We start from the raw sequence: 71,802 nt of genomic DNA on the forward strand, positions 1-71,802 counted from the left end.
ATGGCGATCAAATTTTAATGCCGACGAAATTCTAGAGGCCCGTGTACTATGCAATATAAGTGCTCGTTAAAGAACCCCAGGTGGTCGAAATTTCCGAGCTCTTCACTACGGTGTTCCTCATAGCCTCAGTCGCTTTGGGACGTTAAACCCCCAGAAACCAGAAACCTTCTGTTCGCAGATGACGCCCTCACCGTGGAGAGAGACAGGTGGGCAAAGACCCCGAGCTGGAAGCGGCCGTGGCTCACCAGCCCGAGCAGGACCAGGTACACCTCTGGCAGCGTGCCCAGCGGCAGGCAGCGAGCCAGGTCTACCGCCGACTGGATGGTGTCCATCGAATGGCCCTCCAGCAAGTTCCCCTTGTGTCTGCTCAGACTGCTGCTAGAGGTCTCAATGATATAACTTCGCCTGGTTCACACACTTGTCACGAATGTAGGGAGTAATAGGAATTCCTCAACATAAAACCATGCGGAGTTCTTCACCGAAGCAGTGTTAGGTATCCGGCGGACACCGAACAGCGCAACCCTTCCTACCATTAGGACTCCAGTATGGTATTTAAGTGAGGCTGGTAACGCTACATGAATATCCTCTATGAGGTGCACGGGGTCAAACAAGCCTTGAAACTGGGGCATCATTGAGAGCCAACCACTGAAGAATCCTAAACGTGGCTGTCATCAACGCCGAGGATGTCAAGCGGGGCGCTTCACATACCTTTTTCGTGAAGAGGCGCCCGCGGCTCCTCAACTGTAGAAAAGCTCTTGCAATTGCTGGATGTTAAATCTTCACTGCCAGAACCTCTTTTCTGGCAGCTTTTGCCGCGCCGATTTTTTGTGGCCGCCTTCCCGTAGAGCCTTTTCCGCTGCCTTTTTTACAGGGCTGCCAATGCCGAAGCGGGACCGGTTACACGCGATCTTCTTCTTTTCCTCAGTAAACATGGCACGTACCCACGTGGGGGGAGTGTCTAAAGTGTAGTGGCATAAACAAAGAAATTTCCATAGGCGATTACGACAAAATGTTTAGCACCAAACGTGAATTTGGGGAAAAAATATATCAATAAAAACGGCAGAAGAATATATAAAGTTAAATAAAAGACATAACTTTGGTGAAAAAAGAAGTCGAAATATATCAAAAGAATTAGCAAATCAACCTACCAGTCCCAATTATGTAACCATGGAGAATCCCACAAATTGAACCCAATGGAAATTCTTTGGCACTCGCACCAAACGATAATACCACTGGCAGAGATAATGGGAGCCCTAACCTGGAGAGAGGGACCTCCAGGTATATCTTTCTCTGGAGTGAGAACTTTGGAGAGTAGAGGAGAAAATGGTCTACAGGTTCTACATCCCCGCATGCGTCACATAGGTTTGTCAGGGTCAACACATGCCTGCATAGATATAAATTCGAACTGGGAATCCCGCACCGCAACCGCGTTATTGTTACCTTACAAAGCCTGGTTTTACACGGACGGACATTCCTATTATATGCTCAGTGCTGATAATCAGTGGTGTTTAGTAAGGGATCACGTAACATGGCTGATATGTGCACATATAAGATAATTCCAGGTTTCAGCGGTTCTAGCATGCTGGAACCGCCGAAACCTGGAAACCTGAATGTGCCACTGACCCGTCAAGAGCCGGCCTTGCTAAGTTATCAGCCACTTCATTTGAATGAATACCTGCATGGCCAGGGACCCAGACAAAACAGACCTCCTTCAAAGTGCATGGGACAAAAAATCACAGGAAACGGCTCAAAAAATTTTTCTGTGAAGTTTCAAGGGATACTAAAACTGACAAAGAATCAGCGAGGATAATAACGCGAGACACATGACATGGAATTTTCTGCAGGGCCATTCCAAGAGCCAAAAATTCTACAAAGAATATAGAAATATAATCTGGGATGCGGACAGAATAGCTCCATGCCAAATCCTGTGAATAGATGCCAATTGCAGCTGTTTGGCAGTTGACGGAGGCGTCGGTAGAAAGCACGGTATGATGGGGGTATTCCTCTCTGGGATCAGAGAGAAGACCGTTTAAAATTTTTGCGGGCATGTGCTTCGCGTGAGATGGGAAGATGTGATCAAAATGGAATTCCACTGCTGCCGGCGTGTCATCAACACACTGCAAAGAACTGAGATCAACATCAGTCGGTGTTAAAAGGTTCTGTGCTAACATAATTTTTGCCATTTGATACCATGGCCAAAGATGAGAGAAGAATAAGGCCAGCTGAGACACAAAAATAGGAGTGCTGACATTAGTCACCCGGTCCATCGACCTGAGGAAGGTTCGCACCGTGAGTATTTGAGAGCGGGAATTTAGACCATGGATACGGGCTTCCAGATAAAGCAGGGCGTTTGAAACTGATTTTGCGAGACTAAGGCAGAGACGTAGAGCGCGTGTTTCCAGTAAGGTTAAGGTTTAAATCTTGTAGTTTGCGCCACCAGAGAACAGAATGCAACAAAATTCAATTACAGGTCTTACATCGGCTTTGTATAGTAACAATAATCGGTCGCAGCGCATTCCAAACTATTTATTCGCGATTCTTGTCAGTCGGCAATAGCGCGTTCTCCTTGAAACACATTGCTCTTTATATGTAGGCTCCAATCTAATGCTGGGTGATAAGCAACACCTAGATATTTTACGGATTCCACTTGTGGAATCTGGTTAGAGCGATGGACTAATGAAATCAGCATAGGCGTGTCTGGAGGAAATACCAAGACGCCATTTATCTACATTCAAATAATTACTTGAAGTATTTTGTAGTGCTTATTGTTTCATGCGTTTCCCTTGTTTAAAAATATCAATCTGATCTCCACGTTGTCACCTATGCGTATCCTTCGGTTTTGGGCTAACGAATGGTTACAAAGTTTAAATATGGTGCCCTTTACACCATGTGCACTTTGAGAATAACGCTATTGCCTCAAATGACTTCTTAGCCATTTTACAGATGCGACAACAAACAAAACGATCTGATGTTAAACAACGGCACGCATAAATAACTCAGAAGTCGATATAATAATCACATCGAGGTTTCATTCACCGAAAAGTTTATTTTGCCTCGATTGCTTTAAAACTATTGTATAAAACAATCGTTGAAAAGAAAATGGAATATGCTTCTACGGTGTCCGTCTGAGAAATTAAAATCGAGGCAATCATTAACTCTTTACAACGCATTCAAATCACTCAGTTTCTTTTATATTGAGTTACCTTTTTATTATAGGTGTTTGTGATTGTTTTTTTACTGATAATTGAGCGATTGAGAGTGCCGTCGGCTCCGCATACGCAGCTGTGGCGAGGCGCAGCGAGTCACGTGATTACATAGTTGCAAGGCGAGCAAGCGCCGTAGGCTCAACACGCGCAGCTGTGGCGAGTCACGTGGCATGACGTCAGAGCCAAGCCTCCGCTCCTCCTGGTTTGAACGCCTAAATTTATAGCCGCCTGACCTTCGGCCTTGTATGGGAGAAGTAGAGCTTTCGCTCTAAAAACAGGTAACCGAAACGGAGAGGAGATTGAGTAGATGGCGCCACCAAACAAGGACAGCTGAAGACCAAAGGGTTTCATGCGGCGCGAGAAAAGAAACGCTTGGAGTGTGGCCAAAGGTTAGGGCTCTCCTTTTTGTCGCTTGCTTCCATATAGCTAAAGCTGCCAACTTCCCCGAACAAAAAATAAAACGTATGTTATCAATGCTAGAAAAAGCAGCAAAAGAAATGCAACAAACGATCCAAATCAATTATTAAATTTTACTCAGAACCACTGTTTTGTATATATTCTAAGCGGTTTCTTTTTATACGAAGAGATCATTCACCGTTCACACGACGATCATGGAACCTGATCCGCGAAAGCTGTTCGATTTGCGCTGCATTACAATTTTGTTTTAGCGCCACAGCGTTAAGGAGCTCGTGTTGCAGAAAAGCTGGTGTCGTCGGCGTCTTTGGCCGTGAGCGAAAAATGGCTTATCTCGGTGGACATCTGAACCCCGGCGTAAGAAGGGATTTTTCTTCCCTTACGGCCTTACGGTGCGGTACGGGTGTCCAGCGAGAATTGCGAGAGAGGCGTATTTCCTTTCCTGAAAAATAATTTTCATTACAATTTCCTTCTTTAAGGCCCGGTTCGGGTGTTAACCGAGATATGTGAGACAGGCGTCCTTTCCCTAAAAAATTATTTTCATTTTCCTTTTAACGCGAGAGCATTAAGGAGCTCGCGTTGCAGAAAAGCCTCTGTCGTCGGCATCTTTGGCCATGGGCAAAAAATGGCGTATCTCGATGGACACCTGAACCGCGCAGTAAGGGAAGGGATTTTCTTTCAATTACGGCGCGGTATGGGTGTTCAGCGTGAATTGTGAGACAGGCGTCATTTCCTTTCCTTAAAACCAATTTTCATTTCAATTTTATTCCCTTACGGATCCCCAGGTGGTCGAAATTATTCCGGAGCCCTCCACTACGGCACCTCTTCCTTTCTTCTTTCACTCCCTCCTTTATCCCTTCCCTTACGGCGCGGTTCAGGTGTACAACGATATACGAGACAGATACTGCGCCATTTCCTTCCCCCCCCCCAAAAAAAAACCAAAACCAATTCTCTTACGGCCCGGTTCGGGTGTCCACAGAGTTATGTAAGACAGGCGTCCTTTCCTTTCCTTAAAAAAATTATTTTGAGTTTGTTTGCCTTACGGCGCGGTTCGGCTGTCCACCAAGATGTTCTCTTTTCTTAAATTGTCCGGGCAGGGTCGCACCGAAGTACGATGGCGTTCCGCGGATTCTTTGGCAATGCTGCAACACGCTGTTGCTTTGTGCTCCTAAAGGCGTAGCTTAAGCGTCCCCCAAATTTTCTTTACTCTACTGAGCAATTTTTGCAATTAGCCGAGCGTTCATTCCCGCGACAGAATTTTCCTGGGGGGCGGGGGTGCGCGAGTTGTAGGTGGGTGGCGCTTTAGCAGGGGGCAGATGGATTAGGGTGGTGGGTCGACGCTGGTGTTGTATGAACGGGCTCCTATTTACGGGGTAGTGTGGGAAGGTAGCTGAAAGATGGTGCTTGTGAAGTGCAACTGGCCATGTCACTGCGTTTTTGATTCAATTTTGCCGCTATTGTTTAATTCTGTAGCCGCGTGGTGACGTTGTAAGAAAGGTGTAGGTGCGTGTAGCCTCTGGATGGCGGCGTTCGGGTTTGAAGCTTTGTCGCGCTTCAGGAAGGCGGTGGCTTCACTGAAAGGAACATTTAGGGCTTCGCAGAGGTAAAGCCAGCGTTTTCGCTAAGTGCCATTCTCGGCATGGTCGCATAAAAAAAAACTGGCTGGGGTTAAACGTGGCTTGAACCTAGTTATGCCAGCGAAAGGTCTCTTAAGCATGGTCTCCACTGTCTGAAATCAAATATCAAGGACAGGTACCCAATGGTCATAATTATATGATCATGTCGTCGTAATATCATACCTTGGGCCATACCACCACGCAGCTAAGTTCGAAGCGATGCGTTCTGAGGCATTGAAAGTCATTGTCGAGGTGGTGTCCAGTGTCTCAAATCAATCGTCAAGGTCAAAGGTGAAGGCCAGTTTCACAGTGGTCATAGTCATATGATCACGTGGTCGTACTACCATAGCTTGGACCACATCATTGCGCAGTTAAGTTCGGTTTGAACTTGTGAGGCATTGAAAGTCATCGTCTCATCCACATCTAAATCTGAAGCTGTACACATACACACACACACACACACACACACACGCACACACACACACACACACACACACACACACACACACACACACACACACACACACACACATATATATATATATATATATATATATATATATATATATATATATATATATATATATATATATATATATATATATATATATACCCCGGCGGGGGGGGGGGGGGGCGTCTGCAGCTTGCGGACGTTGGTGCGTGGTGACACCACTGGTTCCCGAGCACCCGCAGGGGGATGCTGAACAGTGCATCACTCCGAACCCGAGCACCCACGCCTAGCCGCGCGTGGCATCGCCGTGTCTGGCGAAAAGGGGATCCTGGTGGCTAAGTCGATGCCAAGAGTTTGGACTTTCAAGGCCCCTCGGAGGAGGCAACACACCACTTTGTCCCCAGCTTCCTGTAGCAAAGCCTCCTCTAACTATATGCCAGTCAAACGGGCGGCGATAGCACTGCCTAACCCTCTCCTACCACCCTCTAAAGGCGGCCGCTAGCGGCGCTGAGGTATGACACTATGTCCCCTCGTGGTGCTGCGGTGTGCCGCACTCGTGGCGCTGCGATGTGCTTATTGTTTGCGCTTTCTTGTTCCAAGCTTTTCGAGGCTTCTCAAACGCTACATACTGCTATTATGCGGTATTGCTGCGTGCCATTGTGCACGCAGAGTCTGCGTAAAAAGGAGCCAGGTGTCTCATTTCACGACATACTTGCCGACCTCAACGCACGTGCACGGCGGCTCGAAGTGATTCCCATGAAAAACTGGGAGCCAAATTCTACTTCCAATTATTCGATAATATGCAGCCTGCATTTCAACGCATCGGACTTGAAAGATAACTGCAAGAACCGGCAGCTGAAACCAGGCGTTGTGCCGAGCACTTTCTCTGGCTACCCTTCGTACATGAGAAAGGCTCCCGTAACCACAAGAAGTGATACCAGCATTCGGAAACGTAAGCGAGAGCCTTCAACAGACGGTTCGTCAAGGCTATGCTCGGTCGACGGGAGCACCAGCGGACATCATGCGTTGCCTCTCTAAGCAGCGAAAGTGGACGTACAACGGAAGGCAAGTTGGATATGAGTGTGCCTTGACCAACGGAGGGGAAAGTGCAGCGCGGTGTTCGTCAATCAATGTAGCGACTCCGGACGCTGTGCACGCTCAAGGCAGCCGCAAAGACACAGGTGAGGCAGATGATACTTTATCAAGTCTTATAGAACTGCCGCAGACCCAAGTTTATGCAACGCGCTCCTACGGTGTGCAAACGTCCACGACTGCATGCTCTTCAAGCGTTTTTGTCGAACGGAAACGATGGCAAGAAAAAAGGAATGAAGTGCTTCAAAGGACTGTAGATTGCTACAAGAAAGAGCTTCAAAAACTCAGAGCAAAGCTACGTGAACGCATTTTTGGAAGTTGCATCTGATGCGGAAGCGAGAAATATGAAGGCGACGTTTCTTCTGGACCAGATAAAAACTGCAAGAAGAAACGGCCAGCGTGGTCAGGGCAAACAGTGAAACATTGCATTATTCTAAGAAAGTTGTCTGCTAAGGCTTATGAACGTCTGAGGCCTGAGGAGCTGCTGAAGCTTTTATGTCGAAATACCCTGCAGAAATATATTGGCACAATCGCTGGAGAAATCGGATTTAGTTAATTGGAGCGCTGTGGGCTACAAGCAGAACTTGAATCGCTACATAGTCCGGAGACTAAAACATGTGGACTTGTGGAAGAAATGAGAATCCAACAAAAGCTGGAATATCATAGGCAAATACACGCTTTTGTTGGGGAAGTTGATTTCAGTGCTCACCATCACCACCTAGTTCCTGAACCAGAATACTGCACTCTGGCTAATCCCCGCAGGGGGACGACTGCAGCTTGCAGGCGTTGGTGAGTGTCGACACCACGGGTTTCCGAGCATCCGCAGGGACATCCCCGCAAAGGGATGATGGTGAACAGTGCATCACTACGGACCCGAGCACCTGCGCCTAGCCGTGCGTGGCATCGCCGTGTCCGGGGAAAAAGGGATCCTGGTTGTTGAGCCGATCCTGAGCGTTTGGACCTTTAAGGCCCCTCGGCGGAGGCAACACACAACTTTGGCCCCAGCTTCCTGTAGACGGCACCTCCAGCCTGACTCGACCGGGGGAAATCGGCAGTCGAATTTCGGTGTCCTTCCCTCTATCTTTCACTTTTCTACACCTTTCTAACAACTATCCTCTCTCCTACTCACTTCTTCGGTTTTCCTTCTTTCCTGGCGGCGAGGTTAACCTTGTGTGGCCAACCACTCTGAGTTGCCTCATATTTGGTTATAGTTAAGGTGTTCAGCTGGCGTGGGCAGGTCTTGCAAGTTCCTGTCTCGTCCCCTGTTTGGGCTCCATGGAGGATGGCTGGCACTTTGACCGAAAAAACTTAATTTTTTATGGCTCCTACACATTCAAAACCTGATCGCTCTCTGAAAAGAGGGCGGAACGAGGCAGAAGATTTTTTTCTCATAAAAGAAACCTCATTCTTTAAGTTCCATGTCATACAGTCAATGTGAAGAAAAGCAAGCTCGTATAATATCTCCATTTCTTGTGTCTAAATGTTTAACCGGTACCTTGGGTCCCGGCTACAAGGTCCCAAAAATAGCCAGCCGTGACTTACTGCATGAACTGAGTGACAGCATTAGTGTTCCAAGCTCTCAAACATTGTGTCTATAGGGGACATCTCTATCTCCGTGACCCCCCCCCCCCCCCGATCTCACAACACAGTCCGAGTCGTAATCTCTGAAACTGATTTTATCCATCTAACAGAATTCGAAATGCTTCAAGGATTATCTGACCAAAATGTAATTGACATTCACAAAATCAAAATACGCAAGGAGAACAGAGAAATAGATACTAAACACATGGTCCTTAGATTTAACACCAGCACCTTGCCCGAAACAATCGAAGTTGGATATCTGAAGTTCAGGCATTATATACCCAATCCCCGCCGATGCTTCAATTGTCAGAAGTTCGGCCACGGCTCACAGAGTTGCCGCGGTCGCAAAACTTGCGCAAAATGTGCCTCGAAGGATCGCCATTCTGATGAATGTGACGCAGCCCCGCACTGCGCTAACTGTGAAGGGGACCACGCGGCATACTCCAGGGCGTGCCCGTCCTGGAAAAAGGAAAAGGAAATGATCAGCATAAAGACCAAAGAAAATATTTCATTTAAAGAAGCGAAGAGGCGATTTGCCCCCACGAATACATTCGCCTTCACAGCGAAACCCAATTTCGCTGATGTGGTGCGCATGGGCGTAGCACCACACAGCACTCCGGTACCTGCAGAGGCCACTTCCACAGAGCCGATGGCAGGGCCATCCACGCCCCAGGCAGGGATAGCGAAGGCTGCTCTGCCACCCTCAAAGCTGGGAGTGCCGGTCCATGGGTCGGCATCCCGCAGGACTTCCCCCCCCCCCCCCCCCCCCGTCGGGGGAGGCCTGACACTAACACAACCGCGGCCCCTCCGCGGTCCTCCAGCACCCCTGTTGAGGTGATGGATACAACTCTCACTCCGCCTGCTTTACAGCGGCGGAACAGCTCTCTGGAGCGAAAAAAAGACAGACCCCTCATAACGGGTCCAGAGCATAAGTAAACGCCATAACGTTCCCATCCCAAAACACAAACATGGCTTCTTTAGTTCAGCGGAACTGTAGAGGCTTGTTGAGAAATTACAGTGGCATAACAGATATTTTAGGGTCAATGCTGCCCGTAGCCTTATGTCTTCAGGAGACCAATCTTGGTCCTCAACATGTGAATATCTTAAAACACTATAAAAGTTATCGACACAGTCGCGAGCAGCCAAATAAACTCTCGGGTGGCGTCGCAGTTGTCATTCAAAGTGGCGTCCCTGCTCAAGATATCAAACTTAACACAAAATTTGAGGCAGCTGCAGTTAGCCTTGCTACCTACAAAACAATAACAGTATGTTCTGTATATCTTCCCCCGCACATCACATAAACAATCAAAGATATCGAAGGCCTGATTGATCAACGGCCGGAGCTATATCTCGTAGTTGGCGATTTTAACGCTCACTCCCCATTTTGGGGAAGCGAACGTTGTGACTCAAGGGGACAAATAATCGAAGATTTTATCCTCTCAAATAATATGTCTTTTAAATATGAGAAAATACACTTATTGTGTCCCAAGCTCGGCAAAAATGAGCTTCCTCGATTTAGCTTTCACATCACCATCGCCTTTAACGATTTTAAATGGGATGTTTTAAATGACCCTCTGGGAAGTGATCACCAACCTACAATCATCAGCCTCTCATCGTCTACTCTAGTCATCCCCACAAGACCACGGCGCTGGAAACTCCACCTCGCCGACTGGTCACTATTTACAGCAAGTACCACACTAGAAAAAGGATTTTGTGAAGACCTCAGCATAGACGAAATTCATGAAAAGTTTACTACACGCATAATATCGGCCGCTACACTAGCCATATCACAAACAACAGGACTCGTACACAAAAAATTAAAGTATGGTGGACACAAGAATGCACATTTGCAAAAAAACAACAAAATAAAGCTTGGGGCTCTCTGCGTCGGTATCCCACTGCGGAGAACTTGATTACCTTTAAGAGGGCCAAGGCCAGAGCGCGATTCGTTCGAAGAAATAGCGAGAAATCCTCGTGGCAGAAAAATGTGTCCTAAATAAACAGCTCAATAACCTCAATAAAAATGTGGGAAAAGGTTCGTAGATTCAGTAGAGACCACACCCTTTTCACACTTCCTCTATTGACTACACCCGGGACACAAACATCATTAGAAGAACAGGCCAACATACTGGGTAAGCATTTTGCTGAAGTTTCCAGTTCGTCCAATTACACAAACACGTTTCAGAAGTACAAAGCAATAGTAGAAAAACAAAAACATCCATTTGCAGCAGCTATGCACGGGGACTAAAATCAACCCATCACACTCCAGGAATTGAATAGGGCATTATCTTCTGGTAAAAAGACAGCACCAGGCCCAGATAATGTGAATTACACTATGCTTGCCCATCTCTCTGAGGCTGCCGTGCAGGCATTGTTGAAATTGTTTAACAAAATATGGACAACTGGGAATATACCTGAGGAGTGGAAGAAAGCAATAATAGTACCTTTTCTGCAACTCGGAAAACAACCAAGTAGTAACAATTACAGACCGATAGCCCTCACCAGCTGCATTGCTAAACCTTTCGAAAGCATAAAAAACATTAGACTGACCTTCACACTTGAATCTCGTCGACTCTTAGATGTACATTAATGTGGATTTAAGAAATCATACCACTGATCACCTTGTCCGCCTAGAAAACACCATCCGGGATTCGTTCATCCACAAACAGCACTGTAACGGGTCTTCTCTGCTTTGGAGAAGGCCTATGATACCACGTGGAAGTTCGGCATCCTCCATGACCTAGCAGAGCTAGGGATCCGCGGCAGGATGCTGAACTGCTTTAACGACTTCCTGACCGCAGATTCAGAGTCCGTCTAGGAGCAACTCTCATTCACCCAAGATAATGGCGTACCCCATGAATGTATTTTAAGTACGACACTCTTCATAGTACAAATGAATTATTTAGCCATAGTAATACCCAAGTCCGTAATGTATTCACTTTATGTAGATGACCTACAGATAGCATACACTTCTTCCAGCATACTGTCCTGCAGGGGACAAATACAATTCACACTAAATATACTGGCTGCTTGGGCAGAGAAAAATGGATTCAAGTTCTCTCCTCAAAAAACAATACCGGTTCTGTTTTCATTACGACGAGGCCTACAGGTCGATCCCAACCTGTGCTTGAATCAAACCACGCTGCCAATCAAACAAGAACATAAACTTTTGGCGTCACTTTTGACAAGAAACTTACATTTCTATCACACATTAGCAACCTTAAAAAGAAAGCATCCCAAGCCCTCTTGAGCGCGGGGCTCGTAAGACCAACAGATGTGGGGAGGATTGATATGGAAAGATATATCCAAGAACCTGATGAAATCTTGAGCTGGTGTTTCAGGAGTTAATGACAATGGCTCAAAATACTCCACGAATACTGCGTTAACACTGAAAAACAGCTGCTCAAATTTGAGGTTGTCGCAATGTAAAAATACAAAGTAGTCGTCTGCAAATCTGAAAATACGCCACAGGCGAGAACCTTCTAGACGATCTCGCAACCTTTTGTCACGCAAGGCCAAGAACATATCGCGGAGTACGGGGGCTATACATGACCAAATACATATATCATCTTTCTGAATGTACACATCCCCCGAGCTCATAAACCCATCCTTCCATACTCATCAGCCCATTCCAAACCCGTAGAGCGAGCAATTGTTCACTGTTTTTAATAATGTTTTAAAAAAGTGTTGTGAACACGGCATGGAAAGAAGCTTTGAAATACAAGTCAATCGCCTAACAATAGCTGGCTACCCACCAGAAGTTCTGATTTCAGTGGCAGTTAAACTGAAAAAAAGCTTACGAGCTCTGAACACAAGCGACTGCATTAGGCAAAAAGAGAAAAGAAAGGTTGTTGTCGTGCCGTACCTCCATCAGGTTTCGCACAACTTCAGAAGGATTGGAAACCGTGCAGGTGTTCATGCCGCGTTCTCAGCGCCAAAGAAACTGTCTAGCATGTGCAAGATGGTGAATAGCCGAAATTTTGAACCACGTGGGTGTCCAGTTAGGCACGGTGAAAATTTTGTTGCCTGTCAAAAAGGGATCCTCTATACTCTGCCCATGTCCTGTGGGAAGAGGTATGTTGGACAGATGGTCTGCCGTCTCAACCAAATATTAAAAGAGCATCATGACAATGTCGCACATGTGGCCGCCTCAGGCCACGTAGCCAAACATTGTAGGGACTGCAAATGAGAAGAAATGGAAGAAAGTGATAATGAAGCCAGTGAACCACTATACAGAGAATGCAGCGTGATAAGAAAAAAATCGTAACGCTCGGACAAGAGAAATAGTGGAGGCACATATATTGCAAGATTGCAAGATATTTGCATAAGCGCGCCTTCAATAGCATCGTCACAAAAAGAAATGAAGTACCTTGATTGCGAGATATGACACGTGCCACTTTTCCGCCGGCACTAGTCGCTTCCGTGCATGTTTTTTGTGTCTTCTTTCCTTTCTGGTAGCCAGCAAGTATAAAAGCTTGCTGGCCGTCGAATAAAAATCAGTTGTTAGCCAGCGCTCTGTTGTGTGACGTGTGTGTTCCTTCTGTCCCGTCTTTAGCGCTGTAGAAATAGAGGTTAGAAACCACCTCGTCCAGCATACTGTATTGGGTAACACTTAATGATTTAGAAACCCTTTTAGAACAGCTACCAGAGCCATACCTCCTAGTAGGTGATTTTAATGCCCACTCCGGTTTTTGGGGAAGTGCACACACTGATGCAAGAGGTCGTATTTTAGAAGATTTTATTTTAAGTAATAATGTTTTCCTCCTAAACACCTGCAAAGATACATACTGCTCTTCGAGCACGGGAAAAATGATGTCCATAGATTTGTCTTTTATTTCACCTCCGGTTTTTAGCAATTTTAAACGAGATGTCACCGACAACACATACGGCAGCGATCACCTGCCTGTATTAATCTGCCTAACATCCCCACCGAATGTCATCCCAAGAAAAACCACGACGTTAGAAGTTACATTTAGCCGACTGGGAATTTTTGAGAGGAAGGGTCACCCTAGATAAGATAGTTTCATATAATCTCAGCATAAACGAACGAAACGAATCTATCACAAACTATATTTTAACCGCTGCACGCTCAGCAATACCGCAGTCCTCTGGTGTATTAAACCAGAATCACAAAATTTGGTACATACAAGAAGACCAAGATGCAAAAAGGAGGGGAAACAAAGCCTGGGGAATTTTCCGTAGATATCCGACGCAGGAGAATTTCATCAACTTCTAAAACTCCAGATCAAAAGCCCTATGTATTCACCGTAATGCCGAAAATCTTCATGGCACAGTTACGTGTCTTCAATAAACAGCTCAACCGGATCAAAACGAATGTGCAGATGGAAAATAGATAAATAGCAGCTACTTCCCACTCACAATTCCCTTTCAGTCAGCCCCTAGTATGCAAACAAATTTACAAGAACAGGCAGACATTTTGGAATAATATTTTTCTGCAGTCTCCAGTTCATCTCACTACACAGATTCACTCATAAAACATGAAATCCCGACTGAAACGCAGATACTGCCAAGTGGCAGTACAGATTATTCCTATAATAATTACTGTTCAAGAAATTAATAAACTACTGTCCGCCGGCAAGCAAACTGCACCCAGCCCTGACGAAATACATTACCAAATGCTAGCCCATCTCTCTGAACCGGCTGTACCCAACAAAGGTTGGGTATCGCGGAATATTCCCGACACATAAAAGAAGGCCATCATAGTCCCATTTTTAAAACCCGCAATACCCCCTACCCTTCCTAGCAGCTATAGGCCCATAGCTCTGACAAGCTGTCCAGGGAAATGCTTTGAAAGTGTATTGAATATCAGACTAACATTCGTGTTAGAAGACCGGGAGCTTCTGGATGTCCACCAATGCGGTTTTAAGAAGGCGTGCTCCACTGCAGACTACATAGTTCGTCTTGAATATACTGTCCGAGAAGCTTTCATACACATGCAACGCTGTCTTGCTGTGTTTTTTGATTTAGAAAAAGCATGTGATATAACCCGCATGTTCGGGATTCTTCAGGACCTAGCGGAGCTCGGCATCCGTGGTAGAATGCTGAACTCCCTTAAAGACTTTTTTTCTAACCGTTCATTTGATGTCCGCCTTGGCTCAAACCTTTGGAGGGATTTTATTCAAAAAAAAAATGGAGTACCTCAAGGGTGTATTTTAAGCACAACACTGTTTTTCGTAAAAATGAATTCTGTTGGGAAAATAATAACAAGGTATGTTATGTATTCACTTTATGCAGACGACCTCCAGATAGCTCACACATCCTCCAACATATCAATATGCGAAAGACAAACACGATTAACAATAAACAAACTGACATCAATGGCAGACAGAAATGGCGTCCGGTTTTCTGCACACAAAAGAGTTGGCATTATTTTCTTGCTCAAAAGAGTATTACAAACAGAACCGGCCCTACATCTGAACGAAACCAAGTTGCCCGTAAAAAATGAACACAAATTTTTAGGTATAACATTTGACAAAAAACTCACCTTCCTGAATCATATTAACGCGTTAAAAAAAACACTTCCCGATCACTGAACATACTCAAAGCCCTTTCACATAAACACTGCAATTCTGACAGGGCAAGCCGCCTAAAAATTTTGTGCTTTGTGATACGATCTTGCTTAGACTGCGGTAGTATAGTATATGGTTCAGCAAGGCTATCGTACTTGAAACGACTCGACCCAGTACAAAATTTAGGTTCGGGTCTTTCAACCGGTGCTTACAGGACGTCACCTATAAACAGTGTTTACGTTGAAACCAACGAACCGCCACTTAAAGACATAAGAAGCATGCTCACATGCTCATACATATTAAAAATCCGTTCCGGAACACTTATATTACCCATAGCCACAGATTGTCCATCCAGAATTTTTTTAACAGCAAACCGCAGGCTGTTAGGAAAGTCGCCCTGCGTTTTTAAGAGATGTGCCGAAACCTCGGAGTACCAGATGCATTATCTGGCATTGCTCGAAGACGAGATACACTGCCTTCATGGAACAATTTTCCTACAATCTGTGACTTCACTCTTACGCAGTTACGTAAAAAACAAACTCCATAACAGCATATAATACAAGAATTCCTTGTCCTGGAAGAAAAGTACAGTAGTTTTTACAGAATTTTCTACTGATGAATCAAAAATGTAATTACGTAGGAAGCCCAGTGGTGCGAGGGAATTCGGAGGAAATAGTGCGACTACCACACTGCTCATACATATTCACCGCGAAGTGCTACGCAGTATGTATGGCCATAGAAAAAATACTAAGCGAGAACCTCGAAAACCCTATTATTTTCACAGACTCTTTAAGTGTACTTAAATCTCTCCATTCTAAAAATGCAAGCATCCCTCTTCTTGGTTACATCATACACAACATAGTAACTGCCATAGCTCCAGGACAAAATATGAAGTTATGCTGGGTCCCGAGTCATGCGGGAATAAAAGGCAATAGCGAGAGCTGATTTTTTCGCTGCTCAAGCTCATGGGAAGGAAATAAAAAGAGTAAATATACCCTCTCATGACTGCATAAAGTTAGTACAACATAACTTAAGGAAAGAATGGCAGACAGCTTAGGACAATGAAATAAACAATAGACTGCACCTGGTAAAGCCAATCCTCGGTGAATGGAAGTCATTTTTACACCAACAGTGTTTCATTGAAGTTATTTAATGTCGTCTCCGTATAGGTCACACCCACATCACACATAATTTTCTATTGACGAAAGAAGACAAACCGGTCTGTGAAAATGTGGAGATGGCCTAACAATTAATCCCATTTGATACTCATGCACAAATCTTGATAAAGTGCGGAAAAATATTTTAATCAGTTTTGTAATGAAGGTATCCCTTTAAACCCAGTATTGCTTTTGAGTGAAGATGCAATTGTTTCACAACTTGTGTTGTTAGCTCTTTAAGGGAAGCAGGTTTTCTCAGCAAACTAAATTTTTACTGTCACTTCAATTTTTGATACACCTCAGCCACATTGCATAGATAGAGGAAGGCTGAGGTTGTTTTACTGGTTGTGAGGCTCGACTTCCTTGCCTCGTCAAGGATGCGTGCTGAGACTACCCGACCTTCTATAAGACTCTCATATTAAGAATTTATAAAATTACTTTCTGCCTTTATCATTGAGTAATGCAAACCAAAATGTACGCGCCGCCTACACCACCGATAACTTCGCTTCCCTTGAGTTTGGCGAATAATAGCCTGACACAACGCAACATATATACATATATATGAAAAACACGACATTTCGAGGTCTTTTCTTGAAGGTTTGACTACGGGCGAGGCGCAGCTTGGGTTTTTAAGCCCTCATGTTGAATACCTCAGGGGTCAATGGCCGAAAATCATGGATGTAGGACGAAGGAAGTGTCCCCAGGGAGGAATTAACTTTTCTTCATGTCTGTTGCATGTGCCACGACTCCAGCAGAAGCCTCCTGCGCTGGTTAGCTTCGGTCACCAGTAGAATATTGCCGTCAAAGTCAATTTGGTGGTCACATTCCTCGCAGTGTTCGGCCACCGTGCTGCGCTGACGGTTCATTTGTCGGACATCTACTCTGTGTTGCCTTTCTTTCTTTCGGCCAAGTTCTTCGTTTCCCCCACGTACGACGCCGGGCACACTCAGCATGGAATCATGCATACAACCTTGTTATATATATATATATATATATATATATATATATATATATATATATATATATATATATATATATATATATATATATATATATATACGGTACACATATGACCTATATATTCATAATTATTGATAGTTTAGGCTGAAGCAGGCGCGATAGCCAATTGGCTGTAACTGGCGTGCGCGGTTTCCTTCCTTTGCACACAGCTTCAGTTACCGCGAAACCTGTTTTCGACCTTCACCAGAAGACCACCACTCTTCACCGCTACCCATACCGGCTTTTGTGCAAGTGAACCACCTCGCGCTAGCGCACGAAAATGAAAGGGGATTTTCCTCTCTGCACTCCGTTCTCACAAGCGCTCGCCCGTCAACTTCTGTATCTTCGCTCTCCCACTCCCATTTCCTCTCCTTTGAAAATGGAGAGAGAACTTTCCTCTCCGCTTTGGCACATGCAGACCTTGGAAGCTGGAAGCCAGCAGATGGCAGCTTCAGCAGGACACGACACATAGCACCACTTCCGGTAGTTGTCAACCTAGTGCTACCGGCAGGGGCAAAGGGAGGCTTCAACCGCAAACAGGACTACATTTGCACTACCGAGGCTTCTGGTGCTAGCGTGCAGGCGCAGTGAAGTAATAAATGACATGCCATATAACCACGTTCAGTTCAGCTTTATTCATCTTGAAGCAATTTTACCGCAATCTCCAAGCTGTGTCTTCAAATATTTCGCTTTTGACCAGAAAATAGAACAATCTTTGTCGGCTGAAACAAACACCCGTGCCCTGGGCACTTTGAAGAATTTTTCTAAAAATACATTCGCCTGAACTAACTCTTGAGCTTTGATGTAATAACTCAGGATGGGAACTTGAGATGCGAGCGAACGTTAGAAATGACCAGTCCAACGCGGCTAGATTTTGGGTCACTCGAGAAACTTTCGAACCGCGCCAATAGGCACTGATCAATTGAAGCTTTTCCAGGACGAAAAAATGGAAGCCAAATGGCGCAGCTTATCATAACCTCTAAATTACGGAATTTATATCAAACATTATCTCTCTATTCGCACATGTCACCTAAGCTGAACACGAAAGATGAACAGTGTACGCGCATCCGTCTCACTCGCCTTTCGAAAGGATGCAGCTAATTAATTTTTGTAGCGTGTCATCATGGCTCCCTGAACTCAGTCTGCACGCATGTCGGCTCGCCTTATGTTCCCATGCTGGGACGTCATGTGAGCTAGAGTAGCGTCGCGTTTGCTTGACTGCTGACGTCTGCGTTCCAACTGCACTATCTGCTACATAGTCGAGTCACCTCACTGGTGATATAGGCTCCGAAAATATTTGCTTGGTGCACCCGAACATTTGTATTTTAAACAACCACCAGCCACGCTTTTACGCAGAAAACGTGGTCCGATCAACTGTTGAAAATATTGAGGGGATACTTAAGCACCGCCTCAATGGGGTTACGGAATGGGGTTAATGGCTCCCTTCAGCTGTCTGGAGTCCACTTTGCTGATCATTCGACCTAGGTTAATTCCCATATATACACAATTGGTCATTCTCTGCTTTACATTTGTAGATCCCGGGGAGTCATACCACCCTATGCGGAGTGGTGCAGCGATTAACAGATGGGCTACTGCCCCAACATGTGGTTGTTTCAAATGCAGCCGTCATGGGGCTTGCGAGACCCAGGCGGTTCTCCCCGAGCAACCTCTCGTAACCTATCATTAATTTACTTGCCGCCTGCCATGATGGGCCGTCTGCTCACAATCCGGTGGGCAGGTTGTGATGACGTCACACGGACGTGGTACCAGTGAGGGGAGAGCCAGCTGCCTTTTCTCTCAACGCCGATGCCGGATTTTTTACAGAACTAATGCCTTTAAGCTTTCGCGTTAACAAATATCGCGCAGTTTAGCCGGTACATCGCTCTACATCACCCCCGAGTCGTAAAAGCAGCTTGTATTGGGTTTGTATAGTAGAGGGATTCCCCCGTGGTGGCTGCATTTCGGTAGAAGCCATTTGCAGTAACGTCCCCGCGCTGTGCGATGGCTGAGCGCGTTAGAGAACCAGGCTGGCCAGAGTAATCAGGAGGTTTGAGCTACCGCTTCTCCCGCCGCCACGTGTTGCCATCGCCTAGAAAGCTTATGGCCAACATGGACTAATAACGCAGTCATTTCGTCTACAGGGTCTGTTTATTATTGCCCCGATTTATAAAACCTATAAAAGCAGGCGATTGTGCCCGCAGTCAATGGTTTTTTTTCCGCACCTCGCTTCTTTAGCCTAGAAAGATCGCTATCGCGCACGTTTTTCTTACACAAAACACTCAACACTGGTCTTGATTCGTCGCCCGAAAGTTCTACGCCTTGTTTGAATGAGGAACATCAGACTGCAGGGAAATTCAACCCAACACTGCCATCTTTACCTCTCACTACCGACACTGCAGACACTTTTTGTGAGTGATGGTTCGCCGAGTAAGCGTAGTTACTCTCCCGATAATTCATTTTGGTTTCTTGTTGCACGTGTTTTGAATAAATCGAAACGACATAGACCGCGCTTTGCAAAGATCTCGTTGATGCCTCCTGTTCCTACGACGCGAGCGCTTCCACATAATGGAAAAGGATAGAAACAGCAGTCATAGAAACAGCACCCTGTTTGCTCTTCTGTAACTAACGGATAATTAATTTCGACTCCTGTCGATGCAGAAATAATGAGCTGATGAAATAATAATAGGCATATTTAACCTGGCAAAGATTACAACTGCTATGGACATCAAGTTAAAATTGTCACCTAGTAGACGAGTATTGAGAAAAAAAAGTTGTACAGCTCACTAACGAGGAAAAAGGTTAATACAAAGGAAAACATAGCGCTCCACATTAAATAATCTACCAACCAAAATGTAGTTGTTACGTCGCAGATGTGCAGCGCAAAAAACGCAAAATATGCTCAACAGTGTGCCAATAGAAAACGAAACGTGGTCACTGGTATTAGTACCACGCATCTGTAAGAAGCACAGATGTACATCTAGCGCAGCTTAAAGTAACACATAAGGCGGCTGTGTTTTCCTTTCAAAGTTTCCGTTCCTTCTGGCGACTACTACCGGGCCTGCGTATCGAAGGCGTCGAGGCCATTGCGCTGTGGGATGACAACACGGCTTCGCTAAGCAACATCCCGCCAGGGGGCGCCCGAGCCTGTTGTTGAGGCTTGTCGTCATCGTCGGCCACAGATCCACCTGCGACATCAACCACAGCCGCCTTGCCTCTTTCAGCTTGCAGAACACCGAGCCGCGGCGGTGCAATACTTTCTTCGCGCTCGCCGAGCGCCTCCGTTTCGCCACGGCGCGGCGCGATGGTGGTGCTGGCAGCGTCACCGACTTCCGACTTCTTGCGCCTGTCGCCCTGGCCCTCCATCAGGATGCTTTCGATGCTGATGCCGGCGGTGTCCGGGGCAAAGGCGAAGGCGGTGACGCCGCCCGCAAAGGTGACCACGCCGCAGAACCAGCTGAGCACCGCCAGCGAGAGCGGGTCAGTGCCCATCCTAGCGAACAGGCTGACGACTGCAAGCGCCGAAGCCCAGTAGAAGGCGCACACGCTGCCGAAGAAGTCGAAGCCTCTGCCACGCAGTGGCGTCAGCTCGATGGCCAGCACCCAGGACGCGGGACCCAGGCCAGCGGAAAACACGGCGCTGAAGACGACCTGCGGGCGTCAGCCTGTGCTCATTGCGTGCACTGCGTCGTGCACAATGGTTCAGGAACAGCCACTGAGTAGAGGTCAAGCAATAACGGTTGCTTCACTTATGCTTTTTGTTCAAACATTTTGAAAAGCCAAACATTTTCAAAGTCTCTGTAAGGACTTCTAATGAACCATTAAGGTCCGACCATCACATGTTATGGAGCTTTCTAGAACTGCTGTGTGCGTCTCGTGCGACTTATGTGCTTTCAGAGTTACGATCTATTTCATGTGCATGACCATGTTCTATGTTTCGTGATGTATAGAAAGTTTTGCCTACGAGTTCTAGCTTGCTAATACTTGGCGGTTAAATACAGTGCTGGATGCTTTAGGCCGAAGGCTACATTGTGTGGACGGTCATTTTCAGCTTCCGCAAATCGTGACACCTCATTATGTGCGACATTTCAAGCCGACCTCCGCTGTTCTTACTCTGAGCTGACTGGAATAGGTTAGATTATTCCTCACGGAATACTGAAGCCCTGCGCGAGCCCATGGCTGAATACTCTGTAAGCAGGAATATGAAAACACTATTAATGAATTTATGTTTGCCAGAGATGTGTAATCTTGAGATGTTAACAAAAAAGAACGCTCCTTATTCAAACCGTACATAGCGGAATAATTTCGTACAAAAATTGAAAATTTGTTTTTGTGGAAAGGAAATAGCACAGTAGGGTTCTCGCATCTCGGTGGACATGCTAACCGTGCCGTAAGGGGAGGGAGGAAGGTGGGCGCGTGAAAGAAGAAAAATATAAAGAGGTGCCGTAGTGAAAGGCTCCGGAATAATTTTGACCACCTGCGGATCTTTAGCCTGCACTTACATCTCACAGTCCACCGGCGCCTGTGCGTTTCGCCTCCATCGAAACGCGGCCGCCCTGAACTGGTTCGAACCCGGGAACTTTGGCTCAGTAGCCGAGCGCGCTAACCACTGAGCCACCGCGGCGGGTTTTTCGCGTGAAGGGAAGGAAGAATTCCTGAAAAAAGAAGCTTATTGCTTGAGCCTCGAGAACGTACGCGAACAATCAGAGCGCTGATAATTGCTAAACGGAGACGTGCTTGGCCCAGAGTAGCTTACTCAGAGCGACATCTGGAGCAAGCAAGGCAAAGTCTGAAAAACAACACAAACAACATCCGCACGCTCAGTCAACGCTGGCCCGAGTAGCTTCGGTTAGGTTTTATCCGCAATTCCGAAATTAATACTCGGGGGAAAACACATTATTTCAGGCTATCTGTTTCGCGTAGTTGTTATAGACGAAATCTAGCCTAAGGAAATAATTGGAGCAAGGAAGATCGCCTGCTTTCGGTCTGAAGCTGTAGAAACGATGTTTGCGCCTATGCCCCAAGGCGTCGGGGTGCTTCTGTGAACGGTATCTTCACTTTGCGATATCAGAAGCAAACTCCAGGCTCACATAACATGGCCATAACATGGTCTCAGCCTTTGGTTCTTTCATTTAGGAAATAAATTTATAAAAATTCTGGGTCACTTCTACGGTGGTTAAAACCTACGCACGAAAGTTATTTCAATGAGTTTTGCAACTTGGGTTAGATTAAGGAAGTTTTTCCAATTGTCCCCTATGACGCCATATTTTTCCTGAATCAAAAGAGTAATCATTCCTCTCAGGGTTATTTCAAAATGAATTTTTTTGTCCTAGTATTGTGGTTTTGTACTTCCTGCTGAGCATTTCTATTTTGTAGACATAAAGTGTGCAAGCAAGTCGAATTATAATGGTTCAATACGTATATGAAGCAGTCACCCAGTAACCCCTCGCAAAAGATGTCGGCATATTTCTTCCTTAGCAGATAGAGCTATCAAGCAGTCTTTTCTAAGGCCACGCCTCGAATGCCTTTAGGACACCAACGCAGTGTCGTGAGCAAATTGAGCTGAACGTTCTGTTGCGCACTGAGAATCTTAAATTGCATGAGGGGCATAGTTTTCAGTGCCTTGTATTCTGACTTGCATAATCAACCTTACCCTTATGTTTTCTGTCGTCTTCCCTGCCATCTTGCTGTTAGCATAGGCCCGAAAATATCCCTTTGTAGCCTTGGCCTTGTACATAATTCAGTGGCAAGTGCTCGTAGTCCAAAAATTTCTCTTTTTTCACTGTGCTGGAGGAAAGGAAGCATTTAATCCACAAGGGTAGAATCTTGGGCGAGTCGGTAACTGTGGTCCATGGTATGTGAGGGTAGTGCAAAACGGGAGAATGGACAAAGACGCACACAGCACTGGCGTCATTCTTTTTGCATTGTCCAGTTTTGCGCTACCCTAACATACCAAGCATTTAGTCCTCAGCAGAGCCGTGTATCGCAAAACAGCTTAGTGCACTTTTAAACTTTGAAGTCTATGGTGCATGACTTGCACAATACCAGATGACGGGAAATGCTGGGCTAAAAACAATAACTTTTGTCGAAAATTTTATTTTATCTTTTACGCCGGTCCCGCCAAAGCGAAATAATAGAATTTGGTAAAGCACTTTTTGGTTTTCGATTCTGAAGTACCTAACAGAGATGGACCCGATGGCTGCCTGAAGTCACGCCCACAACTTCAGTGAGCTGATGATTGCATTTGGTACGATTCTTGAATCGCTTCTAGCGCTCCTACGAGCTCGCCATATAGTGGCTTATTCTTCAGCAACAAAGGCATTCATTAGGAGGAAAAAAACTAGAGACATTGCGGCTACCCGCATTGGAAGAATGCGAAAGCGTTGACGCCTCCTCTACGCGACACTGGTCGCGTTTCATATTTGGTGCCATGGTTGTTTTCTCGTTGTCTTGATTGATTGGTTATTGATTCACTGTGATTATATTCTCGTTTTATTCCGGCAACCATTTCGAGTTTTCAAATTTTCCGCCATGCTTCGTTCCCGCCCACTCACTATTTGCCCGTCCAGTCTATTTACCCATACTTTATCCTTTGTTTCTCTCTAATTACCTAATTCCTTCTAAATTACCATTTTTTTCTATCTCCTGGTTATGTATTGATCGCTTATCCCTGGTCACGTCACTGCCAATTTCGAGTTTTCAAACTTCTCGCCACGCTATGGCCCCGTCCACACTTCCGGTTTTTCAAATTTGGAGCTACGCTGTAGCTCCGCCTCCTTCCGGCGTTTTCGAATATAGAAGCGCTTTTGCTTAGGCACCGCCCACTTTTTGGACAATTTAGGTTGTAATTAATTAAATATTCTTCCAGATTCGAAAATCTTTTTCCGGGCAGCATCCTCACATCATGCTCTTTTGATTACAACCACTCGTGTGACGCCATCTATTCTGAGTTGCCTACAACTGCTGCCGACACATTTTGCGGACACGATCCCCGCCGTCATAGCCTAGTAAAGATTTCGCTTTAAAATTGGGAAGAATGTTTCGTGGGCAATTTTACCCATCTTGTTCGTAGAAATGCATGTTTTCGTCGCTTGACGTTGCACCTTACAATGCTGTGAATGCGTTCCATCCCGATTCGCACTACAGATGTCATTCTAACCTCTTTCTTCGTCAACACAATCTAGTTAACGCGACTTGCATTGTTTATGCCGAAAAACAGTCAACCCGCGCTTCCTGCAAGACCTAATCATTTCTAGAAGAAACTTGAAAACTAGAACAGTCAGTGCCATCTATAAACATTCTTGGTAGGCAAGGTCACCAGAAGCGAAAGCTATTGCCGCCATGTTGTCCTCAGCCTCAAATTCCCGAGCTTTCCCGGCGCCTTTTTGCGGTCCTTCAGTCCATGAATGAGGGCGCTAAAATAGCGGGCTGACCGCCTGCAGTAAAAATAATTAGCTAATAATAATGCTGATTACACTGAGTGGGATCACGTCGGTGCAAGTAGAATCGTCGCCCCCTTCCCCTTCCTGCTCTAACAACTTATTAGCGATAAAAAATAACAAGATCCAACGGCGACAGAGCCAATATTTGGCTGCAGTAAGGAAAATAAGGTAATTTTATGCCAGTCTTCAGCGTCCTTCATTCGCTCCAGAACCTCCTGCCTTATCTGTTGACATGGAGACCACTATGTGTGCGCATATGGGTGGCGGTAGCGCGGTTGTAACTACGAGCGATCGTTTGTTAAAGAAATTGCCACAATTTCATTTCGTACCTTAGAGCCGAAGTTGAGGTAAGAGCCCAGGGTGGTGTTCAGGGCATAGGCGGGGTTTGATGCACCAAAGTAGACGGCTCCCAGAACCATCATGCTGACCGTGCACAAAGTCGCCGACACCGCCAGTGGCCTCACGCGCCCGGTCCGGTCCAGCAGCTGAGCGCAAATCACTGTCGTCACCAACTGCGGTGACAGTAGCATCATTAAGGCTACAACCAAGTGTCGGATAGGACTCACGAGGAAAAAAAAAATCTTTAGCCCGTCGGTGGCATGATTTTTCTCTTGATTTAGCTTTAAAAAAAAAACCAACAGCATGCTTTGTAAGAATTTACTGGCGCATCTATCCTTAGGTGTTAATACGAAATTTTCGGTGTTCCGTTCATTTCCTAACTAGTGTACGTAAAGAGAGGTCAGCCTAAAGAATGTCGCAATGGCCGATGCATTTTCAATAATGTCTGTAAATGCGCCAGGAGAAGAAAACGGCGGTATGTGGCTGCAGTGTACTTCTTGGCCACCGTCTGTACTTTGCTTTGATAAGAGTGAACACGTCGCAGTGCAGCTGTATTTCGGTGCCCGCAATTGCGAATGAGTTCCATTCCGGCAACACGACGAATAGACATGCTCGCAAAAATATATATGCAGTTATCGTCTGACATGCGATATTTGCAGGGTCGTTTTATTTTCTGAACGCTTGAAAGATCATTACCGTCCTCGCTAGAAAAGAGGAAATGATTAGCTTTCATTGTACTGTGTATATACACGCAAACATTACTATATTGCGGTCATAAGAACCGCAGCAGCGCACTAAAGCGAAATATGCGTATTTGGAATTTTTGCTCGCTCTATATGTGGTTGTGTCTGAGCTATCACAATGCGCCCGTCGTGTGAAGCCTCTAGAATTTCATTGCGAAGACGTGCAGTAACAGCGAGGAGGGAAGCGTTTTTTTTTCGTGGTTCTTCAAGAAGACATCATTCTGTGCGCGGTACGTAGAAAATCCCCGATTGAACCAGGCTGCAGGTGAAGAAACTTTGCCTTTCAAGTAGTTGATGAGGCGTATGAGGTCGGTGTCTCGGCGTTGCTGCTGTGCGAAAGAGCTGGAACCTATAAATCCTAGAAAGACGTTTTCATCAACGTCCTGCGGTGGCTCATATAGAGGGACTTGTGACAGGCAGTCGACGTCAGAGTTCTTGCGGTCTTGTAAATGGTAGTGTTGTTAAACTCTTGGAGTCGGAAGCTTCGTAGAGCGAGGCGGCTAGACGGGGCCTTCAAGTTGGCGAGTCAGCACAGCACGTGATGACCACTCACAACCTTGAAATGCCTGTCGTGCAGGTGTCGGCGGTATTTCAACGTGGCGCACACAACTGCAAAGCACGCCTCTCCATCGTGAAATAGTTCGCCTCGGTTTTCAATAAAGAGCGGTTGGCGTACGCTATTAGTGTCTCGTGGCCTTGCTGCTTCTTGACGAGAACAGCACCTAGTCGAATGCTGCTTACGTCGGTTTGAATTTTGGTTGGGGTGTTTTCGTCGAAGTGTCCAAGCACGAAGGCGACAGCAAGCAGCGCCTAAGTTCCTGGAATGCTTTAAGTTGGGGAGCTTCCTATTTGGATGACACATTCAAGTTCGCTGCCCGCGTTAAGGGTCCGGCAATGCGCGAAAATCTCTTTAAAACTCGGCGGTAATAGGCGCACAGCCCCAGGAATTGGTGCCCAGCTGTCTTTTCGTTCGGCTGTCGAAAGTGTGCAATAGTGGCGGTGTTCTGCGTGTTCGGTTGTATTTCATCGTTGCTTACGATGTGGGCTAGAAACAGCTGCTCGCAGGCGAAATGGCACTTCTCTGGCTTCAGGGCAAGCTCTGATGAAAGGAATGCCTGTAGCACAGTTCGTATCATTAGTGCATGATCGTTAAAGGTAAAGAAGACGACGACGTCATCTGAGTATGCGAGACAAATTTTCCACTCGAGGGCTGCCAGTATAATGTGTCTAGTAAACGGTGGAACGTCGCTGAGGCAGAATGAAGTCAAAAGACGTTACCTTGAATTCGTAGAGGCCGTCGGGAGTAATGAAGGCAGTCTTCTCACTGTCTCTTTCATTGTCCTTGATTAGCCGACACCCGCTTTCTAGGTCCATTGTCGACTAATATTTAACATCGCCGAGACGGTCAGGGTATTATCAATGCGGGGTAGGGGGCAGAAACGATTACCACCGCTGTTAAATCGGTAGCAATCAACGAAAATCGGAGATTACTGTGCTTTTTAAAAAACAAGGATGACTGGGGCTGCCCAGGGGCTCTTCGATGTCTGGAGAACATCGTCACGCAGCATTTCTTCCACTTGGTCTCGGATGGCTTGGAATCCTCCCTACGACACACGGTAAGGGCTTTGGCGGAGTGTTCGGGCATGCTCGTCAATTACTATGCGATGCTTGGCAATTGGCTGTTATCGGACTTTCGGCGATGGCGAGAAAAATTCGCTGTAGCTTCGAAGCAGACTCCCATCTCGTCTTGTCGCATCCTGGCTAGGGCGGGGTTTATGTGGAAGACGGGTGTGTGAGCTTCCTTCATTGAACATTGTGCCATTTGATCAGAGGGGGCAAAGGCGTCGCGAACATAGAATAATTCGTCTAATAAAGCAATCGTCGTTCCTGTGTTGAAGTGCCGATATTTTTCGCCGAAGAGCAGCACTTCAGCTTGGGGATTGTGCAAATGCACGATGCCTCTTGCGATGCGACTTCCTCGCTCAAGAAAAAACTCAGTGTGTACCTGGATGACGGCTTCGGTTTTCTTGGCTTCCGTGGCAGCTACGGTGACCATGACGCTTCAGCGGGCTGTGGCACACACAATTGTTTACCTAGGACACGCAGGGCAACGTGATTCTCCAGCGTTGTCCTCGAAAGGATGGCTTCGTCCGCCTAAAGCGTCATGAGTTTCTATTGAAAGTCGACGATCGCCTGATGCTCAGCACGAAAATTCATGTCCAATATCACGTCGCTTGAACGTTGCAGTAGTATTACGATGGTCGCAGGTTAGGTATGTCCGCTGACGGTGACTCCAGCTTTGCATCGTCCTGATGACGTAATAAGGTGGCGTCCTGCGGTGCGGATTGGTGAACAGTCCCAAGCTGTCATGACTTTGCTCAGGCGCGCAGCGAATGTTCTATTGATCACTGAACAGCCGGCTCTTTTTCCGTAACTTTCCGACTATCGCTAGCCACTTATAAGTTGGCTCTCCTGGCTGTTGCGTTGCAAGTTGTCCTCGACGTTTAGTGACGGCTCGCCGGGTATCTGAATCATGGGTAGGGCGTTTCGTCAGGGCTTTTCTGGGTATCGGCGTCATAGTGAAGTAGAGCCGTGTCGTGGTTCAGGTTGTCGTTGCATGCGGCTTCAGCGTAATGAGAGCCGGGTCTTCATGCGGCGTGGAGAATCTTAGGCGTTCTGCTCATGAGCAACGTGAGCTCCAGAGGTTGCTGTCTTTAATTTTCTCTGCGGGGGCTGGGAGGCTGCCTTCGAGCGCTTGCTGCTTCTTTGCGACGTGGCGATAAACCGCGCGGATGGCAGGGATGACGACCCCGATAGGCGGCTCTGTGTGTAGCCGGTGTGTCTCAAGTATTCATCTCGTGTGGTCACTGGCTGGTTTGGGGTCATGGTGTGTCGTGGACAAAGCCCCGGAGACCCATTCTTCTGTATAGGCAGCGCCGAAGAACGTGATCGGGGTCACCGCGGTGGAACCATAGTGGATGGTGTTGATCCCGTCTCCTCAGAGGTCTGGTTTTGTTAGCGGAGGTTGCAGAAACTGGCCGCGAGGATGGAATCTTTGGCTGGCAAATAGGGCTCCAGGCGCGGGCTGGCGGGACTCTTCTGGCTTAGTGTAGCGGCGGCGTAAGTCATGGCTTGAGGTACTTGTGCCAGAGTTGATGAATGAGAGACGACAAATCCCTTTTGAAGTTCACGGAAGAGTTGCTTGAGCGACGCTACCTTATTCTGTTTTGGCGATAGCAGAAAACGGCACAGTTCTTCGCAGACGAGTTCATGTTTATTCTCTCGAAAGTTCTCTCTGCTTGCAAACTTCTTTTCCTGACGACGGTATTGGCGGGCTCGGGCGTCGAAGGTTTTTATGGTAGACGGAACTTGAATGAAATAGTCACAATATTTGTTAGTGTTGCGACTGAAGAAAAGAAACAAATGTTCTTTGACGCCTCGCATACCTTTCTTTTCCTGTGTCACCTGAATGTCCGCACGCGGGTAGAGGCGTTTCGGTTTCTTGGCGAACATTGTGACGGACTCATTAGGCTATTGGATGCACAAGTCTAGCAGTAAAAAGGCCCACTCTCTGATTACGTCATTCGTGGAAGTCTTCACTAGCTCTCCTCTTTAGAGATCCGGCGTAGCCAGGTATATTTCGTGGTTTTCGCGCCATGTTTCTGCAAAACTGTATGCCATCTTCCCACGTGTTCAATGTTGCTGCACGCTCAAATTGGTCGAGCCATTCGTTATGGTCTTCACCAGTGGTGCCATTGAAGGTTCTCAGTATGGTGAACGTTCTCAGCAGGATGTGTAGAGTGAACGTCGGCTCATGGTTGACGTCGTTCGTCGATGCATCTTTCAGCCCCCGAGTGTGCTCTGGCAGGGTCTCGAGCTCAGCTCCTCTTACAGGCGTCGGTAGGCTGGTTGGACTGTTGACAGGTCCTCCGGCGAGACACGAAGAGGGCTGGCGTCACAGCTTGCAGGGGGTGCCCGGTATATTGCCTGCCACCCCGCACCTCCAATAGATGTCACGCAGTGGTGACGGTAGTCCGACAGTCAGGAAGGCAGCGAAGAGGGTGTTAAAAGAAACGGTTTTTTGGGTTTACTTGCGCCTGCAAAGAACTGAATGACTCACCAGCGGCGTTAGCCAGAAACGTGCTCGGCGGTTCGAACAGAATGGCCGCCGCTTTCGGCTGTTCTCAATTTAAAGCTCATAATAAACTGTGGAGATAGGGCGTACGAAGCAGCCGCAGAGCGTTCAACAACGTAGAATCGAGACCGCCCGGTTGCAATCACTGGAGATAAATCTGAGGCCGTATTTCATAAGCTGTCGATTTTAAAATAGCCAACTGCGCGTCCGTCTGGACCTCTGTCATTGGTCACTGAGATATACCCGCGGCTTTCAAGCGTCTGTGGAAAGCGACCACGCCATTGGGTAGAAGGCGATCGGACCTCACAGTTGGTTGCACATCGCAGCCTATGGCAGCCAGTGGGCAGGTCCGGTCGCCTGCTGTTTATAGAGCTCTGCGATGCGCCTCACCAGCGGCTCCGTATCGCAGTCAATACCATCCAATGGTGAGGCCTGATTGCCAACCACGTAATTCCCGGATCGCTTTCCACAGACGCTTGAAAGCCGCAGGTATGTCTGACTGACCAGTGACAGAGGGCCAGACGGACATGAAATTATCATTTTAAAATCAAAAGCTTAGAGAATACAGCCCCTGGTCGCATCTTCGGTCAGAAGTTTTATTCCTTGGTAGTTCATTCAGTTGTAAGTATAAGTACTCACTATTACGGGCTAATGTTTCGTATTTTGCCGCTTTTGATGGCACCATACCGCTTAGACCAATCACGAGTTTTGTAAAGGTGCCACTTCTCAGTGACACGGTGTTTTCATGTCGATGAGTCATCTAATGCTTTCTCTTCAATAATAGCAAGCGGCATGGCGTACGGCACCAGCTTCGGCGTGACGACTGCCACAGGACAGCGCAGTCTTCAAACACCGCGGTTATTGACGCACGGCTTTTGGCTGGTATGCCCGAGTCTATGGACTGGTCTTCCCTGCTTAATCGTACGGGTGACGATGATTGCGCAGCATGTTCGAAATACAGCTGAACATGTTAAAACGTTCGTATTTCATGGTCTTTTCCTTTCATTGAAATGCATGTCATTTCGGAATGTAAAATTTAAATTATAAAATTGAAATGTATGTCATTTCTAAATGTCGAAATGTATGTCATATCAGTTTGACTAAGCAGCAAAATAGAATTAGCGAGATTTCACCTATTAGACATTCGTCCTGTCTTCTTTGATTGCCCAGCAAGCACAATACGACGCATAGTAATGAATTAACCTTGCTATATGTTTGCTGTGAAAAAAAAGTGAAGAACGGGGCAAAGAAGAAACAACAAAGGACTACGCAAAAAAGACCGACCGAGAGTATTACGATCCGGTTTCGAACGACCGTCTTAAATTTATCAGAACACGATGTATTCGTACTTGTTCTTTGGGCTACAGTCATACTGCTACGTTGAGTCCAAGGAGCTGCGTAGCAAAATTCTCTTTCGTTTGCTCTTTCCGATATTTCTGTATTCCAGTTCACTCTCGCGCTTTGGCGGTCATTGCGACTCAGAGCGTGTCGTTTGTAGGGAGCGAAAAAGACGAGGATGAAATAAGAAAACACACGCCACCGCACGAACGCATAGCTCATGCAACACGAACATGCTGATTGTCATCGTGGTATGTGTTGTCTTATTGCACCGTTGTTCTTTTGCTGCAGTACCAACAAAGCATGTTAACCAACTAGCCCAACAAGTTTAACTGAGGGCGCGTCTGTACCTGTATGACGGCAAGCAGAATGAACTCTTCCTGCAGAGGTGAGCCGAAGTGGAGAAGCAGCGGTCCCGTGGCATACTCCATGATGACGTCGACGCCGGAGAAGTGCTGCAACACGATGACCATCACGGCCAGCGTGTAGTGCATGATCGGCATCGGTGTCTTCGGGTAGATAGCCTCAATTACCTGCGACGAGTGTGTTGCGAAACCTATGAGCAGGCTAGAACTTCCTGCCTGCGTAGCAAAATAAAAAACTGAAAAAAGTGAATAGTGATTTCCATATGGTTAGTGAAATCATTGAACGTTTTGTACTACCAGTGTCCTAGCTGTAGCCTCTATGTAAGGACTTTGAAAATTTCTGTTGGCTGCGAGGTTACTGCATGATTTCTAGAGTTGGTGACTCGCAAAGGACTGCCATTTTTAAGCGAAAGCTTCACTACGCTAGGTTTTCAAGAGGGTAACATCAATGCACTCACGCGACAGGTTCTCATGTGTTGTCACTTGGCAGGTCTTGTGATATACTGAGGTCATCACAATCTGCGCACCGTGGCAGGTGGCAACTGCCCCATTGGGCATCGAGCATTTCATCGACGCTTTACAGACAATCTGTTCGGCAGTGTGTGTGACGATTATGAATGTAGCCATGAAAAGGAAGCTTTCGCCTTCACCAGGGTTAACCAAAGTTTAAACCACAGCTAATTGTTTTCTTTGGTCGCACGTTTCCGATCATTAGGCGATTTACTTTTAAACCCACTAAGTCTGAAATGCGCACCGTAACCGAATATTCGCATACTATTCAACAGCTTCTTCCCAGAGGCGGTGATATAGAGGAACACTGAAAATGTACTTTAGGTAAAGTTCTAACAGCGCTAAGAGTACCTCACACAAGATACGAATTATCAGAGTGAAGACACTAGTTCACTCAACCCTTCACGGATGCGCAAGCCATTTATGCAGCGAAAAAGAGTACCGAAGTGAAGTAGAGTTAGCATCTTTTTCAGATTATGAAAAACGGTAGAGTAGCACAGTTGACATTATTTAACAGTGGACTTGATCTTAGGACCTTAAGCCTCTTGAACATTTCCTATAGCAGATAACTTTTTGCAGTCACCTAATGACTCTACCACTGACAGAATTATCTACTTAAAAATTTCAATAACTGCACCATTGTCGCGATTCTGCATATACAAGGTAAGTGCCATCCTTCGATGTACTTCCGTTATCGCTAAAGGCATTATCGTGCTTTTACCGCATGCAACTGCCCAAAGTGAAGACAGGCGCAAGGAGTTAGGTATAGGGGATCAGTCACAACCTGCTCTCAGTTGAAATACTGAACTTCCAGTCATATATTTCAAGCTTTGGTCTCTTTAAGCGTTCTGTATACCTATAGCAGTGATCGATTCAAGCCGCTTCCTTTGTAAAGCATGCATATTAAAGAAGTTCTGCACCATTAGGCCAGGCTTGAGCATCGAAAGCCGCCGTACAACGATAAATTATTGCAGAGAAGCATGATTGGGATCGTTATAGATTGATGCTTTTTGGGAACCTTGCTGTTGTGACAGTGCAATTGTCCTTCTTTCACTTACTTTTTACGAGAACCGCTATGCGCTTTTTCAGTTTTCTCACAAACGCTACTTTATATCAGTGATAACAAGTTACTGCTCAAGTTTGTCTTATTTAAAAAAATAATATATATTATTGCCTATGAGAGGCTGTAACATAAAGAAAATTAGATTGTGGCAATGTGTCGCACGGCTGGATCAGCAGTGCAGGTGGCTATACGTGGACAGCGTTGCGTAAGGTTAGCGGTCGCGCATTACAAGGTACACTTAATGTGATCAAATCCAATCGCTCTAGGTAGCAATTTTCCTGATGACATCAGGAAGTATGTTAATTTAGAACGGAGTAAAAATTGAATTTCATTATTTAAGGTTTGCATGATAAGCACAAAGAACTTTTGTTTTCAAAGTTTTGGGTGCCCGAGAAGTCGTGGCAGAAAATGCGGCGGACATTCGGGAAGCCGACGGGGCGCGAAAAGTGTCTTGTACAGGTACGCACTAGAACGCAAGAGAAGCATGAAGAAATTTCCTGCGATTACGAGCGCAGAGCTAAGTTCAACATTCACCCCAGACTTTATACGAACACGTGTGTGGCGCCACGAAAAACCGGCACTATATCACATAACCTGGGCATGTTAAAAAGTCGACGCCGTTCTAATTATACCAAACCCATGTGCGGAGCAATGGGAGGTTATGCTCTCCAGCGACTGGCGCGATGACCAGATCGGTCTGATACGGCGAGCTCAGCTGACGACAGCATCCAGAGGAGCCCTGGAATAGAGGCAACCCACCGTTGCGGAGATGGACTCATCTGAACCGCATAAAACCACTTGGGCTAGAACTAAATAAATTATCCTATCCTATCCTATCCTATCCTAGTTCATAATCTGGCTTCCTTTCAAAAATGCTTTTGTCCAGAATTGTTGGGTATGTTAACCTTGAGCTGGCTAAGTGAGGCCCTCTAAACATCATCGGAAGCGATGGTTACTGACCAAAGAAGGAACTCGAAGGTTTCCAAGCATTCACCGCCATCTGACCAATGACGACGCAAACACCGGCGTAAGAGTGAGAGCGCAGAAGTACTGTCGACGATACGTGCATGCGCGCCCCTGCCTTCGCGCAGAATGGCTAACATCCTCAGAATCTCCTATAAGTGAAGGATGTTTGTTGCCGCCGTGCCGTACTCAGACTTCAATGAAGCGCTCCGGCTGGACTCCGGTGAAAATACCTCTCGCCAATCCTGCGAGGGGGCGCGCGCCAGTACTCGCGACGGCCTCATCGTTACCCTCTGGTCTTCGGATTATCGCAGTACCAAGTGGAGAATTTGTGTTTATTTGGTTTTCCTGTTTTGTGCGTTAGTGAGCTACTATTCCAAAATTTTCCCTATTCGTATCCTTTGTTACGTGTTGCGTTGCACGTGTTCCATTGTCTTCGAGAACCCAGTGCATATCTTCTTATTGTAAAGAAGACGACGAGCATATGCGCAAGCCGCATGGTCATCGCCTGGTGCATGCTCCTGGCTCCATTGTAAAGAAGACGACGAGCATATGCGCGAGCTACATGGTCATCGCCTGGCACACGCTCTCGGCTGGACTAGCTGACCCGCTGTTGACCCTGCTCCCGTTAGGAAGCTTCTCAGAATAAACCCCACCTTACATTTGGTGGAGGTGTTGGGTGTGAACAATTAGAGATTCCTCCCTCTCATCTCTTTGGTGTATACGGCCTCTTTCTACAACCTTTGTCCGCAAAGTTTCGAGACTGATTATTTTCTTCTCAAGAAATGATCCTCCAAAACAAATGTTGGTGCGTATTTGTAGCGCCATCTTTTCGAGCTAACATGTGGAAAAATACGTTGGCACTTGTCGTCGGAGCATTATACTGTGAGTGAATGGGGGGAGGTGGACATCCACCTAGAACAGCGTGTAAACATAAAATTCTGTATGAAGCTTGGCAAGACAGCCGCACAGACGTATGAGCTCCTTCGTGAACCTTATGGCAACGAGACATTATCGCGGGCGCGAGTTTTCGAGTGTAACAAGATGCTCGTTTTGGGGAGAACGCCGGTGGAAGACGACACAAGGCAAGGGCGCCCTTCAACATCACGGAATGAAAACAACGTGGCTCGGATCAGGAAAATCGCACAGCAAGTCCGCACCATTACTGTACGCATGCTATTAGATGGCCTCGACATTAGTAAGAAAACATGCCACCAAATTTTGCGTGAGAAAATGTGGAAACGAAAGCTCAATGCCAGACTTGTGCCACTCTCTGTCACAGAAGACCAGAAGGACACGCGGGCGTCAGTGAGCGCTGATTTACTACCCGAGGCAGAGAAGGATGCTGAATTCGTCGACAACAATATTGCTGAAGACGGAACATGGTGTTTTCAATACCATCATCAAACAAAGAGGCAGAGTGCCAAATGGCGGTCCACAAGCTCTCCGGCGTCGAGAAAGGTGCGGCGACAAAAGAGCAAAAGAAAGACGATGCTGATAGTTTTCTTTTTTGATGCCGGTGGTGTCATACACCACGAGTTCGTCCCACAAGGGCAGATGGTGAATCAGGAGTTTTATATCAGCGTGCACCATCACATGCGTGATGCACTACAACGCCATCGCCCGGATTTATTTGCATCTGGACAATGGTGCCTTTTCCACTATAGCGCAAGGCCGCACACTGCTCTCAGCGTGACAAAAGTTCTCGCCAAGCACTGCATTACTGTGCTTCCCCATCCGCCACACTCGCCTGACCTCTCCCCATGCGATTTGTTCCTGTTTCCTCGTGTGAAAAGAGCCCTAAAAGGTCACAGGATGAAAATCGTGGAGGGCATTCAAGACGCCACGAAAAAGGAGATGACAGCCCTGCCAAAATGACTGTTTTCCAACTGTTTCCAAAACCTCAAGAAGCGTTGCAAGCTGTGCATAGACTGTAAGGGAGACTATTTCGATGGGGTGCTGCAAAAACCATTTCAATGTTAAACGTATTTTTTTAATTGACTCAGCCTCGGAACTTTACGGACAAATGTTGCATGTTTGTGAACCTGTGTCTGTGACCCAATTCCTCGCTCACGACCAGCGAAAGCGAGGCACCACACGACCAACCTTCTTTCTCACTTAGTAGGTGGATTCCATATGAGCTAGTCATGCTGAGCCGAGGGCATACCCGGAGAGATTTTAACTGTTACTGTCACACTTTCTAAAGGCAACTGGGAGCGCGCACTGCCAATGCGTATGATGACAGGTGGCAGCGCCTCGAAACACTTCGCCCGAACAGGCCATCAAAGGCAGCTTGTGTCATAAAGGCATAAAAGAAGCTTGTGCCATTTCTGTCCTGACATCTCTGCTTGGCGTTTCAACTTGCGGTTCCGGAGGTGGCGCTAAGACGACGCTACAATAGGCTGCAGTCGTCCAGTGGTTACCCTGCCTTCCATTCTTGAAATAAACACGGCAAAAACGGGGCGGAACCTGGAGGGAGATGACAGCACGATGCGTCACTTTCAACTAACATACTAAACAGACGATTCGTATATCAACAGCATTTGTTGTCGTATGCGCAAAGGACCAACAAAATTGAAATGATTTGGTAACGAACGCTAAAAAGTATTTTCTCTAGGTCGTACAAAATTAAATTGACGCTGCGCCCATAAAACTTCAACGAAAGAAGAACTTCAATTCCGTTGCATACGGCGGAACGAAAATACTTTGCGCAATTATTATCGCTTCTGTTTTGATGCTTCGTTGACTTCTTTCTGCATGTGACAACAGAAGCTTATACGCACATGTCGTCTTTGTAATAAACTGCTGAAAGTGGAGCACCATTCGACTAAGTCCTTTCATGTTCTGTCTGGATTTAGCACGTGAAAATCAAGAATGAGGAAAAAACGACTCCATCATGAAGGTTTATTTTAAGGCTTGTTGCCTCTACCTTGAGCGGCGGCCGGGTCCAGTAATGGCACTGACGTCAGTGAGCAGGTACACTCATGATGCCATAATGATGGTGATTAGAACGGACGTATGTTCTATTTACCTTTTTAGCTCCGGTTTTTCACTCAACTCAATTTTTTCACCCAGCCCTTCTCTTTAAATATATAAGATATTTATCAGTTTTTGAGTATGTTGGCCGTATTGCCATGGTTATTAATTTCAATATTCATACCTATAACACTCTCCTGGAAATAGTTGTGATACAGATGTATCATATCTCCGTTCTTTTTTGCATCAACCATGTATGACATATTCTGGAACACAGAGGAATCCTCGCCTAGTGGTTCAAGCTGTAGCGAAGACAAGACGCGGATTATATATTGAAGTGACTATGATTACTTAGCCATGTTACTGTCAGCATCTGAGTGTACTCATTGTTGGGCTGATGGTTGCTCGATAAGGAGCGTAGAGGGCGCCAGGAAGACAGTACAACAAACACGAAAATGACGAAGCGTGCGCAGGGCCCCATCCATCTTCCTTCAATATCTTCCTAGTTCCATCCTCTCAGCTTTGGTTGGTTGGTTGGTTGCTGGGGAAGGAAATGGCGCAGTATCTATCTCACATCTCGGCGGACACCTCAATCGCGCCGAAAGAGAAGGAATAAAGGAGGTACTGAGAGAAGAAAGGGAAAAGGTGGTGTCGTAGTGGCGGGCTCCGGAACAATTTCGACCACCTGGGTATCTTTAACGTACACTGACATCGCACAGCACACGGGCGCCTTTGCGTTCCGCCTCCATCGAAATGCGACCGCCGCGGTCGTGTTAGAACCCGGGTGCTCCGGATCAGTAGTCGAGCGCCCTAATCACTAAGCCACCGCGGTGGGTGAACATGCTACCACCTGGTTTTGCCTTGTGCGCCCCCCCTACCCCCCCCCCCCCCCCCCCCGAGACGAGAGTCCAGCTGCTGGTCCTTCCATTCGAGCTAGTCAGCACCTTCGCCGCATCACGGCCAGCACCGCGACTACTTACCTCCAACTCGCCTTCGACCGTCGAAGCATCTGGTCGCAGCCTCTTCAGCGCCACCTGAGCGTCGGCGCGCCGGCCTCGCTCCATTAGCCATCGCGGGGACTCGACGGCCAGAAGCAGCAACGCCGTTGTGAGTGCGGGCGGCACCGCGCACCACAGAGCCAGTCGCGGCCATTCGGTGAACTGGCCGAGCACGTAAGCGTACAGCACACCCGCTGCGATGCCTGTCTGGTGAGCGCCGCACTGCGCCGAGGGCAAAAGGGCGAGCCCTTGCGGCTACTGCCAACAGGTACGCTAATCCCGTTTTAGGTGTGCTGCGAAGAGGCGACGATTATTCCGAGCAAGAATTTTGTGGCAGGATGCATATTGATATTCATTTTTTTTGAAATACCAGCAGCGACCGTAAGCATTATTGCAGAGGGGAAAGAATACGTATATTCCAATACGGCGCACATGAAGAAAGAAGAGAAAATCTGTGATCGAGATCTTGGAACAAAATTAATTAGCCAAGTAACCAGCGAATAGAACTGAGAAAGAAACTTAATGCACATACAGCTGGTACATAATCACAGGTGAATCTACAACACAATACATAGCGGCACATGTAGGACGCTGAGCCCCTCTTAGTTGGTTCATAGGGCCTATCTCTTAATCTACGATATGCGTACAGTAGGAGTGTCAGCTTTGGGGCGTTTATTCGGCACAACTACTTTAGACGAAGACATGCATAAACGGCCCGCCATATCCCTCATAAATAAATAGAACCGAAGCCGGTATATTTATCTTCTTTACAGAGCTGCACTCCTGTCTGCTCTAAAGCGCTGCAGGGACAGCATTCGAGGGTACGACCCTGCCCCGGCCGCTAGATTTAAAGGCCTAGTCAGGCCTAGGCCCATGGCTTCAAGCCCGGGCCTGGCATGGGTTTACTATATCACTACTGTGCCCGGCACCGCCCAGTGTCCTTAGAACGAAAATACCTCAGCACTCCTTCTAAGCCTTTAGAACACATATGTATTAATTTAGAACTCAAAACTCAAGAAGCGGCGGTCGCCGGGGAAAAAGGTCACTGCACTCCTCCTGTCATGTCACGCATTTTGGTTTTCCTTATCTTGGCGGTCGTCGCTTCATGAGGCTTCTGCTAATTCATTCCCTGATAGGGACAACGGAGCGAGGTGTTTGACGTCACAGGAAGAGTGCAGTGGCTTTGTTATTTGTTAGAGGTAGCCCCGGCCCGCCAAGCTAGCCATGAGGCCCGGGCCCGCTTACGCAGCCATATAATTTATAAATATTGCTTAGACGGAGAGCTGGCGCCACAGCGTATGGCACGTTCTTAAAGAGCAGTTCATCCACCGCGGGAATGGTGGGAGGACGATGTTTCGTGCTTGCCTTAGCTAGTTCTAGGCCGAAGGCGTACACGCGAAGCTCTCCTTTTTGCAGAGATCGTTATTTCAATACCGCATTTTTCACTTGTTCTACAGATATAACGCAAGTGAAAGTTCGGTGTTAGGCCGGTGTGGAAACTTTCACAGCAATTCTTCGAGATTTGCCTCGCTGAGAGTCGTAGTAACGCGGAAGCGTTAAGGCTCCCATTGTGCAGAAAATCCAGCGTCGTCTGCGTTGTGGGCAAAAAAATTTCAGAGAAGCAACCTAGGTCGAGAGCCTCGGTCAATTGAGTTGTGGAATTATCACAACCTGCCCAGCGGATTGTGAGCAAACTGATTACCTTGGAAGATGGCAGTGAAATCAGTGATTGGTAGAAATAAATTGCCCAGGACGAACACCCTGGATCGCACAAGCCACACCGGTGGAAGCAGCTGCAATCGCATTCCTATCGTTTAACCGCTGCACCACTGGGCGTGACTGTATGAGCACTCCCAGGAAGGACTCCAATGAGAATTTCAATGTGGAATCGAGTGACCAATTCCATATACATCGGCGTTAACCCACTAAAGCTATCGCGTCACACCCTAAAGGAGAGCTTAAGTGTACCCTCCAATTTTTTGCTGCTGAATCCAAGTTTTTTGCCCAACAGAAGCAAAGTCAAGTAGAAAAGTTCGCCTTCCCAGGATTCCCATGCCTTTACATGGTGGATGGAGTGTAGAGCCGCCAGCTTTCCCTCAAAAGGCTCCTTTACACATAAAATTTGTTGTGGGCGTTGTTAGCGAAAAATCACGACCATGAATGTGGCAGCTGGTGCCCAGAAAATAACCTATAAGGCAGGTGCGCCAACAAGGTGACGTGACTTTGAGGCGTCATCACAGCGTACAAACCGGATAGTGAGTGAACTGTAGACCGGGCAGGAGGGAGTTATTGATCGGTACATCGGGTTGCTTTTCCTGAGCTACCAATCATCAACTCCCTCCAGCCACGTTTGAACAGGGGCGAAACGCAAAAGGCGCTCGTGTACTGTGCAATGTCAGTGCACTAAGGATTCCCAGGTGATCGAAATTATACCGGAGATCTTCACTGTGTCACCTCTGTGAAAGGCCACTATTTTCGGCGGCATCTTACCTATGTGGGACCCCGCACGCGCTTGAACAGTGTGACATTGCGGTGCGCGTTCTCGGAAAGCCGCTGTCTCCGGTGGCATGTTCCCTATGTGAGACATCGGAGGCGCTTGAACAGTGTGACAGTGCACTGCACGCTCTCTGAAGGCAGATATCTCCGGGGGCATTTGCCCTGTGTGGGACCCCATACACTCTTGAACAGTGTGACGGTGCGCTACGCGTTCTCGGAAGGCCACTATCTTTGGCGACATCTTCCCTTTGTGGGACCCCGGATGCGCTTAGACATTGTGACAGTGCACTGCGCGTTCTCGGAAGGCCGCTATCTCCGGCTGCATGTTCGCTGTTTGGGACCTCGGAGGCGCTTGAACAGTGTGACAGAGGGCTGCGCGTTCTCGGAAGGCTGTTATCCCAGGCGACATCTTCCATTTATCAGAACCTGGAGCTTTTGAGCAACAGACTATGGCGCCACAAATCTCCGTGTGTCGTGGGAGGACGCTCATTACAGGTCTGAAGGTTGACTGCCTGGCCATCATATTTAGCATTCAACTGATCAAGTACGCCTCTCCCCTCTCCCCCTTGCCGACAGCAGTGACAATGGCGTCGGCCAGAGAATATATAGGCCAGGCCCGGTGGGAAAATGCGGGGCAAAAAGAGGAATGCAGTAGTCGCCGGCGCTTAGGGGAGGGCGAGAATGACGCTCATGCCTGGAAAGAGGGATCGGCGAAATGGACGGGAAAAACGCAAAAAAAAGGCAGGCAGTATTGGTGACGAGGAAGGCACGAGAGGATACTGCTGGCGAGGCTGTGCTCCGGCCCCCAAGCGCCCACGCCATCGGAGAAAAGACAAGCCTGAGCGAACGAACAAGGTCTACTCCTCAGCCCCTCCGATTCTTCCGATGAGGGCTCCAGCGCCAACGCAGCAGCAAAAGAGCTTGGGCACCCCTGCCTCTGCATCATGTGATCTTAACATGTAATTGTCGAATATAATAGTAAAACGGTGTCTCTTTGCCTCTCCGTGCCATGTGGACTCGCGAAGTATGTGGGATCGCCACACGTGGTGACAGAAGGGGGCCTAAAAAATAATGGACCCTCTGAACGTTGCAACATTCATGACTTTAGAAGTGTAATCCAAGAGAAATCACAGGGCTGATTGCGTGACTTTGACCCCCATTTGAGAGGCTTGAGACACTGAAGGGCTTGAGTGGAAAAAATATCTGTAGTACAACATTTCTCCCACTCCGCAGCCATCGCTCGAAGCCAGCGCGTTGTTTTACGAAGCGTTATTCCGAGATGATCGGGTGTTAAAAATGGAGTTTCTATCAGCGATTTCTTTTCCATGCTTCAAAAAGATGGAAAAATGGGAGGGTTGTCCGATGCGCAACTGCTGGGAATGGTAAAGATAGAATATGGCAGGAGCTGGTCGTGTTTTTGCATGACGGCAGGCAACGGTGAAGTCCACAAAATTAGCTTCGTAACTGAACGAGCTCGAGTTCGAGCACTTCGATACTGAACCCCGTCACGTACATTTACAGATGTTCCTCGAGGCCAGACAGATGGTAGCTGAGGACATGCGAACGTTTGTGTCGCGACTTCAGTGCCTAGCACGCGATACAATTAGGAGGGATTAGGAAGGCGCGCCGTTAAAGAAGAAATAGGCAGAGGAGCTACTGAAAGAGCAAATGACCGTTTTGTCTGTGGCCGGTTCTGCGAGGCCCTGAGTGCCGGTTGGTTATATCGCGCAAGCCGAGTGATTTTGACCCCGAGCTGTGGAAGCCACTTTGAACGAAGAGCAAAATGAGGCGCGAACAGTGAATACAGAGAAAGTACGCGTCATCGAAAGAACAGTGCGAACCACCAAGGTTGCCATTTAGAAAGAGCTAGACCGCTTAGAACAGCTGCTAGCGCAGCACGTGGAACGCAAGGATGAAGCCAGGACTCAGCAGCACCCATTCTGTCAAACCAGTGACCGCCTCAAAACTTAAGGCGCGGTATGAGAGGTTTCGAGCAAATCGTGCGCGTCGCTTGCCAGATATGCGGGGACATCGCAAGGCTCTGCCCAAACGTGTGCCGAGGGGAGCCAGAAACGTAAGCGGGGGAGACTCCTCCCAAGAAAGCGTAAAGAGAGGCTCCACGTCCTGTGTCAAAAACTAGGAAGCCCTCCCCAAGCTGAGAAGCATGCAGAGGGAGCAGGGGATAATGAAGCGGTGGTGGTTTGTGCTACCGACGAGGCTTGCCCTCTCGTGCGCTGCAAGATAAATGGTTGCTACCCGGAATGGTTGAGAGATACAGGGTCAAAGATGGCATTGCTTAAGGAAAGCGGTTTTAACACGCTTCGAAGGAAAGGCCATCGCAGGTGTTGGAATTGTCTAGAAGTGTTGCAACCAGGTTTGCATAAGCGGTTTAGACCGGTTACACTTCACTCGATGAGCAATAACTTCAATGGCTCAAATTCCGCAGTGAACGTTAGTTGTGTTTTCTGTCTCAGTACGGTGAGGTCTGACAATAAATGCGCTAATATGGAAGGATGATTGTATGCGCGATTGCAGTAAGTATGAGCCCCAAATTCCAGAGTTTCTGCTGTACAATCTGAGTGGCTCTCCCTAGCGTCACCCCTATTCCTCCTCTCTCCCTGTTCATCTTTATCCCCACTGCATCTGCTCTCTTCCTCCGGAGCTCATATGACGGGTGATTTACAACTGTACCACAATTCGGTCACATTAGGTGCAAAAGATCCACTCTCGTTCTTTTGCCTCAGAGCTCTAGCATCACTTTGTACTGCACCCAGAAAGGCTCAGATTCATTATTTTTATAAAGTGGAATTCGCGCGTACCTTATTGAGACGTGGCTGTGTCTACAGAAAGACAAGGTCGCCACAGACAGCTCACCTGCTTTCCCCTGTCCTTGGCCGTGGAGATTTCGGCGATGTACGCAGGCACTACTAGTGAGACGACACCTGTGCAGACGCCTTGCGCTGATCTTGCCGCGAGAATATGCCAGGAATCGGCGGAGGCCCAGGCGACGGCTAGCCAGGACGCAAGGGAGCCCAAAGAGCCCATCGCCAGCGCACGACGGCGACCAAGGATGAACGCCAGAGAGGAACTGCCGAGTGCTCCAATGAGAGCACCGAGCGGGAGCACCATATCGAACCTGCGGAAGCATGCTTTCAGTGTACTGCCATTGTACAGTAGAAGGGTGCTAATACTACATACATGTCACGTTCATTGGGATGCGGCCGCTGCCTTGGCAGGAAGTCTAGAACCTCTCTTGTCTTACTGTTGTTCATCATATAGGGAAAGCACAGCCTCTAACCTGTTTCAGGCAGCCGTCCTAGGCTCGTTGTGCATACATTTAAGTTGGAAATAAGGGAAGCAACTTGTGCTTTGTTCGCTTACGTACTGATATTTATCGAGTACCAAGAAAAACCCTAGGGATCCTCTGGGTACTTTGTTAAGCAACATGGCGTAGCATGTTCATGCGGAGTCACTGCGTTTCCAACTCAGCAGAGGTCTCGTCAGTGGCGCTCTGGATAGCAACGCTACTTCACTGTGACGAATTTTTGTGCGAAACTTTTTCCAGAGCAGTAACTTAATAGAAATGTTAGCTTACCGGTACAGACTAGACACGTAAATTTGAATTAAAGACGTCTGTAATTTCCCGCTACGCTATAAAGCAGTAGAGCGCCGTCCTTTCGGGAAATCATCCACTCTTCAATGTACCAAAGCACGCTGTGGAAGTGTGAGTATTATTTGAAGTTTGAAATATTACTACTTTGGATTTGAACCTTCCCAGCCTCATCCATTTTCGAGCAAGTGTCTGAATATAAAACTTGCTAAAGGTACGTACATAGATGTCATCTCTGGCTTCTGCATATATGAGCTGTATCAAGAACAAAATAGAGAGATGCTACCTGGTGCAGTATTTCAGAGGCGTTGCTCAGAACTTCCGTGATGCCCCTGAGTTGGGCTTATTTGAGGGACCAAAATTTAATTACTTTAGTTAGAACATTTAGAGAATACAAGCCATTTTTTTCTTCGCTTTCCGGGCTTCATAGCTAAACACGAAAGAAGGATCAGAACGCTTTTGCTATTTTGCTCCTGTTTACGACGTCCGGGAACACTGAATCACGTCAAAGAAATTTGGACAGTTTTAGTTTCACGTACGTACAGAGTTCATGTGCGCAAACGTGAGAAGTCTACGTAGCCTGCGCCACGTTTCGTTTGTAACCCTTTTAGTCACACGTACTGCACGCAGCGCACGCTGCGCGTTGTTCCTAGCGCCATCTACTAACCGACACAGAAACTGCTGTAATCACTTAATACACGACGAACGAGTCAAAACCAAGCCAGTCGAACTGCGTCGCAGCATTGGTATGACGACGACAAACGCTACTTCCTCAGGCTTAACAGCTCGAAAATCGCCATTCTATCGGAAAAATAAAGGCGATTTGTACTTCACGCGAGTGTAAGAATGGGAAAACTGAAGGCGAACAAAACAGTTTAGAACACGACTTAGCGTCTAGGAATAAGCGACGAAGCAGCTATCGCTGTGAACCGGGCTTGAAGGGCGTCGCCATGTTGTCAACGCTACGTACGCAAGGAACGCGAAGTCCGCAACGTGAAAATCCGAAGCTCACGTACATCCGTGAGACACGCGCAGGCCCTTTGTGTGTTCTGCGCATGCGCACTGGCCACCGTAAGAGCTCTACGTACATGGAGGTTCTAGTACGTGAAACTAAATATGTCGATTGGCTCTGAAAGTAACGTACCAAAACACTGCCTGGCCGCTGCCTTCTGCGTCGGAAGCGGTGCTTCTCGCTCGACCGAGGCTGCGACTGGCGGGCAGCGAGTAGCCGATGGCGACGCCCATGCTCAGCGATCCTGCCCATCCGGCTGCTAGCGAAGTACGCAGCCTGCTGCTCGTCGTCTCTTCGTGAGAGCGCCGATCCGGCGCCGGGATGTCGAGGCTACGGCCCGAGCTGCGTCTCACGGAGGGTGGTGGTCGCGCTTTGCTGGATTGGGTTGTGCCCGTCGAGGACTCCTCTTTTCCAGCAGGTAAAGCCATGACTGCCCACCTCTTCTTCTTCTTCTTCTTCTTCACCCCAGGTATATGGCACATACCCCCCGCGGGGGGATTGGCCAAGGTGTATTTGAATAAACAAAGAAGTTTCCATAGAAGATGACGACAAAATTGTAGCACCAATCGTGAATTTTAAAAAATCAATGAATAAAAACAACAGAATAATATTGACAGTTAAATAACAGACAGTATTTTGGTGAAAAAAGAGAGCTCGTAGAATTTTAAAAGAACCTCGCTTCTCTTCTTCTTCTTCGTCCTCTTAAAACATGGCACGTGCCCACGTCGGGGGATTGGCCAGGGTGCGGTGGCATAAAAAAGGAAATTTCCATAGGAGATTACGACTAAATTTTAGCGCCAGGCGTGAATTTTGAAATATGTGTCACGCTTCTCCTCTTATTCTTCGTCATCGTGCCTTCGTGACCGAGCATGCATCGTGAAACGCGCACCGTGAAGACCTGCGCTATTCTGCACTTCAGAGTCGTGCTTAAATTTTAAGCGAATTTTCAGTTTAATATTCCTTATGAAAAAAAGGCTGTACATCTTTTTACTTGCACCAAAACAGGCGGGGCCACCTCATATTCCGTGCAGGAATGATGACCCTGTTGTATGAGCTAAGACCCTGTGATAGAATATGACTTCAACTTGAATCCTCATTCTCAATTTATTTATGGACAGATCTGAAGCCACCAAATTTTTGTCATGTTTCTTTTCATTTTGTCTCCTTCCAAGCCTAATTTTAGCCCACAGTTTTGTTCCGTGTTCGACTGTGGGTTTGTCTAAATACGTCAACGGAGATTGATGAACTTTTGCAAGAACCAAAATTTATGCGTTTCAATTGTCTTAAGGGACAGAAAAAGGGTTCACCTCGCATTATTTTGATGGCAACAAAATGCACAGAGATGTGTTAAACTAGTCGGCATTTCCCAACACAGCATGAACTGCCATTTCAATCTGGATGAAATGTCGATATATGACTCAGACTCCAAAGCAGCACATACAGCAATTTTTGCCGGCTTACCGTAATGTCCACGCCTTGAACTGACCGGCTCAAAATTGTTGATTTAGGGTTGCTGGGCCTGCATAGCGGAGTGAGGAATCGTCGGGAACGACTTCACGTTTCTCTTTGCTCAGTTCACGCTGCCTCAATCCGCAGTGTCAATTAGGCTTCACTCTTTAAGCCTTTGTCACCTTCAAACTCCTGATAAGCACACAGAGTTGTGAGCTTGTGTAGTTGTGCCAGTTCGATCCTATTGCACAAATTATGTCGAAGCTATGGCTTCGATTAGGGCAACTGCGTTAGTCAAAGCATGCTTTTTTCGCTGATGCAGGAGTGAAGAGGAGAGTGATACTGACTGAAACTGGATATAATCATCACGAATTTTCGCGGTAGAGAATGTCAGCAAATATAAAATTCTCCAGTCGGTGAGACCACAGTTTTGCGGGAGAAAATTGCTGCAAGCCTACGGAAAATATTCATCGTGAATCCGAAACACTACTTTAGTTCTTCCCGAACTGATCCCCCAGGATTTTCCCTGGGCCATATCGTCTCACAGTAGCTTGCCACTTGGAACAAGATTGCTGGTAAGGTAATCTCGCTATTACAGAAAACCCTAGAATGATGTCCCATGCTTGGGAATTGAGTAGAACGTATTAGTGGAAAGTGGGGATTTTGTCGTCTCCACTGAACAGCTGAGGATCGCGTGGCAGCTGAGTGCGCATTGACAACATGAGATTCCAACATACCGCTGCTTCCTTGCCTCATCTCATAATGCGTCAAGGAGGTTTTCCCGACGTGCACTGGACGCACAATTGTTTGGGGGGACACTTGAGCTCAGCCGTAAAAGCATGACGCGAGAGCTTTAAAGGAGTCGAGGCACCCAACTGTTGGGTGCGTGTTTTCTTTTTTTGGGCGATGCGTAAGACACTATTATACATGGATTGTCACGTGGTATTCTCCTACGACTGCTAAATAGTTTATAATCAATTTTTTCCACAGGTTGGTTCGGATTATATCAATAGATCGCTGGGAGCCCCATACCACTCGTGGAGCAGTAGAACACGATGGCATTGCACCACTGCCCTGTCAAGGCAGGTGCTGCCGCAGGTGGGGCTTGTGAGACCCAGGCGGCTTTTCGCGAGCAGCTTCTCGCGATTATTGGTTAATTTAACTGCACCCAGCCACGGTGGGCAGTCTTTTCACAATATGGAGCGCAGGCTGCGATGGGGCCACAAGGTCACGTGACCTTGGTGGCTCGCCTAGGCTGCTTCTCAGTGGAATTTAGAGCGCAGCTCTTTAACGCCCGTTCGTCGGTTGAACGGCGTTCCCCACCATTGCCGTCGACGTAACACGGCGTCGAACATTAAAACACAAATACGTCCCGCGCGCGTTACAGTAGGAACAAGAACCTTAGTAAACTACCCCTGTCTACCCATTGAAAGGTAACCTTGCGTGTGTCGTGTCATGCCCTCTCCAAGTCCTCGCGCATGGCGGCGCGGGTTTGAGAGAAGAAACGCGAAACCTCCGGAAATCTATGTCCACCTGAGCAATAGCGACACAAGCCTCAGCAGGAGGGCTTGACAGTGTTTGTACAGAGGACGCTATGTGTGTACGTGCGCCTGCTTTGGCGCAAAGTGACGCACTACAGGCTCAGCGCTCCCATTATATAAATGGCGTTTAGCGCTGTGGGTCAGTCCGTGTCGTACTTTCAGGTTTGAAGAGACCCGCGCAAAATCTAGACGTGTAAAGAACTGCGCTAAGATTTCGCATTAGGAAGCACTGGGACCACTGATGTACTTACAGAGTTAAACATTTCTTCATATCTATTTCCTAGTTTGTTTCAAGTTACCAGGTTATCACACTTTCCCATTCTTTCGTCCAGTACGAAATGCAGCTGTCTTCAAACAATAAAAATTGGCGGTGGTTTAACTGTGGTTAAACCTGAAGTGACGCGATAGCTGCAGCTGGCCGAGTGGAACTTGCTCAGTTGAATTGCAAAGTCAATCTTTCGCCGCTCTGTTTCGCTGGGCGTTCCTTCTTCATCTTCGTCCTACTTGACACTGCGCATGCGCACAGCTGTGGCAGCTCGGTTTCGCCGGCGCGCCGTGCCGCCGGCAGCAGTAGCTGCTCCGCACCACGTGGCTGGTCACGTGGCCAACCAGGTCACCAACCAGGCGATCAGCCACGGCACCGTGCCGCCGGCAGCTGCTCCGCACCCCGTGACCAACCACGTTATAGCGCGGCGGCTGTGGCTGCGCAGCCACCGCCACAGCAACACCACGCTGAAGACTCGAAATGTAGCTATCACTACAAAAAAACAACGACATGAGTTTTCGAACTACGCTTATCTTTAGTCCATAGTGAGGCCATCACTCTGCACTGATCTAATCCTACAATGCGATTAATCTTGCTTTCTCTATATCGCACATCATGTGGCAACAAGCGTCTTTTTTGGCCCAGCTTGACTCTGCGTTGTATCATCTTGGGACCGATAAATGTACCTGCTTCTCTAGTAAATGGCGTTAAGATATATACTCTATCCCTGACCATAGCTATAGTTTCCAATTATCTAAATACAGTGTTCAAATATTGGACTGAAACGAGAATCCGCCCCACAGCTAATGAGTAATTCCTTTCAACGCCTTGTTTCATCCGGTATTGATCACATAAACGTTCGTGCCTGTAATAAGGAAGTTGGATCCGCTATTGCACATGTTAAGCTTTTAGGCCACTACTTCGTGGGCTGTTCAGATAAATTTGCATACCCAACCCAAGGCTTTTTGACAAACTAGCTCAAGCGTATGACTGGGATAGTTTATGTACCTTGTCGCCGGAAAATGGGCACCATGAACCTGTACCTATTTGAATCTTTTAAGCAAACGGCAACACGTGTTGCTCAAAGCTGGGAACGCATCCTGAGCCAGAAATGGATGACCAGAAAAATCCTAACAGCTATATCATCTTGGGACCGATAAATGTCCATAAGAGACAAAGACTTCTTTGTGGAAAAAGGCTAGCGTCCAAACGGCAATGACAGGGGTATAAAGCATAAATGTTACAGAACCGAGGTAAAGGCAGCAACTGGACTTGTTAAGCGGACTTTTTTTTAAAGAAGACGTTTAAATAAGGGCTATTTGACACAAGGAAACAATCAATTTTCAACAATCTTACAGATGACAGCATTTCAACTCTTGAAAAGACCATTTTATCGTATTTTATTGCCGGTCACAAAACTTTAGTAAACGTATTTAACCAGTTCTTCTCCCGCATTTCGGGACTGAAAGCATGGCAGCCATTCTTGTCTACTTTAACAAATGTCTTGGATTCAGCATGCAGCCATCCTTCTGTACTTACTTTAATAGATATCTTGTCGGATTCAGCACATTTTCCTCTTCTCTCGTTAGACGAACTGAGAATTGTCTTAAGCCTTAAGACAAATAAATCACGTAGCTTCAACGAAATCACTGTCACTGAACTGCGCAGGAGCTCTTACGCAATTAACATGTCTTGGTATCTGTGTCATACTCTATAATGGCTGCTAGCGTGATTCCAGTTGCTGTGAAACCCGCAGTTGTAATCCCTCTTCATAAACAAGGTGCGCCCAATATTAAATTGAAAAAATATTTCATAATCCCCAGTCTGGCTCAAATATTAGAGAAATACATTGCTCTTACGATTACACATTTTCTGGATGCGCACAGTGTAATATCATTAAATAAATACACGCTTTTACAGGAGAAAGTTGAAAACGCGTTATTAAAAGGTTTCTCTGGTCTATTAACTTCTTCACGAGATCACAACCGGGTTGCATGTGCTCTGTTTCTGGATGCCTCTAAGGCGTTTGGTAGTGTTGGTCATAAGCTTCTGTTGCAGAAACTATACCTGTTAGGACTTCGCGGCTCATTCTTCTTTCTGCAGAAAAAACGACAGCCTGTAACTGTGGGAAATAGTTTAGCTGTTTTTTTTCTGTATCAAATCCAGCGTCCCCACGCGCTCAATGTTAAGTCCTTTGCTCATTAACATCTAATGCTCTTTAACATCTAACATGTGAAGTATTTGTCCAAAGTGACCGCATGGATCAATACGTGGATGATACGGCCATTTTAACCTCGGCTACTAATTATTGCGATGCGCTTAGCTCCTTACCACTGAGCCGACGTGGCGGGTGACTCCGTTCACCCATTCCTCGAGTCTCGTCATACCCTTCCCCCCCCCCCCCCCCCCAATTCCACGGCAACCACCCTACAAGTGCTTCCTATGGCAACCATCCTCTGGTTGCGCACTACTACTAAGACGCGAGACCCAGGCAATTGCGCTTAACAACTGCAGCTATTAAAATAAACTGTTGCGCGCCTAAGTATCGTTAAAGCAGTGCTCACAGTATAGGTTATCGTGCTCGGTGCTTGGCTTTGCGCTGTAATACAATCGGAAAGTTAATAGTTATTCGTCTTAAGAGCGCAGCCATTTCGGCCGATTTCTCCTTTCGAATTGCATGTTTTTGGAACAAAAATAGCCAAACGCTTTTAGGTTGTACAGCTGCCACCATGAGTAACGTGGCGCTGAACACTCAAAATCGTCGAGGGTATCTGGTATGCTCGGTGCAATCCATTGCTTTTCTAAGCTCGCCAGAACTAGTCGTTCTGAGCGCACGAAGACTTCAACACGCGATATTTCTTAGGGATTTGGGATAGTCGGCGTTGAAAATCCTCATATATGCGTCGAAGATCGCGCACCCTCTACTTTCCTTGACATTACCAAATAAAAATATCCCCATCGAGTTAGGCGACGTTCGCTGCCGTCAGTCAAGAGATTGCGCTAGTGGCCATATTCAGAGTTAGGCGACGTTCGCTGCCGTCAGTCAAGAGATTGCGCTAGTAGCCATATTCAGAAAGCTGGTCATGATGCCAACTGAATTAGGGCAACTTGCACTACCGCGTGCCTTTGACTTGGTCTCTCTATTCCTTCCATCTAGTTAGAGTCCGCATGTTCTCCTGCTGTATGTCTACCCGCAACTTAAAAAGTACTGTTTACGGCTACGACAAAAACGCTCACAGTGTTTACGACATGGTTTTCGAAGCGTTTGGCGGCGTTTTAAGACCGCAAGTTACGCCCATGACGACGAACGTTTCACGATGCGCGAAGCATGGTCTGTGTATGCGGTGCGATCACCTAGTTTCTGGGAAGAGCCACGCGTGGTCAGAGATCAGAAGTGAGGGCGCACGCTAGCCGACGACGGTAAAGGCAGCGCCAGGCGGGTGCGGGAGGGAGCTGGAGAGTTACGTGGATGTGCAACACCATTGCTACCGACCGTGGTCATCAAAGGCAGTGCTTGAACACAGTCATAAAAAACTGCGCTAGTGAAACTTTATTAGGAATGTCAAGGCAGGCATTATAGCACGTTGCAAGTATGACTGTAATTATGGATTCTGAGTGTACACCCACCGTGGATTAAGCTGGGCGATTTCGGCCGGTAGCGGAATGGCACTAAGAAAATGGAGCTCGTAGTCGCAATTGATGTTGCGGCACTTATTGCGTAAATGAGAGGTATATCTCAACTAAGAAAGATTAACACGGCTACGAACATCGTCAGTTTGATGTTAACAGTTTGCACTTTCATGTCGAGAAGAAGTATATCGATGTGCAGTCGAATAATGAGGAATATACACGAGCAAACGTGGCGCTACAGGTGAAATTACCGGCGAAACCAGGTGTGAATGTTATATTGAGATTTCGCAGCGCAAAAGATATAAAATGAAATGGCAGCCTGACAATAGAGAAGACACAGTGAGCGGTATTAATGGCTTGCATGTCGGAGAACCGCATGTCTACATCTTATGTAGCACAATTCCTACACAATGAGCACTTGCGCTTTCCTATCACGGCTCCGATTACTTTTGGCGGCCACTACCAGCCATATGTATAGAAGGCGTTGAGGCCACAGCACTATGGGACGACGAGATGGCTCCGCTACGCAACACCTCATCAGGAACTGCCCGAGCCCGTTCCTGATGCCTATCGTCATCCTCTGCCAAAGCTTCAGCCGCGGACTCGACCCCAGCCATGTGACCTCTTTCAGCTGCTGGAACATCAAGCCGCACCCTCGAGTGGTTCTCTTTGTGTTGGCTGAGAGCCTTTGCTTCGTCAGGACGCGGCGTGATGGAAGAGGTGGCAGCTTCAACCGTGTCGGATTTCTTCTTTTTCGGCTTGTAGCCCTGGCCCTCCATCAGGATGCTTTCGACGCTGATGCCGACGGTGTCCGGAGCAAAGGCGACGGTGGTGACGCCGCCCGCGAAGGTGACGGTGCCGCAGACCCAGCTGAGCACCGCAAGCGAGTGCGGGTCCGTGCCCAGCGTGGCGAACAGGCTGACGACTGCCAGCGCCGAGGCCCAGTAGAAGGCGCACACGCTGCCGAAGTCGAAGCCGCTTGCGCGCAGCGGCGCCAGTTCGACGGCCAGCACCATGGACGCGGGACCCAGGCCAGCGGAAAAGGTGGCGCTGAAGACGACCTGCCGACATCCGTGCGCGATAAACACGTCCGACATTCTCGAACAAACATTTTGAAAATCGGAAAATTGTAAGCGACGAATTAAAATGTTGAAGGTAATGGTCCATTCTTTTGATGTGTTGCAAAATATTTCGTTTAAGGTGTTTCCATCGATCGCATAGAACAGTTGAGAATGACATAGAAAATCAAGGGGTAATGTTTTTGGCAATTGAAAAAATGTTAATAGAGAAAAAAAAGACTGCCATCTGGTAATCTGCAGACGTATTGATTGTTATAGTGAAATCTTACGTTATATTAAAAAACTGCATTCATAAATGGTTTCAAGCTGGAAAATGCATGCGTCCAGAATTGTTGGGTATGTGCCCGCACTGCGCCGCAGAATAGAGTAGGTAAGAGGGCGAGGCGGCTGGTGAAGAGAGATTTTAAAAAAGTGGGTGAGCAGTAAACCAAGGTGGCGAAGCGGAGAGAAAAGCGACGTTTTGGGACAGCAGGGGCAAACTGGAGCGCTAATATTCGTATGCTTAACGGTGAAAGATGACCTGACTTAGGGTTGACATTGTACCGTCATAATTGCGGCTTCCGTTTAGAAATCAAACATCCAATTTTCAGGTCGTTTCTAATGCGTTTTACAGCTTGCGTAAGAAAGTTCGTGAAAACAAAGAGTGAAGCGTACTGTTCAGATGTTACGAAAATAGGATTTTCAGTACTTCTGTCAAAGTAAGAGACATTTATGAAGTGCTGACTATGGTTAAAGCAACCGAAATTTTTCACTACTTCCCAATAACGATGTCTATCTTCTGATTCAAAAGACTAATGAGTGCTCCCTTCGTCATTTCACGAACAAATGGCACAATAAGTTGGTTAGTTTTGCAGTTCCTGATGAGCATTTAGTTTTGTAAACAAAATTTTGGAAGCAAATTGAAATGATATGGTTCAGCATGTGACGCAATCAAGTAATCAATAGAAAAAATGAAGGTGCAGTTCTAATTTGGCAAATAGAGCTTTCCGGCTCTATTTGCTAAAAAGTAAAGCTCCGCCTTAAGGATACGGCGTGATAGCTTTAACGCCTCTCTTCAGCGGCCTGAGGTCTTCTTTTCACATTATTTTTTAGACATGGACACAGTTCGTTATTTTTTATTTACCATAAGAGACACAATGTCTCAATTTACTAAGTCGAACAAACGTTCCTTAATGGTCGAAGGGTAGGGCGTCCGGCTCACCATCAAAGGTGCAACGGTGTGAGTCCCGGCTCGAACACTCTTCGTTCAGCGCAATTGATTTTCATTCTTCACATGCTCTACATAATGGCGGTGGAATGACGCCACGCGCCATTGATCGGCGAGAAATTGCTTACTAACGTTATCACTGCTGTGCTGTGGGATCTTTGTAGGGTGTTTGAATTAACCGCTGTAGGTGGCGTCGTTTTGACGTCACGAAACTTTCGATCAATCCCGATTTTCTCGAAACGAGCACACTAACAATAAAGGCGGCTTCTCCGCTGAACGAAACCGTTTACACTATCGTGTTAAAACATGCATATCATCCCCTCAAAATTATTTTCAGGAAATGGGCTTTTTGATGCAAGCTCCGAATCTTAAAATGCGTGAGATGCGTCCTGATGTCTGCCGTCGTCTTCCCTGCTGTCTCGGTTTTAACAATTCCGGGAAATTCCTCTTTGTAATCAGCCACCGCGATGGCTCAGTGGTTACGTCGCTCGGCTGCTGGCCCGAAGGACGCTCGTTCGAACCCTGCCGCGGCGGTCAGATTTTGATGGAGGCGAATTTCTAGAGGCCCGTTTACTCTGCGACTCCAGTGCACATAAAAGAATTCAGGTGGTTTAAATTTCTGGAGCCCTTCACTGCTGCCTCCCTCAAAACCCGAGTCACTTTGCAACGTTAAACCCCCATTAGCCTAATAAACCAATCCTCTTTGTAATTTTGGCGTTGTGCATAATTTTGTGTCAAAGACTCGGATCCGCAAGATTTCGTTCCTGTTACGGTGCCTTGATCAAAGAAACGCAGCATACGTGTATTCTCATCATACCAGCATATCGCAAATAAAAAACGAAAAGTGAGTGCTCTTTGCCAACTGCACAAAATAGGGCGCGCGATTAGCGGAAATACTGAAAACGGTCTAATGCTAGCCTAAAGAAGCGCCGTCTGGAGCTTTTTGTTTACTTGGCTGCGCCAGTGCTGCCAAAGAGGCGCACTTAAAGAGCATAGGATGTATACGCTACGACACGTCAAAACAAATTATTTCTTTTTGCTTTCTTTTTTGAAGTGAAACAATAATGGATGCTATGCCTGAATCAAGTCGCACACAATTCAGTGTTAATGACCAAACTTAGTGCAATGCTTGCATGTCTTTTAGCGCTCCTCTATCTTGCCCTCGTATTCCTCCAGAAGACAGGAGTTCCCTAACCCTTCCTAGGAATGAGGCGAAACCCCAAGAACTTTTGTGTTCATACCCACCCTCATTGTGCAGGACCTACAGTTCGTGCTGGCCGAAACTAACGTTTTCAACGCTTGAGGCTCCAGCCTACATGCACCCGTATACAGACCACATCGATTCGCACTCGAAGTGTTTTCCAGCCTCGTTCTTCAGCCGCACGAACTAGTAAACGCGTCTCGGTTTCTTCTGCTGACAAAACAGACCACCCGCGCTTTCAGTTGGACGCATTAGTCATTGCCAGAAAAAAAAAACTTCATATCAGGAAATAAGGGCCCTAGCTGGAACTATTCTAGGGTTGAGGGCAAGGGGGCCGGAAGAGAAACAACTCCTATCACTAAGTTGTCTGTCGTCCCAAATTATCCAGCTGCACCGGCACCCCTTTCAGCTTTCTTCCTTCCACGACTGAGGGCCCTGAAATGACGGGATCGCTTTCTACAATTAAACCACTTGGCGAAAAGAAATTTTGGTTATTTTTACTGGAATCTTTTTGGTTTAAGAATGGTCGACAAGCAAGCACCTGCTGGACCTCTCAGTAATGAAAGAAGTAAAGGAGAAAATGGCTCACGCATGCGTTGAATCCTTGCTGCATTCGTGTTCCTTTTTGCTGCATGAAGTATATGTATGCGGCTTCTCAAGCCTCCTCCCCCTCCCTTTTTTTCGTGTTTCGGTGGAGGTGAAATGCAAAAAGGCGCCCGTGTGCGGCGCGATTGCACTGCACGTAAAGATTCCCAGGTGGCCCAAATTATGCCGGAGTCCTCCACTATGGCACCTCTTTCTCGCTTTCTTCTTTCCAATATTTTCCATTATTAGAAACTAATTAACCAAGGAAAGAGCATTGTTGAAGTGAAGGAGATATACGCCTTCCAGATGGACAATAACAACCGAAAAAAATTCAAGGTATACTTTGATAAATGTTTTGTCTCTTTCATTTTTTCACAATGGGTCACTGCGACTGATATCAAAAACTTTGCGTTGTGATCTAACTTTGCTCGTTAGTAGCGGAAGCGAGTTTCTACATTTTGGAACTACAATTTATATTTGTAACGAAGTTTTGAATGTAGAAGAAAAAAACCACATTTCTATTTGGTACCTTGGATCCGAAGATCAGGCTAGAGGCCAGTGTGCTGTCCATTGCATAGGCAGGGTTTGCTGCCGCAAAGTAGACACTACCCAGAGCCATCATACTGCCCGTGCAGAAAGTCACCGACACCGCCAATGGCCTCACGCGCCCCGCCAGGTCCAGCAGCTGAGCACACATCGCTGTCGTCACCAACTGCGGAGCAAATAGCATTGGGAAAGCTACGATCCAGCACCGAAGGCAACTAAAGAGCAAGAATAATTCTTTGGCGCATTGGACACCATTCCCATTTGCCGCGCCATTCCCGTTTGCAAAGAAGTGGACGAACGAAATCAAAAAACAACTCGTCTTTCTCTGCCGCGCCATTCCAGCCATGGAAAGGCATGGACGGAAGAAAACAGAAGCACAACACCTCTTGCCCTGCTGCGCCGTTCCTCCCAGAGCATGTCGCACCAACTTGCTTAAAGCTTCGCATTACTTAGCTCCGCCTAAATTGCATGCCGCGATAGCTTTGTAGATGTAGCTGACATCACGAATACGTGATATAATTGCGACCACGAGTAAAAGGCAGGCCTACAACATGATGCATATTACTGAGAAGAGTGCGAGCAAAACACAAACACTGCGCGCAAACACAGGCCGCCGCTGATTTCGATGCTGCCTGGAGAGAAACAAATTTTTTCAGTCAAGGTCACTGCGCGCACTAAGACCGAAACGCGGACAGCGCCGGCCAGGGACTCTGTCTCGTCTTCCATTGCGTTCCCTCCTTCGATGGCGCTGCTACAAATGGCATGCTACAGAGGGGCATACCTGACGAGAAGCTGGTTTCGCTGATGGCAAATGGTCCAGTATAGTAAATGGCACCAGCTTCAACGTGACAACCGAGTGCCACAAGGCAGTGACGGGATCGGACTCGGTGGCGTCTGCTCCGCGGCGGTTCATTTTGTGCGGGACGCGAGCAGCTGGTCTTCCGCGCCTCGCCGGAAGAAGAAAATTGAGTGCAGAGCTTGTTTCGATTAGCCATTTCAATAGGTACAGCCTTACAGATTACCTGGCTACTTGCTGACTGCCATTAATTTCTACATGACCGAAACGTAACTTAAAATAAACCGTATATGGCTATTGTTCAAATTACAGTTAAAAATTATTTGCTTATTGCCCGGCCGCTATAATGTGATGAATATTAACAAACCTCGCTAAACAAAAAAAACTGAACAAATGTTCAGGATTGCAACATTGAAGGCTTGCGCAAACAAGAGGTTGAGGTTAGAGTTGCCAGTAATTGCAACTGCGCAAACACCCGTAGAGAGAATGATGACAAAATTAGGAGAGAACGCTTTTAGCATTACCTGCAGGTGATCTGTTTTTGCTTCATTTTGCAGCCACAATAATAGTACTAATTTGAGTGGAAGGTACGGCATGGCACAGATCTGCATAGTTTGTTCTGTGAAACCTTCTTATGTGCGATAAGGCGGCCGCATTTTCGTGCTGTGCGTGACTGAGGGTGAGTTTGTACCTGTATGACGGCAATGAAGATGAAATCCTCGTGCGGAGTCGCCCCGAACTTGACCTGCAGGGGCCCCGTGGCGTACTGCATGATGACGTTGACGCCGGAGAATTGTTGGGACACGATTACAACCACAGCGAGCATGTAATGCAGGATGGGCATCGGGGTTTTCGGGTAGATCACCTCAATCGCCTGCGATGAGTGTGTTTAAACACCTCCGATCATGCGAAGAATGCTTGCCTCATAGCAAAAACAAAAGTGAGCAGGGGGATGTGGTGTGGATGGGAGTTTCTACGTCGCGAGTAGAGAATTCATTCACAACGGGCGTCGCAGTTGTCGCCCTCAACTACTCGCTTTTTATGTATTTGCGGGCTGCCCAGTGATTGCAAAAGGTATAAATAAATGGCAGCCAACTTTGTCATCACTGAAAAGCTGTATATTATAGTTCGAGCTGCGCAAGTACATTCTCAGACCCTCCCAGTGACTTAGCCTACCCGCTTAATAAGTTAACTTAGCGCACTGAAGGTGAAGTTCCGGCCACTTTTTACGACATCTAATAAAGTCTGGGTGTCTTATGAGCAAATAAGTGGCAAAAAATATGCATGAGGAGCCTTAGTTAAGCGAAGGTGTCAATTCGAAGTGAAGGCTAGCGTACCAGGGGGCGGATGAAATTAGGAAGTCGGCGGGTATAAAGTTGGTCCCGACTAGTGCACAACAGGATTAATTGGAGTCGTATGGGAGAGATTTTAGCTATACAGTGGACGTAGATAGGCTGATCATGATGATGTGGCATTAGGACACTAGTTTGCTTTGGAAACAAAAAGAATAATCGCCAAAATGGGGATAATATTATAACAGGAAATATTTCGAGGGAACTGAAAAGATCTGAGTGCGATGCGTGGAAATTATAAAATGAGTCGCACTTTTCAATTTCTATACTTGACCGCCAAAACACTTGTCCGGCTTGATTCCGATATCGCCGCCGCGGTGGCTCAGTGGTTATGGTGCTCGGCTGCACACGCGAGAGACGCGGGTTCGATCCTGGCTGCGGCGGACGCATTTTGATGGAGGCGAAATGCTATAGGTCCGTGTACTGTGCGATGCCAGTGCATGATAAAGAACACCAGGTCGTCTAAATTACCGCAGATATTGACTACGGTGTCCCTCATAGCCTGAAGCACCTTGGGACGTAAAACCTTATAAACCAAACCATTCCAATGACAAACCAGTTTCGTTTCCTTTGGCAGAAAGTAAGCTGGAGCACTTATCTGTCATGTCACCACCGTTATCTGTTTGCAATTTCACCAAAGCCCAAAGCACTTTTCTACCTTAGCCACGCCGCTGGAGATACCGCAAAGAATTGGGAAAATTTAAAGTTTGCAGAAACGCTTTCCCTGTGGAGGCAATGCGCTTAATTTATTATTTTTAAAACATAGTGCAATCCACGAAACTTAGCTGACGGACGAAACGATATGGAAATACCATGAGGTCAAAATGCTGCGATACCCACGAGGACCGCAGACTTGCTAAGAAACTGGGTACTTTCTGCGATACACGGACAAAAAGTAAAACGAAATGAAAGCCCAGCCATGTTTCTAGAGTGCCTTGGCCAGCACCACGTCAACTGGAAAGTATTGAAAGCAATTAAGTTATAATGCGTTTCCTGCTGCATTAAAGATTTTCCAAACAAGGAAGACAGCAGTTAAGGCCGCTGTGCACCGAACACCACGGCGAATGCGCCCACCACTGTTCTTCATCGCTCTTGTACCTGGACGGTAAGAAAAAGGCACTCATTTTGTCATCGTAGACTCTAGCCTCTTTTCGTTACCATCAAGGTACAAGCGCGCTGAACACAACAGCGAAAGCTGGAGCGTAGGTGCCGCGCTGTTCGCATATATTTGTACTGCCCCTGTAGACATGACGACTTCACCAAAACACCTTTCCAAATAAATATGTCAGGTCTGCATCCAATATGCAAACCCGACTCATAATCCTTGATGTGTAACGGGGCCACACTTTTTAAGGTGTTATGCAGCAGCACGGTGCCTTCGACGTCAGTGGCAAACACTTACGTCTCTCGTCGAAAAGTCCACGCGCTAGACTATGACTTGCCTCCTGTACTCCTGTCATCGTGTTTATGTAATTGCTGTTGTGGTGGCCCCTGATTTTTCATAATAAGGATGCAGCGCCAGTAAGGCCCGATGCAAATGAGGACGAGCAATGCGAGCGTATTTTCCCGTCCGTCTTTGCTGCAGGTTTTTGGGCGCCGTGCACACATCATGTTCACCGTTCTTTCTCTCGAGCTCCGGTTCAAAATGCAATATCAGCTGTTGATTCTTCCACGCGTGCTAATCAGCATCATCGCAGTAGCGCGACTTGCGCAGCTGCTTACCTCGAACTCGCTGTCCGCCAAAGAGGCATATCTGCGCAGCCTCCTCAGCGCCGCCTGGGCGTCGCCACGCCTACCCTGCTCCATTAGCCAGCGCGGAGACTCGACGGCGCGCACCAGCAGGACCGCCGTGAGGATGGACGGCACCGCGCAGCACAGGGCCAGCTGCGAACAGTCGATGAACTGGCCCAGAGCGTACGTGTACATTATGCCTGCCGCGATGCCCGTCTGGTGAGCGCCACACTGCGCCAAGGGTAAAGAGGTGAGCGCTTGCGGCTTCATCCGCCAATAATGATAAACTCTGTCTTATCTATGTTGCGGAGACATGTTTCTCCAGTACAAAGACTCATAGCGGATGCTGTACAACAGTTTTGACAAAAAACTTTCTCACAAAATCAACTGGCCAGTAAGAAGGTTAAAACAACTTCGGGCAGTGTATTTGCTCCCGATATCCTCCACGCGCTGTTTATTGTTCCGCCTATCTCTGTCTTGAATTATTTCCGGCTTTTTGCTTGAGCGCCCTCATAGCGAGGATTGGGGGGAGGGAGGGGGGCGTGCCATTGCGACGCCAACATAGAACGGTTCGTAGAAGCTATCGCAGTAAGTTATATTCGCTCGCACTACCACTCCCTCACTGTTTCATACCACCTCCTCCTCACACTTATAACACAGTCTTACGTTTACAGCGCCGCCATCATCCGCCACTCCGCCCACGAACGCGCTATTATCATCTACGCTCTAAAATGTGTAGCCTCCAATTCCATCAGGGTTTGGTCAGTGCCTCTTGCTCATATGGCCGATAATTTGCGACTTCTCCACACTACGGTCACACTAAGGGTACCCAAGTTTAACTGTAAACGCTTTTCTAGAGAGATATCCTCACTTGTGTACTGCACCTGTTAACCGCAATGCATGCACAACACATTGAGACGGAGACAGAGACGATCACCACAGCTCACCTGCTTGCCCCTGTCCTTGGCCATGGCGATTTCGCCGATGTATGCAGGAGCGGCCAGTGAAACGACGCCTGTGCAGAGCCCTAGTGCACCTCTTGCCGTGAGAAGGTACCAGGAATCGGCCGAGGCCCAGGAGATGGCTAGCCACGAAGCAAGCGAGCCCGCAGATCCCAGAGCAAGCGTACAACGGCGACCCAGTATGAACGCCACAAGGGAACTGCCGAGTGCCCCAATGAGAGCCCCGAATGGAAGCACAGAGTCGAACCTGCGGAAGCACCCGTTTGTTCGATTTCTCTGCGGAGTGTTTGGGCATGGCGCTTGGGGAAATAATGGCAGATGAACTCTCTTAACCGGGGTAGATACCGGAACCACGCCGTGAGATCTAAGATGAAGAATTGAACGGAGGAACGGGAAAGGAGGCGGCTGTGGAGGGTGTGAGAGATCTTCTTCTTTTGCCGTTGTGTTCTGTAAATTATACGTACAGTGCACAACTGAGGGGGTTACTACATTTCACCTTCATTGAGGTGCGGCAGCCCCAAAGGCACCAAGTCCAGAGCAACCTTTTTTAGTCCTACTGCGGTGACGCCTCAAGAAAAAACGCAGCTTCTAACACTTCTTCCCTTCCTGTTTCAGCCATAGTGCGCCGTGTTGTGCGTACATTTAGGTTGGAAAAGAAGATGCATATATGTTGTTCTCCCACCTACGGTTATATGTCAGGTACCAAGGTAAACCCTAAAAACGTGTGGGCGCATTTTTTTCCCTAAAATGGTGTCGCCCGTTTAAGCAGAGTCACAGGGTTTTGAACATTGTAGAGTTCAGTTCAATGACGCACCAATGAAAACGGTTTTTTCACTTAATAGGAACAAAATTAGCACAGAATAATAACCACGTCCGAACACTTAAAGCAAAGTTACAGTGGGTCATTGCGTTTCATGCGGGAGAGTATGCGTTAGCATTAGTGTTCCCCCTGACGATGGCGGGTAGTGTGATGCAGTCCGTCAGTAACCATGTGACAGGCAGTGCACCCTCTCCACTGTACCATTACAATACGGGCTATACTCGACTCTTATTCGCGACCGCCGTTTCCATCTCGCCATTGGTGGCTTCCCACAGACTCGTGCCCTCTTCACTTTCACCGTGCCCTCTCTTTCCCTCTATTTTGCCTCCGCCCTTCGAGGCGTTCCACTCCGCCAGCTGAGGGCACGTTTTGCGCTAATGTGGTTTGCAATGAAAACGCTTATATAACCTACCACCACAGAGTGAAAACGTAAATTTAGAATAAATCTAGCTTTAATTTCCCGCCACTTGCGACGAAAAATAGCTATCTCATTTAGCATGCTACGGATGTAGTTCCCCAAGTTACAGACCTTAGCTACCAACCGGCGGTTTTGGATGGTGCCTGGTGCAATATTTTCTTAGGCGTAGCTCATGACTTCGGTAATGCCCCTGAGTTAGGAGTATTTAACGGATTATAATTTAGCTAATTAAATGTATCACTGAGAGTGTCAGCTTTCTTTCTCTTCTTTTGCTACTGCGGTTCAAAGGTAAACATTAAAGAACGAGTCAGAAAGTTCTGCCTATTTATGGGACTGTTCACGGCGGCTGCAAACATTGAATCACTTAAAGAAAGCCGTACGTCTTCAAGTTTCGTACCAAAACACTGCCTGGCCAGTGCCTTCTCCGTCGGAAGCGGTGCCTCTAGCTCGACCGAGGCTGCGACTAGCGGGCAGCGAGTAGCCGATGGCGACGCCCATGCTCAGCGATCCTGCCCACCCAGCTGCGAGCGAGCTCAACAGCCTGCTCTTCGTCTCTACGTGAGAGCGCCGATCTGTGGACGGGATGTCGAAGTATCCAGCCGACGGCGAAGCCGCGGACACTCTAGGCGAGGCCGGACTTGCGGGCGACGTGGGACGGCTTATGCTGCGCCTGTCCGAGGGCGACTGGGCGGCGGAGCGCTTCGATGAGGGTGTCGCGATCTGAACTTTACGAAGAGAAGGCGACGCCATGGCTACCTGTCTCACCTCTCTTCTTCTCTGTCTTCTTATTCGTCCTTCTCCTCAGCTCTGTAACACGAAATTGCACGGGAAATCGCACATGCTATAAAGGGATAAGCGACACTGATAACTGAGGAGGTTTACAAAATAATTAACAGCTTTTAGAGTATTGCAGCGGATGCACTAGTGCTAAGCTCTCGGCACCAATAGATAAATGTGCGGGTAATGCGCATAGTGGCGAAGTCACTCATTTGAAGAGGATAGTGGGATCTATTGGGTCGGCGCTAGAGTTCGTGTATATAGGAATGCCGTTGAGCTCCAACTGAGTCCGCGATGAACGCCGCATAGCGTTAACAATGTGACTTCTACGTCGAGGGCTATTTTAGATTTGTAAAGCTAGCGACGTTTTATTGCACTTATCTACAGTTTATTCATCAGGAAAGGACAGATGAATAGAAATCATATATCAAAACAGTGTGAAATAAATATGCCTACAGTTTTCAGATGACAGAAGAGATAGGTGTCGGTGACACAAAATGTTTTTCTGTGGCTGTGGTTTCCTCTTACTACAATGCCACGGCACCGCCGTTTGGATCAGAGCAAAATGCAAAAGCATGCATATTCTAAAAAACCAAGGTAGGTATAAATAATTAACCTTATGCCCTCCCCTGCAGTGCATCTTGTAGTGGTTTCCTTTACTTCAGTTTAAAAAGAATCTAATAATTATTTGTGCCCATCAGTGTGGCAGTTGTGTCGTCGAGTACTTTAGCTGTTATGTGAATAAGTCTTTTTTGTACGAATGATTGGTTTTGCAGTGAGCATGTCTTACATTCGTATGTAAATCTAGACTGTAGTTCAGTTTTCAGCTTCAACAATTTTTAATATATGGAAGCGTAATATCCAGCTTGTTCGAAGGTTTCTATGCACTTAAGCTTAATCACTAAGCACAGCGTTGATTAGTGTACAGATGATAGCGTGCATCTCGTACAGACGTGGTGCACCACTCTCACTATGGGGTCTCATGAGCTTGGGAGCCCTGTTGCCAGATTCACCTTTGCTCACCTCTCAGCTAGACTGGTCACAAAGCTGGCTGGCAACACCAGGCTCCTGAACGTTTTTATCAGGTGACTGCAGAGGCGCCGAGTGCTGTACGGCATTTTCGAGAGTTCGGTTCGAAAATCAGCGCAACTTGAATTGTGCACCACAACGCATGCATCCACTCTCAACAGCAGTACCGTAACAGCATTGGTGCATGGTTATTGGGGCACGAACTTGAAGATTTACAACACGGAGGAGGACATAGCACCGTTAAGATTCTACCCGGCAGGCAGGAACCCTATGATCAGTTGCAACGTGGCAATCGCACTCACAGCAATGGTTTTCATGTGTGGCTATGCCAAAGCAATCGATGTATAGAATTTCTCTGTTTCAAGTTAATAGCATATTGCTAGGAGGCTGTTGAAGCCATCATTTTAGTGCTCATTTTTAAGAAGGACCTTATTTTTCACTCTCAATTTATTGGCGGTGCGCATGACAACGAGTTCTGTTTTCTTTCATGATACAGTTTATCGTGAGGCAGGAAATAACCTAAACGCCTTCTTCCAAACATCGGCTTAGTTGCTGTGTCTGTGCTTGGAAACGTGCTTTGGTGATCGTGAAAAAATGCCGTTCCTTGGTGTCGGTTTCCTCATGTATCCTGTTTGTACACGACACACATTTTATTTCGTGTTTCAGTGCAGTGAAAGACATGAAGGCAAGAAAATGTATTTCTGCTACTACCTATAGTGCAGATTGGATGTGCGTTCACTAGGGCTTCTCTGTTTACTTTGGTGTTTATGGAGAGGACCGTGGTAAACATGCGCAATATGCGCCACATGCTCAACCTACACAGAGCATGTGCCTTCATGCTCCAAGTAGTTACGCACTATTAAAAATTTGCCTCTTGGTAAAGTCAGGTAGTTGTCTCAGAGCCATTGTTTTCCAGATGAAAATGAAAATCCTGGGCATAATTTCTACAGTGGTACCAATTTCCAGGTTTTCGAGCTTGAATGGGTATTATTTAAGAAAACTTGCAAATCATAAAATATTGCAGCTGGAGCTAACTGAAGTTTAAAATTTTCCTGCTGGACGCAATTTCTGTTTCAATGATCGAGGTACAAACCGCATTCTACTGCTGTAATTCAGTGGTTTTAAGTTTAATGGGTGTGATTTCCTCTCGAATAATAGAACTTGTAATGGGATCTTTCTTTCACCTGGCTGTCAGCCTTGTTTGCATGCAACGGAAGATCGCTGAATACCTGTGCTCTCAGTGACACTGTGTTAGATACCGCTTTCATTGATTCGCTAATCTGCACTTTCAGTCATGGTAACCGGGCATGCTGTTAGTGATTTTAAGTCAAAATCGTGATAACCTGCTTGCCCTCTACACTCTTTATGTGACTGCACCAGCACTATACTGGCTGCCATTTTCCAGTTTAGCATTATTATAGTGCATGTACACAATCGTCAAATGTTTATGGCAGGTGCCTCTGTCGAAAAATTTGATGCCTTGGACACGAAGCATATTGGTAAATATTAAATGTTGCACTGGGTAATAAACCAGTTAGGTTGCCAACATCTATACCAGGGTATGTAAAAGACACTAAAGAAATAAATTATTTCACCAATGTTGCCTGCGCTAAAAATTATCTATGGTTGCAAAGCACACTTCACTCCTCTTAGGCGTAGCAACTTGTCTCCCTTCCCAAAAAATCTCTCTCAGTGACTATGATGTGTCCAAGATTTCCGTACCTTTATTGTCTGCTTGCTGTTCTCGCCCAATCGTTGCCATGTTAGGTCAACAGCCCAATGGTCGTTGCCATACCATGCCCTAAAGCCCTCAGGATATTATCAATTAGCACCGCATCGAAAACATTTTTTAGTGTAGCAAAAAAAAAACACCTATTCGCCACCTGGCCTGCTTTTCTTTGATATTTTGCCTTGAGCTTGAACATTAAATTGCCAGTACAGAAGCAAAAAAGGTAATTTTTCTGGCGCCTAATATTTATCCATTTTGCAGCCTTTTCTACCAATATGTTAGTGACGAATTGATTGTTTATTCGTGATTTTTATGACTTGCCACTTGTAAATTCAACGTCATACTTGCTGGCCATGTTTACACTTGGTAGAAAGGCGCTAGAACTGCTAATAAAATGAGTGTACTTAGGGCGGGTAGTGAATGCAGGTCTGGTTGATGAGAGTGAAAGAACTTGAATAAAAATAGAATAGAGGGCATCTGGCCGGTTGCCTTACATCATGGAGACAGTTTACCAATATCCCTAAAAAAAAATAGATAACAGCTTTATCTTAGGGGTACCGGTGGAGCAGAAACGTGGAGGCTAATGAAAAGGATGCTACGTTAAGAGACAGGAGCAGGGCACAGAACATCAGGGAGCAAACGTGGGTTAATGATATCGTAGTCGAAATCAAGAAGAAGAAATTGACTTTTGTAGGGCAGGTAATGCGAAGACAAGATAACCGATGGTCGTTAAGCGTAAACTGCTGGATACCAAGAGGAGGAATGGGTAGAAACGGCTGGCATAAAGTTAGGTGGGCAGACGAGCTAAAGAAGTTCGAGTGGGTATGGTGACCGGAGCTCGCACAGGAGAGGGTTAATTGGAGAGTTATCGGAGAGGCCTTTTCCCTGCAGTAGGTAAAGTTGTGCTAATCTAGATGAATCATGCTAAAAAGTTGACCTTCAATGCACAAACACGACTGTCCATCCTAATTCGTTTTTTTGTTCGCACAGCGAACGACAGAAATCACCTTCCTGCCAATGCAGGTCGGAACTATAATCGTGGGCACTTCAGGCATTCGCTGTAAAAATCTATGAGGTGAAGGCGATCCGGCCCTCCCATAATACTGCAGTGTTTGTGTTGTGTAAAATTGTGTATGTAGTGTCGTGCATGCAATCTTTGGTTCTTGCATTGCTTTGACTTTATTCTGCTCCTGCTTGCCCAGTTTTCACTGCGTATGTGTAGCAGCAAAGAAGATATGAAGCATCATTAAATGAATGAATAAATAAAAAACTGTTTAAATGGGCTGATTGGCTGCAATTACTGATGAACATGAAGAAATTTGTTGGTGTTGGTTCGCCTTTTGAGCTGCAGTAATCCATACAAGCTGCAGTAATCGGCCGTCAGTACAATATGTCATCACTGGACTTCAGTAGGAGCAATGAAATTTTTCAGCTTCTGGGAAGAAAGGCAAACATAAATGACGCGCAATGCACGAAGCAGCCACTCCTTAACAATGACAGCTGAAAACTTCACAAGCTAACAATTTTCAAACATTTTTACTCTTTTCACGCTCCAATGCAGCAGCATAGGTTTATATAAGGGCTCTAATACAAAGAGGTGGTGGTGTTTCGTCTCATGCAACCAGCTGACATTTACATATTTTATATTTTGAAGAAGTCAATCAGTTTCTTCCGTGAAGAGCTTCCCGGAGGAGGTTACGAAGGATTAATGTTATGTATTGTTGCATATGCAGGGTGGTCATTGAACAGCAGTCGTGAAGGGCTGCTGGCTGTGCTTTTGGTCATACAGCTATTCACATAAGTGCCATCGCCGTACATTATGAATAACTGTCTTCTTCTGAAATGCATCGGCAAACATTCTCTACCCTGCAGTCTTTTGTATACACTGCACTCACAGCTTCATTTTGTCGTGCTTATCTTTCATATGGTCTGGTCGACTATTTATTAGGGCCTTTCACGGATCCGCTTAGCCCTTTACACGGTGTTCTTCATTCATGAACTGTCTTCCTCTCTGTTTTCCTCACCGAAACCAATCGCCATGAAAGCACAATTGTTCTTGAATGCTTCTGTGACACACAAGAATTTGTTTTGAGGAGTAGAAAGTTAGGGTCAATTTAATTAATGTCTTCACCTTCTATCTTTACTCTCTGCCTCTACGTCCCTCCCCTTCCCTGCGAAGAGTACCATATGTGAAGATATTTTTTCCAGCCGACCTCTACACCTTTCCTGCCTTAAACCCTTCTCTCTTACGAGAAATCTTGCTGCATTGAAAGGAGCTGCCTGGTTATGCGGTAGATGCTTTACTGTTGTCCTACAGCATAGGAATTGTAGTACTGTGCGTGAGACATTTTGTGTCAGTAATCACATTCAGGTGCGTACTTGCATCAGACGAGGTTGTAGCTGCCGATATGCTTATAGTAAATGTTATGTGCTCACATCAAACAAAAGAAATGAGATTAAGAGCCTCTCCAAAGAGTGAAAGCAAGTACCATGATTTGAACCAAATCTGAGGCTTGGGCACATCTCATCTTGTCGGGACGTAGGCTCAGGATCTTAAACGAAGATGACCTCGAACAAATTTTCAAGCGCTCAGTTCAGGCCAAGTGCGGCATCCAAATCCAATGTCGGCCACTTACACGACTGAATCCTTTAACAGACTGCATAACAGGGAAAACTGGTTGCATAGGAAGCGCGTTTCTATCTTTTATATGAACGTGAAAAGCCTCCGAAACAAACATGTGGAAATCGAAACATATCTTTCTCTTATGGTGGGTGCTTTTGACTTTTTGTTTTTTTCAGAAACCTGGTGTTCTGATAGCTCAGAAGTACTCAGTTTTTGTGATTATAGACACCTCTCTGTTTATAGCTCGGAAAGACGCGGTGGGGGCGTTTCCATTTATGTTCAGGAGCATCATCAGTTTGAATGTTTGCCAGATTTCACATGCGTGAACAATTATTTTTTGAAACAGTTGCAATTCTGTGTCGTAATGTACTCGTTCTTGCAGTTTACCGCCCTCCCCATGGCATCCTTGATAAATTTCTTAGCTTTGTTGAAAGACCGCTGGTTTTTGCAAATGTCAAAAATGGCATGTAGTTGTCGGTGATTTTAATGTTGACCTGTTTTCAGCTGAGCAACAGAAATGCCAACATATAGAAGTTATGCTTGCAAATGGTTGCGAAAACCTAATTACCGAGGCCCCTAGAGTAAATGCGCTTTCAAGCACGTTAATTGATCTGTATTTTACGAACATTCGAAAGGGTACAACATTGTCCGGTGTCCTGTATTCTGATATTAGCGACCACCTATCCATATTTGCAGCACTTTCCATAGATGTAAATTCTCAAATTATAATATACACTAGAAGACATATTAATCACTATAGTGTCAGTTTGTTTACGTCTTTAGTTGATAGCTCATAATGGGTAAATATGTACTCTCAAAGTGATCCTTTCGAGTCATACGATGCATTCATTTCCACACTACAACATTGCTATTACGTTGCCTTTCTTTTATCAACTGTTCTTCAGTACAACAAAGCCCGGAAATCATGGATAACTAAGGATCATTATAAGCGCATCAAGAAAAAGGAAAAAAAAGTGTTTAGTCTGTTTCTGAAAACACGTAATGTTGAAACACTGCATGAAATTTAAACGCTTCAGGAACAGGTTAAATTCAGGTAAAAAAAAAGCCAAGTTCGCGTTCTTCAACGTAAGATTGATAACTTCGCGCGAAATAGCAGCAGAACGTGGAAAGTTTTTCGTGAATTCACCAACGCCCCGACCGCAGGCATACCGTCTGAACTACTAATATATGGAAAAGTATTGTCTCGAGAATCGTTAACCAGTCTGTTTAATAATTGTTTCATATATGTCGGAGCTCCAATGGCCGTGCCTTATAACCAACCAGAGTGCAGTTTTTTGCATTATATTAATGATGTCGTAAATGACAGGGTATTTCTTGCTCCTACATCTGAAGATGAAGTTGTTTCTCTGTTGAGTACCCTTGACAACAAATCCGTAGCTGGCGAATATGATATTAAAGCCCTACCGATTAAAGGAGTTGCTAGTGTTATCGCAAAGCCCCTAACCCATATTTACAATAAAATGTTGTCCCTTGGTGTTTTTCCAGAAAGATTAAAAATTGCGCGTGTTACTTTAACACACAAAGGTGGTAAATACAATGAAATAAACAACTACAGACCGATCTCAGTCTTATCACTGTTTTCCAAAGTTGCAGATCTTATTTCATTAAACGATTTAGTGCATTTTTATTCTCAAAGAAGCTTATTGTCGAACAGCAGTACGGATTTCAAAAAGGAAAGTCAACTGAAACGGCCTTGCTGCGCATTAAAGACAAATCATTCGTAATATTGAAGCTAAGTTCTTTACAACTGGAATTGACTTAAATTTCCGGAAGGCATTCGATTCTATACAGCACCATATCTTGTTCACAAGCGCGAAGCATTTGGCTTTAGAGGCATCACACTAAGTCTTATACGCAGTTATCTACATGCGAGGTTTCAGTTCACATCCATACACGGCAGTGAAACGGCGAAAGGTGACATTAAATACGGCGTTCCTCAGGGCTCTATACTCGGCCCGTTGTTATTCGCTCTGTATATAAATGACATAGTTAACATTTCGTCAGCGGGAGAAGTGTTGCTGTATGCTGATGATACAAGTGTATTTTTTTTCCGGAGAGAGCCTTGAGTAACTTGATGTCACGTCAAACGCATGGCTGCATGAGCTCAGTTTACGGGTATCAACAAACAAGCTTCGAATAAATACAAAGAAAACAAAATACAAAATATTTTGCTTAAAAATTAAGCCCGGTGTTTTCAAAATAAACCTGAACTTTATTGATTGATGCATTGCTTGAGCGCGTAAATCACTATTCATTTTTAGGTATTACGTTTCAGTCGAACCTAACATGGTCCTACCATGTAGAAAATATAAGAATGAAAGTAGCGAGATGTATTGGAATGCTATGCCGCATTCGAAATCTTGTCCCTACCAGGCTCAAAAAGCAGCTTTATTTTTCACTTCTGCACTCACACTTTAGTTACTGTGCCTTAGTGTGGGGAACAGGAATTAAGACTGATAATTATAGACTATCTGCACTGCAGCCAAGGGCGATTAGAACACTATTTAAAAAACAATGTACAACCTGTAACCTTAATGAGAACACAAAATATGAAACCTTTGCACGAAATATACATAGAGAAATTATCTGCATACATATTTTCCGAAGTATCAAGCAATTACAGTCGATTTGTTAGTCACTACCTAAATAGAGATAGTGGTCACAATTTGCGTAGGACTTACATTGTCACAGAAAAAACAAGGACAAATTATGCTAAACAGACAATTGATAATAAAATTATGAAATTATTTAATAATTATCCAAACACTATTGACGTCGCAAAAACACGTATAAGTTTGAGAACTTTCAAACGCGGAATACAACTTCTGTTCACTTCAAATAGAAGGCCATGCACGTACAAATAATGATTTCTAATTGCAAAGTGGTTGCGTTTTGATTTGTATATTTGTGTACGACGTGTTAACAATAACATGTGTTTCTTTTTCTTTTTGTTGAACTTGTTACATGCTTCGTGCGCATTTTTGTACGGTGATGATTGTTATGTCCTA

The 71,802-nt window shown here is 46.5% G+C and overlaps 3 protein-coding genes across 3 annotated transcripts in view; all 3 read right to left on the reverse strand.

Annotated features, from left to right (window-relative positions):
* The window catches only part of LOC144135019 (uncharacterized), a 5,137-nt gene extending 4,230 nt beyond the window's left edge, over window positions 1–907 (reverse strand). The window contains exons 1-2 of the mRNA XM_077667792.1: window positions 709–907; window positions 192–375 (exon numbers count right to left, since the gene is read on the reverse strand). Of these exons, the coding sequence (XP_077523918.1) occupies window positions 192–332 (141 nt within the window). The 5' untranslated portion in view covers window positions 333–375; window positions 709–907. The remainder of the gene's footprint in view (window positions 1–191; window positions 376–708) is intronic.
* Window positions 908–20,067: 19,160 nt separating this feature from the next.
* On the reverse strand, window positions 20,068–43,488 carry LOC144134186 (facilitated trehalose transporter Tret1-like). The gene is made up of 5 exons (XM_077667145.1): window positions 43,286–43,488; window positions 37,898–38,137; window positions 31,391–31,573; window positions 24,815–24,997; window positions 20,068–20,694 (listed from the first exon to the last, which is right to left on the reverse strand). Exons 1-5 carry the CDS (start codon window positions 43,454–43,456, stop codon window positions 20,068–20,070), a joined length of 1,404 nt encoding a protein of 467 aa, XP_077523271.1. The 5' UTR covers window positions 43,457–43,488.
* Window positions 43,489–52,215: 8,727 nt separating this feature from the next.
* On the reverse strand, window positions 52,216–63,124 carry LOC144135020 (solute carrier family 2, facilitated glucose transporter member 8-like). The gene is made up of 6 exons (XM_077667794.1): window positions 63,013–63,124; window positions 61,363–61,624; window positions 60,407–60,646; window positions 58,024–58,206; window positions 56,520–56,702; window positions 52,216–52,979 (listed from the first exon to the last, which is right to left on the reverse strand). Exons 1-6 carry the CDS (start codon window positions 63,111–63,113, stop codon window positions 52,362–52,364), a joined length of 1,587 nt encoding a protein of 528 aa, XP_077523920.1. The 5' UTR covers window positions 63,114–63,124; the 3' UTR covers window positions 52,216–52,361.
* Window positions 63,125–71,802: the final 8,678 nt, after the last annotated feature.

Source organism: Amblyomma americanum, chromosome 5 (genome assembly GCF_052857255.1).
Source record: "Amblyomma americanum isolate KBUSLIRL-KWMA chromosome 5, ASM5285725v1, whole genome shotgun sequence".
In the NCBI taxonomy this organism is placed as follows: Eukaryota; Metazoa; Arthropoda; class Arachnida; order Ixodida; family Ixodidae; genus Amblyomma; species Amblyomma americanum.

Excerpts from the sequence above, each read along its gene's own strand:
- LOC144134186 (XM_077667145.1), bottom strand. The coding sequence starts at position 43,456 with ATGGGCTCTTTGGGCTCCCTTGCGTCCTGGCTAGCCGTCGCCTGGGCC. Across the intron at positions 31,574-37,897 it reads CGGTCGAAGGCGAGTTGGAG|GTAATTGAGGCTATCTACCC; the intron begins GTAAGTAGTCGC and ends CACTCGTCGCAG. Across the intron at positions 20,695-24,814 it reads ACCTCAACTTCGGCTCTAAG|GTCGTCTTCAGCGCCGTGTT; the intron begins GTACGAAATGAA and ends TGACGCCCGCAG.
- LOC144135020 (XM_077667794.1), bottom strand. The coding sequence starts at position 63,113 with ATGGGCGTCGCCATCGGCTACTCGCTGCCCGCTAGTCGCAGCCTCGGT. Across the intron at positions 58,207-60,406 it reads TGGCGGACAGCGAGTTCGAG|GCGATTGAGGTGATCTACCC; the intron begins GTAAGCAGCTGC and ends CACTCATCGCAG. Across the intron at positions 56,703-58,023 it reads TCTTCATTGCCGTCATACAG|TTGGTGACGACAGCGATGTG; the intron begins GTACAAACTCAC and ends TTTGCTCCGCAG.